Source organism: Leptopilina heterotoma, unplaced genomic scaffold, assembly GCF_015476425.1.
Source record: "Leptopilina heterotoma isolate Lh14 unplaced genomic scaffold, ASM1547642v1 Lhet_173, whole genome shotgun sequence".
Taxonomy (NCBI): Eukaryota; Metazoa; Arthropoda; class Insecta; order Hymenoptera; family Figitidae; genus Leptopilina; species Leptopilina heterotoma.
The window spans coordinates 838,047-910,135 of record NW_025110889.1 but is presented as its reverse complement, the minus strand read 5'-3'; the positions used below and the strand labels follow the sequence as shown (position 1 = coordinate 910,135).

Sequence of the window (72,089 nt, the reverse complement as noted above, 5' to 3'; positions counted from 1 at the left end):
AATCAATAAATTAAGGTGAGTTTTAACTCTTTAAATAAAACAAGTTCCACAATTCCAATCTTTTTACCGCTCGAAAGTTTGGAAATTAAGTTATTTTTATATAATTTAACTTATAACTTATTAGATATTCGGTCCGAAACATAAGAAATTTTTGTGACAAAAGAAATAGTTGTGAGATCTTGTTAGTTTTTAAAGAGTTGAAACTACACCTTATATATTTTAGACTGGTCCTAACTTGGTACTAACTAAGAGATACAATTATGTCTTATAAACATTTTTAGGAAAATAAAATGATTAAATGTAGGACTTGATAAATATTCTCAAATAATATTTATAAAATTAATTGATAATCATATTTGTTCAAACAATTAATTATTGTTGATCGTATTCGGTGACATAAAAATTAAACCATATTAAAAGTATTAGTGGATACATCCTTATTACAGTGTACCCTTCTCTCTAAATTTGAATTAGTAGAAAGTTACTAATGAAATGACGAAAAGTCTTTCACTAAATAATTTAGCAATAATTTTACTAACAAATAGTTGCATTTTTAAATTATGAACCGTTTTATTAATAGTCGATAAAACAGTTTCACTAATTCATTTAGTGAAATAAGTAACTTTCAATTAGTGGAATTCTAATTAAACATTAGTAAAATTTTACTAAAACTTAGTAATATTCTACTAATTAAAAAGGGAAAAAGTCGTATATGAAAACTAATAAAAATTAGTAAAATTTTAATATTTCTTAATAAAATTCTACTGATTTATATTTAAAGACTTCATTTAGAAAATCTATTTAGAAAATTTAATTAAAAATTAATATAATTAATACTAGTAACATGCGGCGAATGTACTCAACCCAGGCAGAAAAGTTGAAGGTTTGCCAGCACTAACGACCGGCATGGTACCGAACCGGTTGTAAAGTCGGACTTATGCCGGTACCGGCAAAAAGGTACCGGGCCGGATATGAAATAAATACCGGCCCGGTGGTAAATGTGGATTTGTACCGGTACTGGTAGTGTGTACCGGGCCGGTTGATTAAAAATATCTGGCCCAGCACCGGCCCGGTACTATAATTTACTTCTGTTTATATACCGCCGAAGAAGATTTGCCGGTGATAATTTTTTTACCGGCCCGGTATTGTTATTTGGCTCTGTTTTATACCGCCGAAGGAGATTTGCCGGTGATAATATTTTTACCGGCATAGCACCGGCGTAGCACCGGCCCGGTACTGTCATTTCGCTCTGTCTTATACCGCCGAAGGAGATTTGCCGGTGATAATATTTGTACCGGCCCAGCTAATGTTAAACTAGCAGAAAAAGAATTAAAGAAGAGAAAAAAATTTGAAAATTAATTTATTAATTTAATTATTAATAATAAATTAATTAGTTAGTTATGCCGGAAATTATATTAATACCGGGTAGGTTGTTTATTAGTGCCTGCCCGGTATCTAGCCGGTGAATAGGGCGGTTATTATTATTTATAATTACTATTTTTATTTATTTATAATAATTTAAATTGAATTGAAATAAATTAAAAAATACAAATACTGGCCCGGTACCGTACCGGTTGAATATTAGTGCCGGCCCGGTACTGCTGCCAGCTGTAATGTCGGTTGGACTTTGTAAGCTCACTTTGCATTTATTTTCCATATGCAGGTTTAGGTTAGCGAATATGGTGTCGACTTTGCAGCCTCAGGGTCCTGAGTCCAACTCCTCGAGTCTTCAGATATTTTTATAATTGTTTATGTTTCTCTGTTTCAGCATTTAATATATCTACTGTTTCCAATTTAAAATTAATAATAACATTGATAATAATAATAATTAAACAATTAATCAGACTGACATGTAATTTTTTTAACCGGCCCGGTACCACACCGGTTGTTTTTTAGTGCCGGCCCGGTACTGTGTCAGATATTCATAAGTGCCGGCCTGGTACGGTTGCCGGATACCTACCGAAGTTATCATCCGGCAATTTACCGGTACTGCGCCGGTGGAATGAACACACTTATGCCGGTACTGAACCAGTACCTAGCCGGTTGTGCAGCCGGTAATAAACCGGCACTAAATGCCATCCAACAATAACCGGGCCAGTACCGCCCCGGTGGATTATTCGGTACCGGCCCGGTACGTATGCCGGATACCTGCCGCAGTTATCATCCGGCAATTTGCCGGTACCGAGACGGTAGATAAAACAGATATAAAAGTTCTCAGTGAAATAAGTCAGTATTATTAACATATTCAAATGTAAAAAAATAATAATAATTAACTAGACGTATCTCTTTAAATGTTTAAGAAACATCAGAATCGTAATCCGTGATCTCAGATAAACCTTGTGGAGCTTATTTCAGAAAAATAAATCAAATTTCATTTTTTTTTCGCAAAAAAAAATTTTAAAAAAAAAAATTTTGTACAAAAAAAATTCTTTAGAAAATTTTTTATTCATTCAAAATTTTTTTTTTTTTTTATAAAGAGAAAAAGTAAATGTTTTTTTTCTATTTTTTTGTGTCTAAATTAAACTCTCTCGCACTTGACTTATTTTTTTTTTTTTTTTATTTTTTTTTATTTTTTTTTTATTTTTTTTTTGACTTATTTTTTTTTATATTTTTATATTACTATGCAGCATCACATAAAATATTTCTAATGCTGTAAACTCTAATTGCACATGCACACAGAAAAATTTTTTTTTCGTGACCCAGAGGACAGATCCCACACGAGAGTGAGGGGGTTGGCATTTCAGTTTTCAAAAAAATTCGAGTATGGTGTTTATTTTTATGTATTTTGGGTCGCTGGAACCGAAAAAGACCACTAAATCAAATTCGTCCATCCCTTTACCCCTTAAGTATCACTAGAGAAGATGTTGAACTTTTTGGTTTCATGAAAAGTTGTCTATACTTTTCATGAAACCAAAAATTTTAATCCCCTTTAGGGGGTAGTAAGAGAGGGATAGGATGTGAAGGAGAGGACTAAATTATGTTTGGTGGTCTTTTTTGGTTTCAGGGACCTAAACAACATAGGAATATGCACCGCATTCGATTTTTTGTGAAAAATAAAATTTTAACTCTCTCTAAGGGTGTATTTAGGGTGTTCTGGGGGGAAAAGGGATGTACGAATTTGTTTTAATGGTCTTTTTCGGTTTCAGCGACCCAACATACATAAGAATAGACACCCCACTCGAATTTTTTTAAAAACTGAAATGTCAACCCCCTCACTCTCGTGTGGGATCTGTCCTCTGGGTCACGAAAAAAAATTTTTTTGTGCCTGTGTTGTTAATAATAATCATATAAAAATGGTTGAAGGAAATAATTGATTCAGAATAATATATAATATTTTTCAGCCTATATACAACACAAGAATAAATCTGTAAAATTTACGGACCCAAAATGATAAAATTAATAAATAACACGTGTGGAACTATACGAAATCCCAAATCAAAAAAAAAAAAGAAATATAAAAGAGTAAAAAAGCAAAAAGGTGATAAAAATAAGAACAGACAAATTAAAAAGAGCAAAGCACAAATAAGGGATGATGATAAAAGTGATTAGGAAACGAGTAGAGAACAAAAAGATAAGGACAGAAACCAGCAAAAACTAGGAAAAGAAGATGATACGAATGAATCAAGAAAAGAGAAAAATGACAGTAAAGAGTCAGAGAAAGATGACGGTGATAGCGATGAGACAGGAAAAAAAGGAAAATGACAGCGAAGAATCAGAGAAGGAAAGCGATGATAGCGATAAGCCAGGAAAAGAGGAGCCTGCATTATAGTTCTTTTTATTTTTTTAAATTAAAGAAAATGTAATTTTTTAAAATTTTTAACAAAATTTTTTTAGACTTTTATTTCTAATTTAATGCCTACATTTTATTTATTTTCATTTCTTTCCATTTTTTTATTTTTCAATGTTGAAAAATTTCTTCTGATTTTTAAATATTTCAAAATATTGATTTCGTTACATTTTCAAAACAGGTATTTTATTTTTTATTTTTGTTGGCTTTCTTACTTTATCTGTTCTCGACTTTGTCTCTGTACTTTTTTTAGTGTTCTTATTTTTCTAATCTTTTGACTGGGGCGGTATTAATCCTACACAAATAAACTCTACACAAGAAAATTCTACACCGCTAACTGTACACGAGAAAACTCTCAACAGAATTAAAAAAAAATAATGCTGCACAAGTAAACACAACATCCTAAAACCCTACACAGGAAACTGAAAACTAAAAAACTCTCACAGTAAACTGCACACGAGAAAACTCTACACATTCATGAAAAAATGAAAATAACATTTTCAAATAATTCCACACAAATAAATCCTACATTAGTAAATTCTACACAGCTCTAAAAATAAATTAATGAATTCTTTTTATAATACTACACAATTAAATTCTACACATGAAAATTGGGCGGTATTAATCCTACACAAATAAACTCAACAAAAGAAAATTCTACACCGCTAACTCTACACGAGAAAACTCTCAACAGAATTAAAAAAAAATAATGCTGCACAAGTAAACACAACATCCTAAAACCCTACACAGGAAACTGAAAACTAAAAAACTCTCACAGTAAACTGCACACGAGAAAACTCTACACATTCATGAAAAAATGAAAATAACATTTTCAAATAATTCCACACAAATAAATCCTACATTAGTAAATTCTACACAGCTCTAAAAATTAATTAATGAATTCTTTTTATAATACTACACAATTAAATTCTACACATGAAAATTGGGCGGTATTAATCCTACACAAATAAACTCAACAAAAGAAAATTCTACACCGCTAACTCTACACGAGAAAACTCTCAACAGAATTAAAAAAAAATAATGCTGCACAAGTAAACACAACATCCTAAAACCCTACACAGGAAACTGAAAACTAAAAAACTCTCACAGTAAACTGCACACGAGAAAACTCTACACATTCATGAAAAAATGAAAATAACATTTTCAAATAATTCCACACAAATAAATCCTACATTAGTAAATTCTACACAGCTCTAAAAATTAATTAATGAATTCTTTTTATAATACTACACAATTAAATTCTACACATGAAAATTGTCATTATTCATTTTGGTTTATATCTAAATTTCTACACAATTAAACTCAACATTTGTAAATTCTACACATGAAATGAAACTAAATAAACCCTACACAAGTCAATTCTACACATTATGTGAAAATTAAACTCCACACGAGGTAACTGTACATATGTATCATTTGTTGTTTTGAAAACGTTTCTCTTTTGTCTCCTTAGTAACGACATTTAATTGTTAAAAAAGTTAGTTGTTAAGGGGGGATATAAACAGCCATGATTTTCAAAAAATCGATTTTTTTGCATTTTCTTAATGTATATAGGGGAGAGTGGGGCAAGACGGGGTACTTAAGGTTTAAAGCGCAAAAAAACGAAAATTATCGAATATATACTTTATTATTATTTTTAATTATCATCTTTGGGAATCAGTCTTTCGTAAAAAAGGCGTACAAAGGCCATCTGTTTCTTAAAAAAGCTTATAATTAATAATATTGAAAAAATTGCAAATCTCCCCATCTTGCCCCACCGGCGGGTAAGATGGGGTACTCAAGAAAGCAACCTATTTCTGTCGACAAATTTCACAAGTAAAGGTTGCATCTTCATCTTCATGCATAACTGCAGTGAGCCCATAGGCCGCAGACAAAAAAAGCAGACCAGCCTTCATTTGAGTCTAAATAATAACCATTACAATAGAGACAAGGTGTATTTTCCACTTTACCATCGCTAATTCATGATTTAACCTGACAAGCTTTTTTCTTTTTGGTCACTCTTATTTTATTCAGTCTTGATTTTAGTAGTTTTCTTAACTTCTCTTATTTCTCTTTTTTTTGCTTAATTTGTGAACCCCGTCTTGCCCCACTCTCCCCTACCTCATCTTGCCCGCACCTACGAAATTGAATAAAACGATTAATTACTACAATTTACGATTTAACAAAGAAAAAAAAACATATGCTTCCCTTCTTCTGTAACCCTTGCCAGTTAGAAAAAAATTTATACAGTTCATTAACTGTTATTATTAAGTAATAAACACCTCCTAAAAAAAGTGAAAAAATGACAAGAAAATCGTCAAAAACAGTTTTTTTAGTAAAACAGATAAAAGATTTGTTCTCATGGCTTTTAGGTTTTGTAAACAAGAAACTATCGTCTCGGTGCAGTATTATGTAAAATATAATCGCGATTGGTTAATTCGTTTGTTAAATAGGGCCGGTACCCCGTCTTACCCGCTACCCCGTCTTGCCCCACTCTCCCCTATTTGCCTGTTGTGAAAAAAATTTTTATTAAGATTCGAGAAATATTTTCAAAGTTGCAGACAAAACTAGAAAGGCGCCCTGTGGGGTGTAGAGCAGGTGCAGCGTCTTTAAACACTCTTTTCTCAAAACTATGTTTTTCTAGTCGGTGAGCACGATTTCTTGAAAACCGCTGAACCGATTTAGCTCCAATTTTCACACAAGCTCAACAACTACTTTTTGCTGTCCTTGATCGTAGATTTTTTAAATAAAATTATAATTTTAATCAACATTTAAAGACGATTTTTTTTCATAAAAATGAACTTTTTCTTTTTTGGCTGCCATTTTATCAAAAAGTGATATTTTTTTAATTGCATCGATCAAAGATATGATTCTATCAATTGTTATCTTGTTCACCGCGGGACACTTTTTTCGAGGATTTATTTTTATTGAAAAAAGGAAAAATCTTTATTTCAATATTCGAACTAACTTATTGTGCAGTGAAAATCGTATTATAACATTAAATAAAGAAAGTAATTATAAATTTTTAAGAAAAGTGCACCTGTGCCAAGTTACCCTACCCAAGCGGATAAATCGGCGAACTTAAAACCTGAAGTATAAAGTATAAAAAGAAAGGGAAATTAATTACATTGTTAAAAAATTTAATTGTGATGCAAAAATGCATTTTAATTCATATTTATACATTAAATAATTTATATATTTACCAGCCTCTCCCCTGGTTCTTCCCATAGTTTGCAAGACTTTGCCCATACTTTTAAAAATAAAAAAATTTGAAAATGAAATATACTCTCTAAATATGAATTAGTAGTTTTCTACAAATGAAATAGTGCGGATTGAATTAGTAACTGTTTTTACTAATTTTTAGTAGTTTTCTACTAATTCTACTTTCTAAAATATTCATTCTAGCTTCTTCCCAATAATTTGCAAGATATTTCCCATACTCTCGGTTAAAATTTCTACTTTTTTGCTGAATAAAATATAAATATCAATTCCAATCTTTTTCGCTGTATTTTTTCTGTAATCTGCACGTGAAAATACATAAGTGTACTAATTTTCAGCTCTTTAGATAAAAAACTGTGGGCGCTAGGTTGAAATACACGCTTTTGTGAGGAAATTTTCAAAAACTTTAGTTTTTCGTTGAAAAAAATATGAAGATCAAATCCAATCATTTTCGCTATATTTTTCCAGAAATCGACTCATGAAAATACATAAAATAAGAAAAATTTGTGAAGACCAAAGGGGGGGGGGTACACCATTTTTTCAAATAAAAAAATATCTAGTTTTTCGCAAAAAAATATGAAGATGAACTCCAATAATTTTTTCTGTATGTTGGTTGAAATCTACACATAAAAATAAATAAACATGTATAATGCCAATCTACTAGATTTAAAATTGTGAGAACCAACAAGGGTTAAAGTATTTTCGAGTTTGCAAAAAGAGATTTTAGTTTTTTTTAACACCATGAAGATCAATTTGAATCACGTTCGCCATTTTTTTACAGTAATCTACGCTTGAAAATACAGAAGTGTGCCAATTAGGGGGGGTACATTGTCATTTTTATAACCGTTCCAAAAATAAAAAAAATATAAGAACTTAAATTGAAAAAATAGATTCTATCTTATTTAGATTTATTTCTTTAGATAGATTATAGATAAATAATAGCCATGTTTTTTTGTAGTTCAATTGAAGTAAAATATAAAAGATTTTATATACTTAATATTTTTTTAATAATGTTGGAAAGTTTGTGGTACCTCGTAAATGGAAATTTTTTAAGAATGTTTGAAATGTCATTCATAATTTAATTAATGAAATTAATTTGATAGAAGTAATAGATATTTTGCGGCACTGATACTCAATAATGACTAAAATAATTATATTATTTTCGTATTTAATTTGTATTTATAACAAAATTAATTTCATGAAAATTAATAATAGTACAATAATATTTTTATTATTATTAATAAATAATAATGATTTTAATTGTAAAATGACAATGTTTTAAAATTTAAATTTTTTTTATTTATTAAATATATTAAAATATTTTTAAATTAACAAAACATGTTTAAATAGAGTAATATTTTTTGATCAAAATAAAACAATTAAAGTTAAATTACCCTGAAATCAATAAAAAAAAACTCTTAATATGTCTATTGACTCATTTCGACATATAAGACAAGTCAATGAATTGTAATCATTCATACATTTTGAATTCAATAAAAAACTCTTAATGTGTCTATTGACTCATTTAGACGTACAGGACAAGTCACTGAATTGTAATCATTCAAACATTTTGAAATCAATAAAAGACTCTTATTGTGTCTATTGACTCATTTCGACATACAGGACAAGTCAATGAATTGTAATCATTCAAACATTCCTCGCATACACATAAATGTGAACATGTCAAAAACAAAAATTCAGCGCGTTCCGTTAGGCAAATACAACATCTTGTAGTATTATTTCGCTGTTCTACAACTGGTGGTGCGATTCCCACTTGCCCAAAGGGAATATCCAATTGTCCCGGTAGTGGAAATTGTAAAGCATGAACTGGTAAAACCACGACAGGTCCTTGCGGTATTGGCTCAATTTCAAATGGATTCAGTCCTGGAATTTCGGCCAAGACAGGAGGTACCACTTCAACAGGAGCCGGTAAAGGTATTTCGCCAGGAATCGCTGGTACAATTTCAAGAAGATTCTCTTGTGGAATATCGTGAAACTCAGGAGGTGCAACATCAACAGGAGCTGGTGGTTGGATTTCAGCTAGTATAAATTGTATTTACTTTAGGTTGGGAGGTTTTTTAATATTAATTAATAGAGGTGCGCAAAAATTAGCCGAGCCGTAATTTTTTCGAGCCGAGCCAAGCTCAATTTATCGAGTACTCGAAGGTTTCGAGTACCCAAAAAATTCAGTTACTCGCAATTATTCGAGCTTTTTATAAAGCTCAGCTCGAGCTCGAACTGATTAGGCTCGGCTCGGCTTGAAAAAATCTCGAAAATACTCGATCAAGCTTCGTGCTTTTTGCACACCTCTAATTATTAACCAATTGCTATATAAGTAATAAACGCGTGAAACAATCGATTTTATTATCGACATCAACTTTTTTCCGTGCAGAAATTTTCAGACCTGGACACAGCCTAGTTAAAACGGCCCCTCGATTTGATTTGGGCTTTTTTCTGTGACACTGATCGATTTCTCTTGAGGGATCCACACTTCGCTCGAACGGGCATGTAGGGGCGGTTTTTCGTGTCGATGCTGCTTGTTTGAGCGATGTGTGGATTCCCCATCTGTTTCAAGAGATTTTTATTATCCCCGACCGGGTCCCGGTCAAAATTTCTTCATGGGTTCAAAAAGTACCTCCTCTGCGTCTGAGACCTCTCCCTCGTGGCCTGCCACGTGCTCTTCCTCGACCTCCTCTAATTGCAGGCCCGTTAACAATTCTTACAAGCGGTTCAATTTGAGGTACCATTTGTGAGTCTGTTCAAGTTTAAGTCATAAAAATTTTAGTATTTAATTTTATAAATAATTACTAAAAATTAATTAATAAATCCTTGAATTCACAGAGGTTCTCATACAAGAGTCATAAGGACCATTTTTAAGGATTTTCTAAAGGCTACTTTATATTAAAAATTGAGTTTTGTGATTATTGGATTATCTATTCTAAATACCTGCAACATGTCTTAAAGGGTTTCTTCTATTATATCTACCCCGACCCCTGCGAACACGATTTTGAACACCTCTTCCTCTTAATCTTCTCCCGCGACCCCGATCATTATGCAGATTTTGATTTTCGTTTTCGGCTTCAACGACCTCTACACCTATGAGTGTAATTTATTATACAGTGAATAATGATATTTTTATTTCTATTTTTAACATAACATATGACAATTTGAGTAACAAGTTAACTAATTTTTAAGTAATGCTAATATAGTTACAATCAAGTTGAGTTTATTAAATTTGAACACTATTTATACCCTCTGCTAACTGACGATTTTCTCTGGCGATGTGAATTCGAAGTTGCATACGCTGTGCGATCTCTTGGAAGTCTTTGTTTCAAATAAATCTCGTTAATATTTTTGAATTACAAGTAAATTAATATGATTCCACTATAAAAAATACACCTGCAACGTTATTATTTGGCTCAATGAGGTTAGGATCTACCAACTCAATATCGTCTTCTTCCTCAGTCTTCACCATTATCTACATGAAAATTAATTTTCACTCTACGATTTAAATTCAGCGTGTAGAACTTATTTATGAAAATATAATATAATGAGTCACTTAGTATTAATAAGAGAAATTAAGTTAGAAATTAACGAACATTTTCACATTAGTGTCATATTCGTCAATTTAAAATAGTATTTACCCACTGCTAGTTGAGCTTCGTACTCTTGTCTTCGATTAAAGCTTATTGCGATTCTTAAGAAATCTTCTAAAGAGAGCCTGAGCGTATTAGATAAAAATATAAAATACATATTATTATATAATTTTTTAAATAGATTATAAGGTACTACTACAGTTTGTCACTGAACAAACTGGTTGTTTCTATTTTAAGCTTTTTGTGTTATTATTGCCTTTAAACAAAATTTTAATTTAAAGAAAAGTTTTTTAAAACCCTTTTTACTGCTTTTTGTAATTCGAATTGAAACACACTTTTTCAAATAGATATATTATATCTTTACCTTGTAATTAAATAGTTATTAAATATTCTACCTAAATATTCATTTAGTGAATCATATGACTATTAATCAGTTAAATCCTATTAAAAAATCAACTAATATTCACTGACAATCAGTCATATTTTACTGACAAAAATATGACAGAAAGACGTCCATTAATATCAGAGAATTTTCACCGACAATAAGTGAAATTTACTAATTAATATTTGGAGTATACTCCTGAAAAATTATGCATTTTGAATTCAAAAGGTTATAAATTTTGAAGAAATTTTAGTATCTCATTGAACGAGAATATTTACAATATTACTCCACACTTTCAATTAGTTTAACGAAAGAATTTTCTACCTTCCTATGTCAAAATTGTCTTGGCATTCCAAAATGTGAATGTCATCCAAAACAAAGCGAGGTTTCCTGCGACGTCTGACTGGAAGACCTTCTTCAATGCGTTCATGGTCAAGATCTTGTCCCGTAATATATATTTGCAATCGCTCTGATATTAAAACAAATATTTTAAATATACTTTTCTAGAGAGATAAAATTTATTTATATATAGTATATTGTAATGGAATTTTTAAATAATAATAACTACAATAAAATGAAAAATAAAAAAAAAGGATTTAATATTTTAATAATTAAATTAATTAATTTAAATGAATTAAAAAATAATTAATTTGATAAGTACAGCTTATTCACATTCGTTTATACCGAATATTCTATATCTGAATAAGCAAAATTTCGCATTACCGAGAAATTTATAAAAATTTGGTTTTCTTCCTAATCTTCCTTCAAGTTGGCGGTTTGTTGCTTCTGCCTCATTGTTTGTGCGCACAGTACAGCGATAAACACTTAAAATTCCAGCTCTCGGCATCCACTGCCTGCGCATATAGGTCATGAATTGTAGGATTCTTACATCTTCAGTCATATCCGCACTTCTTTGAATAATTTGTAGACCGGCTTCAAATTGTGCACTTGGTAGGAGTGCCAGGCTCATACACATCCACAAAATTTCATAAGAGACATTATAAAGTCCTTTTTTATTCCATTTTCTCAATAACGTCTAACCAACAATAACTATTCTTAGTACAAGCATGTAAGAAATATTTGACGTACTAAGTCGAATTATTATTTTAAATTAAAAAAAACCGAATAAGTGCGAGTAGAACTCGTATTAAAACCGAGAATTCCGTACCCTCCGTGAAAACTTCTAATTTTTTTCTTAAAAAAATATATAGATCAGTTCCAATTGAACTTGAAGTTACTGTGTTTGAAAGTATAAAACAGAATCAGATTTAATAATTAATTAATAAAAAAATAAAATTTTTAAAGATTTTTTTCGCTGAAAACTCAATGAAGATCCATTCTAATTATTTCTGCTATATTTTTCAAGTAATTTACACGTAAAAATAAATAAGTGTACACACTTTCAGCTCTCTAGGTAAAAAACTATGAGCGCTAGGGTGAAATACAAGCTTTTTTGACGAAACTTTCAAAAAATTTGAGTTTTTTGCTAAAAAAAATTTGAAAATCAAATCCAATTATGTTCGCTATATTTTTCCTAACATCTACACATAAAAAAATAAAATAAAAAATACTGCAGTCCAATAGGCCAAAAATTGTGAAAACCAAGGGAAGTACACACTTTTTTCTAAATCAAAAAAAATTTCTAGTTTTTCGCAAAACAAGTATGAAGATAAACTCCAATTATTTTTTCTGAATTTTGGTTGAAATCTGCACGGAAAAGTGAATAAAAATATATAACGCCAGCTTACTAGATTAAAAGTTGTGAGAACCAGCAAGGATTTAAGTATTTTCGAGCTTGCAAAAAGAGATTTTAGTTTTTCGATGAAAACACCATGAAGATCAATTCGAATCACTTCCGCTACATTTTTCCTTTAATCTACGCGTAAAAATACCTAATTGTACCAATTTTTAGCTCTCTAGGTGTAAAACTGTGAGCGCTGGGGGGGGGGGTAGATGGTCAGTTTTTTAACCGTTCCAATAGTGTGGAATATGATGGCTCCAATATAAATAGAGCAAAATTTAAAAATAAATTTTGATTTACTTGAGAATTATTACTTAAGGGTGTTTAATGTTGCCGGTTATAAAGATGATGGTAGAATTTTAAATTTAATTTTTTATCCGCAAATTTTAATGTTATAAATTTGATTTCAAATTCGTATTTAGGGACTTAAAAAGCTTTGAGTCACCAATTTCAAGACAATCAGTGAAAGTTTGCTTTTTTGTTCTGCTATATTGATTACGTCATTTTCATTTTAAAAAATTTTGCAATATATATTTTGAATTAACTATATAATGAATTCATTTCTTTACTTGTACGTAATGGAACCAGCAACATCGAATAATCAAATTAGGAAACACATCGCGAAGAGCATTTATCGCAGCTGCTTCAAAATCGGTTATAGCCATTTGTAAATTATTTCTCAAATTTGGTGCCAACTCAATCAACTTGTGAAAAATTGCTGTATACAGTTATCTTGTTTTACGTTCGGCGACAACCCATACAGCTGGAAGTGACTATATACACAAAATGGTTTTAAATTATTTTAAATTAAAATAATTATTTTAATTTAATATTTGTAATATTTCAATTACTTGTTAACAAGTAATTGAAATTACGGATATTTATAAACAAGATTCAAAACAACTCATAGTACACAGTAAAAAATCTTGAAACATTGACAGGCTTATATTTCATGTATGTATAACAGACATAAGCGTCTGTTTTTTCTATTGTGGCTGATTCCGTTACGTTATGAATTCAGCCTAAAAAATGAGGTAAAATCAAGATAACTGTGTTTTTAGTGTGTAAAATGGTTGTACATTATTTGAATTGAAACATAAGTGGTCTTATTAACATACTACATTTCTGTCGTTAATGTGAATCATATATAGTTGCTGCGCATGTGGTCTTGGCGGTACACACTAGAATGGAAAATAAGACATTAAATTGTATATATGTAACCCTGTAGAACTACTGCATGTTTTTTGATAGCTTGAGTCAAGCTTGCGTGTTATGTGGCAAAGCTTTTCATCTGAAACTCTTTACTAAGAAAAATATTTGGCCCAAAATAACAAAATTTTGTTAGACCATGAAAATAATGTGCTTGGTATTTTTTTTTTTTTATTGTTTATACTCCTGCCCTATTGGCCTTACACACTTCGACAAGAGTCCCCGAGAAATACTTTTTTGGATTAAGCATAACCATACTACTTAGAAATTTTCTATATATTAACCTAATTTGCGTCTACAGCCGACTTTATTAGGAGAACTCGCATTACGCCTGGACCACCCGTCAATGGGTTTTCTCGCCAGAGAAGAGGGAAACTGTAGGAAACCTCTCTGAGTACAACCGGTTTATCGACAGTCGAGTTCTAATGGTGTGTACCGGACAATAATCGACGGTGCACATCATTATACCTCGACGTCAAACCTCCCGCTCAGATTGTCTCACGTGCCGGAAAAATACCAAGCCAAGTGGGCGCGAACCAAGGATACATAAGTATCCTTGGTCCTTAAACGACCGCCAATGCGTGGCATCTATCCGACTGAGCCAATCTGTCGGTTATGTGCTTGGTATTTATATTTGTTAATATATTATATTTATGTTATAATATTTATATATTAAATTTGATTATAGGGGAGACTGAGGCTAAATGTTAAACTCTCAAAACAGTTAAAATTAATTATCTATCGAACGGAAATAGATAGTGCATTGCAGTTTTGACTATGATCAATGGTCTGGGACCACGTAGCCTGCTTTGGGGGGGGGGGTCGGTAATGTGCTACGTTAGACCACATGGGGGGAGGGAGGGTTTTGAGTCTGAGCAACGTAGCTTTGTATTTTTATTTGACATACATTTTTTTGAAATTACTAAACCTTCGTCTCTGAATCAATTAATTTAAATAATTTTCCAAAAGTTCTTCTAAAATTCTGTTATATTTTAAAATTATTTTTGAATTTGATTGATAAATTTTAATTACAAATTTTGAACATGATTGTTTCCTCTAAAATGTTAAAAGTAATTTTAAAATGTTATTTTTTTGTATATATTTGAATTTTTGAAAATATGTAATTGAAAATATTGAATTTTAAAAAATTAGAAGCTAATTTTTTTAATTAATTTTCATTTTTAAATTTACCGTTAAAGATTTTTTATTCTTCAAAAATTGTAACAAAAGACTGGAAATAAATTAATTATTTTCAATTAAATTTTACAAAATTTCAACTATTCAAAAAGATTTGTTTATAGTTATTTATCAAATTTTGGATAGAAATACAAATCTCCAGCCAAAAAATTTTGTTAGACCAACCAAATGTTTGTTTGTTGTAACTAAACAATCATTTTTTAGCTAACGAAAATTTATTTAAGAAAACCAAAATTAACAAATAAAACGATTTCGTTTCTAGCATCAACTCTTTTTTCTCAGTGTTCAGATAATATTATAATCTGTTATAATCTTTGGGTTGTTAAATTTCCCTGATTTCCAGACAAAATTCTTACTTTTTCCCTGGCCCTAAAAAATATTCTGATTCACTCTAAAAATTATTAGAAACTCAAAAAAATGTTCTATTACATTTATTTACAAATTTCATTAATTGTAAAATTGTTCAAAAACATCAATAATTTCTTTTGTAAATAAATATCTAATCATTATTATTTTTCCGTAGGAATTAAAATTCTTTAATACATTTAAATTCAAACCTTTTTGAAATTCAACAATTTATCAGGCGATCTTCATGTTTTGTTATAATTTAAATTACCATGAAATTTTTCAAAAACAAATTTATTATTTACAAAAATCCTAATAAAATCCTTCGCAAGAATTCAATTATTTTTAAAAAGTAGTAAATTTTCTAAAAAAAATTCAATTATTTGAAAAAATTGTAATAAAACTCGTTGCAATAATTCAATTACTTTCATAAATAATAAATCGATTATTCGGTAATTAATTTTTTTATCAATTTTTATTAGAATATTCTAAAAGAAATCAATTATTTAAATTAAAAAATAAATAATTTATTGAATAATTGAATGTTTATTAAAATAAATTGAATTTCGGTGAAGAATTTTACTATATCTAAAAATAATTGAATTCTTGAAAATAACTTTGTTAAATTTTTATTAAATAATTGAATTTCTCCGACGAATTTTATAAAATTCTTTTTAAATAATTGATATTTTTTGAAATTTTTTATATTAAATAATTAAATTCCTGTGAAAATTTTATTATTTATGAAAATAATTGATTTATTTCGAAGAAATCTATTAAAAATCTTGTAAATTATTGAATTCCTGTGAAATTTCACCAAGAATTTCATTAAAGTTTTTAAAAATAATTGAATTTCGAAGAATTGTATTTTTTATAAAGATAATTGAAATTTTGACGAGAATTTTTAAAAAAATTTTGAACATAATTGAATTTTGGAGAAGAATTTTATTATTTTTAAAGATATAATTGAAATGACCAGAATTTTTTAAAAATTTTTTAATATAATTGAATTTCTGCGAAAAATTTTATTACTTTTGAAAATAATTGAATTTCTGGAATTATTTGTAACTTTTACAAAATACAATTTTTTATAGTATTTTTAACTAAAATTTTTTTATCAATCTAGTATTTATGAAAATTGTAAAAATGATTCATTAAATAATTTATAAGTCATAATTTTATGATAGTTCTTGTAAAATTAAGTTATTTAAAAAGAAATTATTGTCTGAAATAGAAGAAATTCAAGGTTTTGTATTAAAATTTGTGGTAATTTCATAGTTTACGAGGCAAACAAAAAAACATCAAAATTCAGAGTTTTTTTATGAATTTTTAAAATTCAATTTTTTCCAGTACTTTTACTAAAAATCCCTGACTTTTCCCTGACCAATTTTACTTTCCCTGACTTTTCCCTGAATTCCCTGATTTCCCTGACCTGTGACAAGCCTGTAAAAAAATAAAAACTCCAAAATTTCAAACAGATAATAAATTTAAATTCTGCAAAAATAAAAGAAATAGAAAAAGCACCCGTGCAGAAATTGCCCACCCGGGCCCAGACCCCGCATGAAACAGGGAACCCGACCGGGCTCCGGCCTGGGAGCTCGGCAAATCGGGGGCAAATCGAGCTTTTGCCATGGCCCCGGTCGGTTTTATTGTTTCACCCCGGTTTAGGGAAGCCCGGTCTGGGCCCGGCCAGGCTCCTGCCAAAATTTCTGCACGGGCAGTGTACTTATATAAAACTTTATGATATTCTTCTTCACAATGAGTGATTAAATTGTATTAAATAAATATGAATAATATGAATGAAAGAATCTCAATATATATATATATAGATTAATCGTTGAAACGAAAAAATTTGTAATTGAAAGTCATACTAACATTGAATGTTCCATCCATTCTCAAAACTTGTGCTGTTCCTAATAAACGGATCATTGTATCTGAAGCAAATACAAGCGCAGTAGAACCATCGATTCCATGAATTACACCTCGATAAATCCCCTCAGTCATTTCTAGATTAAGTTCAAGAAGGCGATTTCCGAACTCTTCAAGACTTTCATCAATGGGCTGCGTATGAATAGCCATATATCTTGATAAGTTCGATCTTTCGGTTTCGAAAGAAATGAGCCGTGACACTTCAATAGGATATCTATATATATATATATATATATATATATTTATTATTTATTTATTTATTTATTTTTTTTATGCCGTAAAAGACATTGTAATTGAAAAATTTGCGATTTCAAGTAATGTCCCGACACTACCGACGCTTTTTAATGTCGGTAGTCGCGGGACATTATTCTACTTCGGTTATAGCTATTTATTTTTGAAGACATATGTTATCTATATTATGTAAATTTGCAAAAGATAATTTGACTTTTCTGCCTTCATAGATGCGGACTAAATATTCATGAAAATATGGGTGATATACTAAAAAAATAAAGCTGTTGGATCCAGGAGTTCTTAGCCACCTTCCTGAACGTGAAAATTTAAAGAAAGCTATGAGACGACAAAGGCAAAAAAATTTACCGCCGAATCCTCGATCGTTATCGGATTTGTTGGATATTCCAGTACGATTTAAAAATTCTTTGGTTGGAGAAACTTTCCTTATTTACGATTCACTCGTTGATCTTACCATTGAAGGAAGAATTCTTGTCTTCAGTACTCGAAGAAATTTAGAGCTCTTGTCCAGAAGTTTAATATGGTTTTTGGATGGAACATTCAAAGTGGCACCAAATATTTTTACCCAAATTTTCACTATTCTGGGAATAGTGAAGCAGAATGTGATTGGTGCTGATGAAAACACTCAGTTCAACAAAATTGCTTTACCATTTGTTTACGCCCTAATGTCTACGAAGGAATCGGTTCAATACACTGCAGTACTGAATGCTGTTCGGTCCATGGCTGATCATTACCGCATAGAGAATTGTCGACCACATAAATTCATGTCTGACTTTGAAATAGCTATACTTAATTCTTGTACAGAAGTTTATCCCGAAGCCAAAATTTTGTGTTGTTTGTTTCACCTAGACCAAGCAATTTATCGTCGAATACAAGCGTTAGGTTTACAGGAATCATACAATAACCCAGACAATCGAGAACTTAAAATACAGTCACATATGATGTTTTCTTTGGCATTTATACCTCCGGATGACGTGAAGGATGCTTTTCAGTTGCTTGTAAATAATTCGGTAGACGAGCTTCGGCCCATATTAAAATATTTTGAAGAAAATTACGTCATTGGACGGCCAGCTCGAGGACAAAGAAGAGCTGTGTCGCCTCGATATCTTATTCCCATGTGGAATCATTATGTATCTGCTCTTGAAGGAACCAGCAGAACGAATAACGTCAGTGAAGGATGGCACAATCGGTTCGCCATTGTTGTCGCTAAGCATCATCCAGATCTGTATTCTCTTCTGACTGAAATCCAGAAAGAGCAAGCTGACACTGAAGTAGCCATTGCGGAGTTAAGTCTAGGCAGAAAAGTAAAAGCTGCCCCAAAAAAGAAATGGCTAGCAGTACAAAAAAGAATTCAGGGAATCTGTGGAGAATATGAACAATTTAAAGAGAATAACAAAGTTCTAGATTATTTGCGCAATTTGTCATACAATGTTTCTTTATAAAAAATATTTACATATATACTTACAACTTTTATACTCCTGTTACGATTCACACAAATTTTTATATACATATTCACAACTTTTATATATTTTATATATTTACATTTAGGAATAAAAATTTGAAATTTTATTTTCGGGAACATAGTCATTCGGGAAAATGGATTCGGGAAAAAGGAATTCGGGATAAAAGGTATTCGGGAAAAAGGTCATTCGGGAAAAAATACATTCGGGAAATTGGTTTCGGGAAAATGACCGGGAACGGTACTGTATATATACCAATCGATCCGTCGATATTAAGCACAAATATCGTTAACTATAACACAGGTCAACAAAAAAATACTGACTTTTTTATGAGATAGCGCAATGGTTTCCGATGTATTTCCGGTCGCTGAACACGATCCCGACATCCAAAATTGCCCATCACGTCAGGATTTTAAGAAAAGTGAGAGTGAAGACCCCAAAAACGCTTTTTTAAGGATTTTCAAAATTTTTTTTTCTTTAACCTGACTTCCACATGGACTTAAATTAGAGCTTGTAATGTGAACTACAAGACCCATATCCATAAAATAAAAAAAATTCAAATTTTTTTCATAAAATAGGGTTGAAGACACCAAAAATGTGTTTTTTGGATTGCTTTAATAGACTTCTTTCAATTTCTTGGATTCGATTAAAAATGGTTACTCGGATTACGAATCCGATATTAGTTTCCAAAAATTTAAAATGGCGGAACCAAGCATGCAAATGGAAAAATTAAGAATTGCTTGGTTTCGCTTGAAAATTGTTACACCACGGTTTTTGGGATCGTTGATTACGAATCCGACATTTTGAATTTTTGAAAACTAATATCGGATTCGTAATCAGCGACCCCAATAACCCCGAATATTTAAGCGTATCCAAGCAATTGCAAGGAGTCTATTGAAGCAATCCAAAAACACACATTTTTGGTGTCTTCAACCCCATTTTATGAAAAAAATTTAAATTTTTTTTATTTTATGGATATGGGTCTTGTAGTTCACATTACAAGGTCTAATTTTAGAACTTGTGGAAGTCTCTAACACGTCAGGTTAAAGAGAATTTTTTTTTTTGAAAATCCTCAAAAAAGCGTTTTTTGGGTCTTTACCCCCACTTTTCTCAAAATTAAATTTTAATTTTGTCCGCCATATTAGATCCGCCATTTCTGATTAAAAAAAAACTTTAGATTTATATTCGGGGACCCTAAAAACTGTTAAAGAATGAGTTACAGAATAATTTTCTTGATTTTGCCTTTTAATTCATAAAAGTATTTTGAGGTTTTTGAACCTTTTGACTTTTGACAGCTCTATTGGCATCGGAAATGGAATTTTGCAAAAAACGCCCATCGGCATCTTAAAGTACATGAATGTAGAAATCTTTTTAGCTCTAGAACGTTTAAATCCATCAAAGCAATTTTTTAAGAGCTTTGTCCGTGTTGATGTGGAATGTCCCATATAATTTTTCGTTTTCACGTAAATTGAAAAAAACGTGATTTTTTAAGTTAAGAAATTTTAATGAATTTTTGACTTCAACTTGTGACTACTTCGTTAAACATTAATATTTTCCCACGAAATTTACACACAATATTCTTCAAACTATTCAAAAAGTAAAACAATAGTTGGAAATTAAAAAAAATTGTATGTCAAAGTAAATAATTATTTAAATAATTTTCTTGGAAAAATGATTCTACTATTTTTAATTGAAAAAGTTGAGTGACGAATTTTTGTTTTCGGAAAACTTCCAACGACAAAAATGTTTATTAATATGTTAGACAGTTTTTTGGAAAATATCTCGCCATTTGATAATAAATTAAAGATAACAGAGCAATTTTAACAGCGTCGCGCTCTGCTGCAAAATCGCGGCGTGGCGGCGCACGTGTAGCATGGCCGCCATTATAAGACAAATGTATATTGTTTAGGTTAATGCAGAGCGCGACTTTGACATACAATTTTTTTTTTAAATTTCCAACTATTCTTTCACTTTTGGAATAGTTTGAAGAATATTGTGTGTAAATTTCGTGGAAAAATATTAATATTTAACGAAGTAGTCACGAGTTGAAGTAAAAAATTCATTAAAATTTCTTAACTTAAAAAATTAGGTTTTCTCAATAATTTACGTGAAAACGAAAAATTATATAAAAAATTTTTATTAGAAAAAAAGTTTCGCCTTGAAATTCTGTAGAAGAAACAATAATTTTAAATAAATTTTAAACAACTTCAAAATTTTATCTCCAAGGGCTAACTTATTTGCCGTGAATTGAATTCCAGCAGAATTCAATTTTAAAGATATGATAAAATTATTAAGTAACACTTATGGTACATTACGACATCCTGAAAAACAATAAAAAAACTGAAAATAAAAAAAGGGAAAAAAACAAAACGAAGACTCAAAGTAAATTGGAAAGGGACAATGAAGATAATATAGAAAAGTCTTAAACAAACAGTAAAGAAGAATTATTTTTATTATTATTAATAATATATAGCCCATTCCTTTGACAGACTTTTTAGATATTTCGGGAAACGTATAAAATTCAATGGTAAAGAGATATATTTTGTCCAAATTGACTTTAGCTTCTTCCCATATTTTGACAGACTCTTACCATGTTTCGGAAAATTAATAAAATTTATTAGAGAAGAAAAATATTTTGTCAAAATTGAATTCAGCTGCTTATACTTTGCCATTCTCTTTCCATATTTTGAAAAATTAATAAAATTTAGTTAAAAAGAAAAATATTTTGTCAAACTTGATTTTAGCTGCTGTCAATACTTTGCCAAACTCTTCTCATATTTCGGAAAATTACTAAACTTCAATAGTAAAGAGAAAGATTTTGTCAAAATTGATTTAAGCTTCTTCCCATACTTTAACCCCTTGACTGCCGATGGCAAAGATCTTTGCCATTTCGGACTTTGCTCTTACTGCCGGAAAACTGACAATCTTTGTCATGATAAAAATTGATGTAAAAAAGTCAAAAATGGCTAAAAATTAAAAATAAAATGATTTCTAAAAAATCAACGCTATGCAGAATGCGACGCACGTTTCTGTATTTAAATTCAATAAATTATAAACATGTTATAAATTTTTAAAAACAACACTTTTAGCAAATTTTTCAAAATCTTTGCCATGGACAATACATTGCATTTTTATTTAAAAAATGTCTAAAATCGCCTGAAATCTATTACTCTGAGGTTTTCGGGGTCGCTGATTACGAATATGATGTCGGTTTTTCAAAATTCAAAATGGCGGATCCAATATGGCGGACGGTTTTTTAAAAAATTGATCTAAATTACCTGAAATTTGTTACTCGGGGGTTTTCGAATTGGCTGATTACGAATATGATGTCGGTTTTTTAAAATTCAAAATGGCGGATCCAATATGGCTGATGACTTTTTTTAAAAATTGATCCAATTTACCTGAAATTTGATACTCGGGGTCGCTGATTATGAATATGATGTCGGTTTTTCAAAATTCAAAATGGCGGATCCAATATGGCGGACGGTTTTTTAAAAATGATCCAAATTACCTGAAATTTGTTACTCGGGGGTTGTCGGGGTCGCTAATGACGAATCCGATGTCAGTTTTTAAAAATTAAAAATGGTGGATTCAATATGGCGGACATTTAAATAAAATTGGATTCGCTTGAAACTTGTCACTCGAGGGTTTTGGGGTCGCTGATAACGTATCCGATGTCAGTGTTTCAAAATTTAAAATGGCGGATCCAATATGGCATAGCGTGGAGAACCACTTTACCCATAAACTTATTAAAAAAGATAAAATGCGTTAGGACATTTCAATTGAATTTCAATTTTTGCTCTCTCTTTATAGCTGTTCTATGAAACCGGCATTTGTAAAATTTGTTCTGCTTTTATAATAAAAACAAAATTTAAAAAAAATGTCCGCCATATTGGATCTGACATTTTAAATTTTGAAAAACAGACATCGGATTCGTCATCAGCAGAGATTTTAACCCTCCGTCACACACATGGGAAAAAATTACGACTTTACACACGTTTAAAGGGAATCCCTCACCACATTGTAAAATAAGCAACATTACAACATAAACAAAGGAATCAACAAAAATTTAGTTTTAACACATACTTACAAATATGTAGTAAATTATTCTAAATTATAAAATCAATAAAATTAATTTTCGGTCTCAAAAATAAAAATTAATTACACGAATGCACATCTTCGAAGGAATTACACTTGACATGGAAAAATAATGTAACATTAACAAATAAGTAAAAAATTCATTAAACAATTCATTTTAATTATATTTATAATATAATTTTGTCATTAAACAACAGTGGAACAAAAAATGTTTTGAAAACTTGATTTTTTCATTTGACATAATCTAACTTTTTCGAGTTTTTTCTGGCTTTGAAGCTTTATAATTAAATATTAATTATGTTTAAACTAAATGTTTTTTTAGAAATGTGTTGATGAGTAAATTGTCGAAAGGTATAGAAACTGATTTTATTTTGCAATGAGGAAAACAAAAGTTATTTAAAAAATACTGAAACCGTAGAGGGAATCCCTCCCTAGGTGTGTGACGGAGGGTTAACTATTTCAAATAAATCTATTTCAAATGCAAAATAGAAAATGCAAAATGCCTATTTTTATTTTACATTTTAAATGCATTTGCCGAAAACCATTTTGCATTTTTATTTGAAATGGTTTTTTTCATTATTTTGTATTTGAAAGTGCAAAATACAAGAAAATTTTTTTTATATTGTAGCAATTTTTTCTTTTATGGAGATTCTTCGGCTAATGCATTTTCTTTTCAATTTTACTGAACTTTATGGGAAAATATTTCAGGTAAAATATTTCAGGTAATTTGGATTAATTTTTAAAAAAGTCATCCGCCATATTGGATTCACCATTTTAAATTTTGAAAAACTAACATGAGATTCGTAATCAGCGACCCCAAAAACCCCCGAGTAACAAGTTTCAGACAAATTGGACAATTTTTTATTTTTTGCATTCTGGTCACATTTAGTGTTTTTCAGCCGGCAGTTAAGGGGTTAACAGACTCTTCCCATATTTCAGATAATAATTTTTGAATAGTAAAGAGAAAAATTTTGTCAAAATTAATTTGATATAAAATTTATAAAAATGGTTTTTTATATAAAAAGTTTTTAAATCACTATAAAAATTTTAACAAGAGGGAAAAATATTTCTAACTTTTTAACATTCTACCTGACTTTTTGCCTTTTCTTTTATCTTCTATAATTTTGCAGATTTTTTCCTGGATTCCTAATTTTATTTTATTTTTCCTTTAACTATCACAGCAGAAACAGTAATATTATTATAAAAGTGTGTTGCAATAAGACAATTTTTTATTAAAATGTTTATTTTTTAATTACCTCAGTTATGACGTGATAATTGAATTGTCAATTGTTTACCCTGTGCCTTTTTCAATTTTTTAAAAATTTAGATTTCCTAAAAATAAATGAAAAATAGTCATATTTTCTGTTTATTAAACACATTTATATTTTACAGCTTCAAGAAGACCCAAGCGCTGACGGGAGCTAGTGAACCACAAAGGAGGTTGGTTTTCTGTCGTTGGCTTCTAAGAAGCCATGAAGCTGATGCTAATTTTATTAGGAACATCATCTTCACCGATGATTGCACCTTCGAAAGAGAAAGTACTTGGAATTTTAGGGATGAGCACTACTATAGTGACAAAAATGGATTTCTCATTATACCAAGGAAATTCCAAACGTGATTTTATGTTCATTTTTGGATAAGAATTGTTAACGGCCAATTAGTAATTATAAAAATTCAATGTAAAAATAATTAAATGTGTTACAAATCTTTAGTCTCTCATTTTATGTTTTATATTGCTGTTTAATATCTAAAAAATTTAATTTTTTTACAGATTGTACCATTTCAAATACATGTCTACTTAAATGGACCGAGGTACTACAATTTTCTCCGCAATCACATGCCTCGCCTTCTTCAGGCAAATGGTAAAACATGGATGATTGCAAATGGATGCAAGATGGTCATCCATCTCACCACACTCTACAAAACATGAGTTTGCTAAGTAGACTCTTCCTTAACCTTGTGATTTCATTTGGCGCCAGAGTAAAATGGCCTCCTAGGTCACCAGGTTTAAATCCTCTGGGGCCATCTGAAAGCACATATTTATCGTTACCAACTTCAAACCATCGAACAGTTGAATCAACGAATTGGGGAAGTCCTACAAACAGTAACGCCTGAAATGACAGATCGGTGTTATGCCAACCTGATTACGAGGGCAAGGCTGTGCATTAAGAAAAACGGAGGACTTTTTGAGCAGCTTTTGCCGTAAGTAGTCCATTAAGTGGTAAGGGTCTTTAAAGATAATATAAAATGAAATACAGTTTAAAGGTGGAAAGAAGTTAACAATCATTTATTTGCAAAGATGTACAGAGATTCTCGCTTGGAAGATATCCTTTTTTAAAAAAAAATCCGAGGTAACTTCTCTTCTAAAGGGTCAGTTATAAATAAAGGTAATATGAATCCTATAAAAATTTTGGTCAGCTTTCAAGTCTCATCAGCAGCCAACGTCAGATACAATAACAAGCTTCGGCTTGCAATATTTCCATCTAAATTTAATAAATTTTTAATATGACTTTTAGATTTGAATTTCATTCTTATTCTACTGTTATATATTTTTTAGATATGAAGTTTTTTATCATTCTTATTTAATGTTTTTTGGAATTATTTGAATCCGAATCCCATGATTCTGTAACTTTAATATTCTGATACATTATAACAAGTAACACTACCCAAGTGTCCTACGCCGATTAGGTACATGGTACATTACTACCCAAAAATTGATATTTAACCTAATTGACGAAGTAAATATTTTTCAGCTATCTACTTTATAATTATTTATGAACATTCTCTGGTTGACTAAAAATTAAAAACGATGATCAATAACCCCTTGAAAACAACCCTTAAAGTAAAATAACCACCCCTTAATGATAAAAGTTTTTGTGTATGAATGATAAAAATTATATGGATCCGTTCGTCACATTTAAAAAATAATTTTTTTAACCTTTAAACTGCTATGCCGGTCTGACAAACCGCTACAAAAATTTTTTTTGCTTATAACTTTTTTTCAAAGTATTTTTACATATGATACAATACAAAACTTAACAAATTTGAAAAAAAAATTTTGAAAAAGTTGTCAACTTGTTAGTTTATAATTAATTAATTATAATATAATAATAAATATAAATAATATAATATAAATAAATATTATAATTAATTATAAAGGGGCATTCCATTTCAAAACGAACCACCTTATAAACAATTGACATTGTAAGGCAATTTTTAAATAATTATTTATCCTATTTATTGAAGCGAAACTTTATTTACTATTAGTGATTTTAAAAGAAAATTTTCTCAACTTTATGATGGTAAAAATTTAAAAAAAAAAATAATAGAATTTCTGAAAAAAATTTAGTTTGAAAGTTAACCTTTTGAATATCTCAAAACATGTCGCGTCCGATTTTCTTGTAATTTATGTAAAAATGAAGCTTAAAAATTCTAGTTTAATTTACTGTTAACATTATAATGGGCAATTCGGTTAAAATTAAGAAATTAATTAAATTTTACAACGATGTCAGAGGTTAAACTGTGTAAAAATTTGAAAAAAAACAAATTCTGCTCGATATATACATTATAACCTTAGAAATTCTTGTAAAATTAAATTTATTTCTTAATCTCAACCGAATTGTCCATTATAATGTTTACAGAAAATAAAACTACAATTTTTTAGCTTCATTTTGATATAAGTTTCAAGAAAATCGAACGCAACATGTTTTGAGATTTTCAAAAGGTTAACTTTCAAACTTAATTTTTTTTATAAATTCTATTACTTTTTAAAAAAAAAATTACCATCATAAAGTTGAGAAAATTTTCTTTTAAAATCACTAATAGTAAATAAAGTTTCGCTTCAATAAATAGGAGAAATATTTATTTAAAAATTGCCTTACAACGTCAATTGTTTAAAAGGTGGTTCGTTTTGAAATGGAATGCCCCATATAATTAATTATAATATAATTCAATTGTTAGTTGACAACTTTTTTAAATTTGTTAAGTTTTGTATTGTTACATATATAAAAATAAAAAAAATTGAATCAAAATAATATAAAAATGACTTTTTTATGTTAAAAAGTAAAAAATATTTACAATAGTTGTCTTTAGAAAATTATATACTAAAAAACCGTAAAAAGGGAATATCGGTCTGACATACCGGGGGTAGCACTGAGCGTGATTTTTCAGGACGTAGCAGTTTAAAGGATAATTAAAAATTTTTGAAAAATAATTTTTTTTACACTACCGTCCACGAATATCAGGACGATTACACGCGACACTATGCAAAAACATGTTATCACTTTTTCAATCATGTATCGGAAATAAAAGGAGATAGTCCAGTCAAATTAGTCGAAAAAGAAGGCATATCACGTTTTATCTCAGGACCGCAATTTTTTTTTGCTTAATCCCTTCATTTTGGGGTAAAAATAAAGTGCCTAAATTTGGTACTTCGAACTCATTTAAAGGTAAAAATAGTTATTATAAGAAAGAAAGTATAAAATTCTGAGCAATTCAAAAAAATGAACCTTGCAGCTTAAAAATTGACCGAGATATGCCATCCGCAAAAAACCAGTTTTTTGTGATTTTAGCCAAAATTCGCTATTTTTCAGGTTTTTCAGAACTACTTCTAAAATAATGATTTTTTTAAAAATTACCAACAGAGGACTTAAACCTAACTAAATTCTTGACAATTTGAGACAAAAAAACAAAATAGCTTTAATAGTTTTAGAGTTACAGTCTCTCAAAGTTGATCCTCTTTGAGGTTAAATTGCAAAAAATTCTGTTATTAAGCATGATTAAATTATGCGTGAATGAACTGTAAAATAAACAAACCGCTTTAAAACACATGACCGTTTAATAGTAAAATTTAGTTCTTTTTTAAATTTATCGTAATCAAGTCTATTTACATTGTTTTTCATTAACTTAATAGCCGTTTAATAACGTTTGTATGTTTAAATTTAAAACATAAAAAAACTTTCATTTATTTGCGAAAAACATAATTTTTTGCAATTTAACCTCAAAAAGGATCAACTTTGAGACTAAAACCTAAAACTAAAAACCTCTAAAACCTATTTTTCTATTTCTTTTTATTTTATTTTATTTTTTTTCTATTTTTTTATTTTTATTTTTTTTTACTTATTCTATTTTTTTTTTATTTTTTTCTATTCTATTTTGTTTTTCTTTGTCGTTTTTTGCGGAGGGCATATCTCGGTCAATTTTTGAGCTACAAGGTTTACTTTTTATTAAATTGCTCAGATTTTTATACACTTTGTTTTTTATAATAACTTTTTTGACCCTTAAGGTACTCTCTCACCTCTACTGCCTGCCTGCCAGCGCAATGAGATTAAGGGAGAAAAAAAATTTAATTTGAATTTTCTGACTCTCTTACTCTTATGTGTTACTATGCCGACCTGCAGGCAGGCAGGCAGTAGAGCAGTGCGAGCGCCTTTAAATGTACGTAATGGAAAGCGCTAATTTTTAAAAAACTTATTTTTTGCACCTCTTTTGCAAAAATTTTTTACTTTCCCGACGGCACTTTATTTTGACCCCAAAATGAAGGGTTTAAGCAAAAAAAATTGCGGTCCTGAAATAAAAAGTCTAAAAATGCTAATTTGACTGCGCGCGGCTGCGAATGGGAGAGAAAGCAGGGACGAATTCATGCGGGGCGGGGGAACGATGAACTTTCGAGTTTCTTTATATTCTTCGTGAAACATCATTATTATTCCGCAGCATAAATTCGTCCCTACTTTCTCTCCCATTCGCTGCCGCGCGAAGCCACAATCAAGTCGTCACAGTCGAATTTCAATGTACAGATCGAGAAAATATGATAATTTTTTTCATTTCATTCACTTTACAACTAAACAATAGTTAACTAAATGACTTCAAAAACGGATTACACAGGCACACAACAAAATAAAAAAGTCAAAACCCAAAGGTTACACCCCCCTATCCCTATGTTTTTGGGGTCGCTAAAACCGAATATGACCATGAAAAATTTTTTTCATCGGCCATTTTCCCGCTACCACCCCCTTACACCTGCTCCCAGGGGTTGGAATTTCAGTTTTAAAAAAAGTGGAGTAGGGTGTCTATTCCTGTTTTTTGGGTCGCTAAAACAAAAAAAGACTACCAAAAACAAATTCTTCCCTCCCTTAACCCCCTACAACCCCCTTAACAACCCTGGGGTGAGAGGTCGAAATTCGAATTTTCACGAAAAGTCGATTACAGTGTCTAAACCTACGTTTGGTAGTCTGTAAATTCGCCAAAGTTTTGTTTCACCAAAGCGTGAATTGACCAGCGTTTGCTGTATTCAGAGTGCTCAGTATGTGGCAATGTAAACAAGATATGTAGAATGTCATCCGTGCTCGTGAAATTGAAAATGTCGGTAAATAAAGTGAAATTTTAGTGTACTTGACAAACAGAGATGGCGCTGTAAGTAAAATTCTGCAAATACTATTAATTAAAATAAAATAAAAATTATTAATAAAAAATGCATTTTAATTAATTTACAAAAATTGGGGATTATTTTTCTTTTACGAAAATAATTATTTTATTTAATTAATTAAATTAATTATTATGTTAAATAAAAAATACTAACAATAAAAATAGTATAAATAAAATTATAATTCGTTCATTAATAAATCTAATTAATAATAATAATAAAATTATATTATGAACAATAAAATATTAATTGTTTTAATTAATTTATTTATTTGATAACGAAATAAAATAATAATAATAAAAATTATTTATTAATAAAAGTAGTGAAAGAAAATAAAAATAGTAAAACAAGAAAATAATTTTCAAAATTATTTAAATTGACTTTTTGTGTTCAAAGACTCTTCGATGGCCATCGAAGAGTTTTAAACTCTCTACGTTTTATTCCTAAATTGTTGACATTAATTCTTGCTGCTTAACCATTTTGCTTTGTATTTTAGTGCTCAAAAAAAGAAAATAAAAATAGTAAAAGACATTAATTCCTGCTGCTTGACCATTTTGCCTTGTATTTTGTTGCTCAAAAAAAGAAAACAATAATAGTAATACAAGAAAATAATTCTTAAAATTATTCAAATTGACTTTTTGTGTTCGAAGACTCTACGATGGCCTTCAAAGAGTTTTAACTCTCCTCTATGTTTTTTTCCTGAATTGTTGACATTAATTTTTGCTGCTTAACCATTTTGCTTTGTATTTTGGTGCTCAAAAGAAGAAAATAAAAATAGTTAAAAGAAGAAAATAATTTTAAAAATTTTTACGTTTTATTCAGTGTTAGCAGATTTTTCAAAATACTTTTCTTCGTTTTGAAAATCAATTTATCTGGGTTAATAAAACTTCTTATTACATTTTTCTTATAACATTCTCAAAAAAAACTGCTTCTATAAACTACTAGCCATTAGGAGAAGCCTTCTCAAAAGTTGCGATGCTGGAGAAAAGTTATTCAACCATTTGTTATAAAAAATTGACATAACGTTCAACTAAGAAAATTAAAAATAAGAAAAAATTATAACTTTTTTAAAACAGGAAATTTTTTTCAAACAAAAACTGTCTTTCTAGCCTGCTAGCGAGTAAAAAAATAATTTTCAAAACTTGCTATGACGGAGAAAAATGATACAACGATTTTTTGGAAAAATTCTAAATTTCGTCCAATAAGAAAATCCCAAATTTTTAAAGACAGGAAATTGTTTTGACGATCAACTAAAGCTTTTCCAGCTTCGACTCATATACAAAAAGATTTTTAAAAAGGTTAGAAGAGGGAGCGAAGAAATCCAAAGATTTTCTGAAAAAATTTTTACATTCAATGAACATAGCCAAAAAAGTATGAAAATTCCAAATTTTTAAAGACATGAAATTTTTTTCTGAGTCAACTACAGTTTTTCTAGTTTCCTTTCAAGGAGAAAAACATTTTTATAAAGGTTTGACGAGGGAGCAAAGGAATCCGAAGATTGTCTAAAAAAATTTTCACATTCGATTAAATGAGCCAAAAAAAAAGAAAATTCAAAAATTTTATAAACAGGAAATTTTTTTTCTCTACCATAAAAGGTTTTTCCTGTTTCGTATCCACTATAAAAAGATTTTTTTAAAGCTTTGAGAAAGGAGCAAAGAAATCCAAAGATTTTCTGAAAAAATTTTTGCATTCTATGATCTGAGCAAAAAAAAAGAAAATTCCAAAATTTTATAAACAGGACATTTTTTTCTACATCAACTAAAGTTTTTCCAGTTTCGAATCCAAAATAAAAACATTTTTTAAAGGTTTAAGATTTGAGCAAAGATATCCGAAGATTTTCTAAAAAAATTTTCACATTCAATAAACTTAGCCAAAAAAATAGGACAATTCCAAAATTTTAAAAACAGGACATTTTTTCTCCATCATTAAAGGTTTTTCCAGTTTCGTATTCACTATTAAAAGATTTTATTAAAGGTTTGAGAAGGGAGCAAAGAAATCCGAAGATTTTCTGAAAAAGTTTTCGCATTCTATCAACTGAGCCAAAAAAAGAAAATTCCAAAATTTTATAAACAGGAAATTTTTTTCTCCATCATTAAAGGTTTTTCCAGTTTCGTATTCACTATTAAAAGATTTTATTAAAGGTTTGAGAAGGGAGCAAAGAAATCCGAAGATTTTCAAAAAAAAATTTCACATTCGATGAACTGAGCCAAAAAAAAGAAAATTCCAAAAATTTTAAAACCAGGACATTTTTTTCTTGATTAACTAAAGGTTTTCCAGTTTCGTATCCACTATAAAAAGATTTTTTTAAAGGTTTAAGAAGGAAGCAAAGAAATCCAAAGATTCTATGAAAAAATTTTCACATTCGATGATCTTAGCCAAAAAAAAGGAGATTCCAAAAATTTTAAAAGCAGGACATTTTTTTCTTGATTAACTAAAGTTTTTCTACTTTCGAATCAATTATAAAAAGATTTTTCAAAAAGTTTGAGAATGAAGCAAAGAAGTCTTTTATTTAAAAGAGTTAACATTAATTGACTACTAAATAAAATACCATTAATTTTTAAAAAATAATAAAATACGAAATTTTAGGACAAAAAATTTATTCTTTCGTTGAAGAAACATTTACACATTGTATGAGCGGGGATGATGGAGGCGTAAAATATAAGTCTGACTGAGATGACATGGCGGTGAAGTAGAGTTCTGATGTGGGTGATGTTGGTGGAGATGACGGATTTTCAGGTGACGCGAGTGGTGTTGATGGTAGTGACGGCGATGCCGGTGGAGATGATGGTGTAGTCGGTGGTGATTGCGGAGGTGATGTTTGAGCCGGTGAAGATGATGCTGATGAAGGAGAGGGTGTCTCGAACCTTTGAGGTGGCGAAGTTGAATCTGGTGCTGTTAAATAATTATTTTATTGAATTTATAATACATGTTATATAATACATTTCTTATATATTTAATGAAAAATAAGATATTAACCATAAATTATTAAAAAGTACTTACATAGATTTCTTTCCATTCTGTTAGCCATTTTAATTTGTTAAAACTATGAAAAGACAATCATATGTTGTAAAACGGGGGTTCTTAAGGAAACATTAAACATTTTTCACAATTTACAAAGAAATGGTGGGTTAATTTAAAGGTATGTTCATACCTCTGCATGCATGCAGGGTGGAGTTCCATATGAGCAGAAGGTGTAAAACCCCGAAATATCCTTTTTAATCTTATTAATCTTACTGTAAGTTTTCAAAAATTTTCACACGAATTCAATTAATGTTGAATACTATTTTTTAAAAAATCAACAATTTAACAAAATATTTATGTAATTTTTCACAATAATTCAATTACTTTTACAAATAAAAACATTTTTCATGAAAATTCAATTATCTAAAAAAATGTTTATCAAAATTCTAAGCAAGAATTCAATTATTCTTGTAAATAATAAAACTCATTTAAAATTTCAATCATTTAAAATAAAATTTTCATATTATTTATTATATTTTGAAAAAATTATTTATTTAAAACAATGTTTATAAAATTTCTTTAAAGAATCCAATTATTTTCAAATAGAAAAAAATTCTTCTCTGGAATTCAAATATTTTTGAAAATTTAAAAAAAATTCTTTGCAACAATTTTTTAATTATTTTCATAAATAATGAAATTCTAATTCATCTCAGCATTTAGATTATTTTTTATACAATTTTACAGTAATTGCTCAAGAAATGTAATTATTCTTAAAAATTTAATTTCAATTCCTCAAAAAAATAAAATATTTAAGAAAATGTTTTTTTTAATTCTTTGAAAGTATTCAATTACAGTCGAACCTGGATAAGCGAGAGTTCAAGGGACCGGCAATTTTCTCTCGCTTATAGAGGTTTATCGCTTATCCAGTTTCTTAACTACAGAAGTCTAAGTCACGGGATCAACAAATAACTCTCGCTTATAGAGGTTTCTCGCTTATCCAGTTCTCTCTTATCCAGGTTCGACTGTATTTACAAAAATATTATAAACTTTCACAGGAATTCTATTATTTTCAAATATTTAATAAAATTGTTGGAAATAAATAATAGTACATAATGCAACAAGGGAGGAGGTAAGTCCAACTTTATGTGCCGAGCACAATATTATCCTAGGGCAATAATGAACACTATATTGACCAGCATCACCCACATCAGAACTCTACTTCACCGCCATATCATCTCAGTCAGACTTATATTTTACGCCTCCATCATCCCCGCTCATACAATGTGTAAATGTTTCTTCAACGAAAGAATAAATTTTATGTCCTAAAATTTCGTATTTTATTATTTTTTAAAAATTAATGGTATTTTATTTAGTAGTCAATTAATGTTAACTCTTTTAAATAAAAGACTTCTTTGCTTCATTCTCAAACTTTTTGAAAAATCTTTTTATAATTGATTCAAAAGTAGAAAAACTTTAGTTAATCAAGAAAAAAATTTCCTGTTTATAAAATTTTGGAATTTTCTTTTTTTTGGCTCAGTTCATCGAATGTGAAAATTTTTTTGAAAATCTTCGGACTTCTTTGCTACCTTCTAAAACCTTTAAAAAAATCTTTTTATAGTGGATACGAAAGTGGAAAAACCTTTTATGAAAAAGAAAAAAAGTTTCTGTTTTTAAAATTTTTGTATTTTCTTTTTTTTGATCAGTTCATAGAATGCGAAAATTTTTTTAGAAAATCTTTGGATTTCTTTGCTCCCTTTTAAAAGCTTTAAAAAAATCTTTTTATTTTGGATTCGAAACTAAAAAAACTTTAGTTGATGTAGAAAAAAATTTCCTGTTTATAAAATTTTGGAATTTTCTATTTTTTGGCTCAGTTAATAGAATGCGAAAATTTTTTCAGAAAATCTTTAGATTTATTTGCTCCCTTCTCAAAGATTTAAAAAAATCTTTTTATAGTGGATACGAAACAGGAAAAACCTCTAATGATGGAGAAAAAAATTTCCTGTTTATAAAATTTTGGAATTTTCTTTTTTTGGCTCAGTTCATAGAATGCGAAAACTTTTTCAGAAAATCTTTGGATTTCTTTGCTCCCTTTTCAAAGCTTTAAAAAATCTTTTTATTTTGGATTCGAAACTGGAAAAACCTTTTATGAAAAAGAAAAAATTTTCTGTTTTTAAAATTTTTGTATTTTCCTTTTTGTTGGCTTAGTTCATCGAATGTGAAAATTTTTTCAGACAATCCTCGGATTTCTGTGCTCCCTTTTCAAACCTTAAAAAAAGTCTTATTATTTTGGATTCGAAACTGGAAAAACTTTAGTTAATGTAGAAAAAAATTTCCTGTTTATAAAATTTTGGAATTTTCTTTTTTTTGGCTCAGTTCATCGAATGTGAAAATTTTTTTGAAAATCTTCGGACTTCTTTGCTACCTTCTCAAACCTTTAAAAAAATCTTTTTATAGAGGATACGAAAGTGGAAAAACCTTTTATGAAAAAGAAAAAAATTTCCTGTTTATAAAATTTTGAAATTTTCTTTTTTTGGTTCAATTCATAGAATGCGAAAATTTTTTCAGAAAATCTTTGGATTTTTTTGCTCCCTTTTGAAAGCTTTAAAAAATCTTTTTATTTTGGATTCGAAACTGGAAAAACTTTAGTTGATGTAGAAAAAAATGTCCTGTTTATAAAATTTTGGAATTTTCTTATTTTTGGGTCAGTTCATAAAATGCGAAAATTTTTTCAGAAAATCATTGAATTTCTTAGGTTCCTTCTCAAATTTTAGAAAAATCTTTTTATAGTGGATACGAAAGTAGAAAAACTTTAGTTAATCAAGAAATAAATATCCTGGTTTTAAAATTTTTTGAATTTTCTTTTTTTTGGCTCAGTTCATAGAATGCGAAAATTTTTTCAGAAAATCATTCGATTTCTTAGGTTCCTTCTCAAATTTTAGAAAAATCTTTTTATAGTGGATACGAAAGTAGAAAAACTTTAGTTAATCAAGAAATAAATATCCTGGTTTTAAAATTTTTGGAATTTTCTTTTTTTTTGCTCAGTTCATAGAATGCGAAAATTTTTTCAGAAAATCATTGGATTTCTTTGGTTCCTTCTCAAATTTTAGAAAAATCTTTTTATAGTGGATACGAAAGTAGAAAAACTTTAGTTAATCAAGAAATAAATATCCTGGTTTTAAAATTTTGAAATTTTCTTTTTTTGGCTCAGTTCATAGAATGCGAAAACTTTTTCAGAAAATCTTTGGATTTCTTTGCTCCCTTTTCAAAGCTTTAAAAAAATCTTTTTATTTTGGATTCGAAACTGGAAAAACTTTAGTTGATGTAGAATAAAATGTCATGTTTATAAAATTTTGGAATTTTCTTTTTTTTGGCTCAGTTCATAGAATGCGAAAATTTTTTCAGTAAATCATTGGATTTCTTTGCTCCCTTCTCAAAGTTTTAAAAAAGTCTTTTTATAGTGGATACGAAAGTAGAAAAACTTTAGTTAATCAAGAAAAAAATGTCCTGGTTTTAAAATTTTTGGAATTTTCTTTTTTTTTGCTCAGTTCATCGAATGTGAAAATTTTTTTTGAAAATCTTCGGATTTCTTTGCTCCCTTCTCAAACCTTTAATAAAATCTTTTAATAGTGAATACGAAACTGGAAAAACCTTTAATGATGGAGAAAAAAATGTCCTGTTTTTAAAATTTTGGAATTTTCTTTTTTTTGGCTCAGTTCATCGAATGTGAAAATTTTTTTAGAAAATCTTCGGATATCTTTGCTCAAATCTTAAACCTTTAAAAAATGTTTTTATTTTGGATTCGAAACTGGAAAACCTTTAATGATGGAGAAAAAAATGTCCTGTTTTTAAAATTTTGGAATTTTCTTTTTTTTGGCTCAGTTCATCGAATGTGAAAATTTTTTTAGACAATCTTCGGATTTCTGTGCTACCTTCTGAAACCTTTAAAAAAATCTTTTTATAGTGGATACAAAAGTAAAAAAAACTTTTATGAAGAAGATAAAAATTTTCTGTTTTTAAAATTTTTGTATTTTCCTTTTTGTTGGCTCAGTTCATCGAATGTGAAATTTTTTTCAGACAATCTTCGGATTTCTGTGCTCCCTTCTCAAACCTTAAAAAAATCTTATTAATTTGGATTCGAAACTGGAAAAACTTTAGTTGATGTAGAAAAAAATGTCCTGTTTATAAAATTTTGGAATTTTCTTTTTTTTGGCACAGATCATAGAATTCGAAAATTTTTTCAGAGAAGCTTTGGATTTCATTGCTCTTTCCTCAAAGCTTTAAAAAAATTTTTTTATAGTGGATACGAAACAGGAAAAACCTTTTCCCAGTGGGCACACTTGTTCAAAAGACGTCCTAAAGATGTCTTTTTGCGGACGACTTTTGGACTTGTACAAAAAGACGTCTTAAAGACGTCCTATACATGTTCTATGTCTTGTCCATTAGATGTCTTTAAGATGTCTAAAAGACGTCTTTTTCATTCAACATTTGAAAATAGAAAAATTTTCATAAATAGAAAATATTATTTTCTAAGTTCAACTTGGTCTTAGAAATTCATGAATGTGAAATTCATTGTAATTTTTCTAAGTTAAATTCATTTCATTGACAAGTGAGATCGTTAACTTTGTAGAGATTCATATCTGTCTTGAACGGCTGAGGTGCTTAAGGAGCAGTGCTTCAAGCCCAAGGTATCCGAGTTCGATCGCAGCTTCGTTGGAATTTTTTCATTACTTCTCCACATTTTAGAAAAAATAAAATTAAACTTAAAATAAATTTAATACAATATTACTGATCTTCAACTTAGAAAGTGTTAAAAAAGAAATGTTTATTTAAGATCTGAAGGAATGTAAAAATGACGTCTAAAAGACGTCCCTTTTATGTCTTTTAGTCGTCCAAACGACATCTTTAAGACGTACTTTAGACGTCCTTTCTTATGTCTTTTGGGCGTCTTTTGGACCAGACATATAACGTCTGTTAGACGTCTTTTAGTTGTCTTTTTGATGACTCAGGAAAAACCTTTTCTGGTAGAGAAAAAAAATTTCCTGTTTATAAAATTTTGGAATTTTCTTTTTTTTGGCTCAGTTCATAGAATGCGAAAATTTTTTTAGACAATCTCCGGATTCATTTGCTTCCTTCTCAAACCTTTTAAAAAATGTTTTTCTCCTTGAAAGGAAACTAGAAAAACTTTAGTTGACTCAGAAAATAATTTCATGTCTTTAAATATTTTGAATTTTCCTATTATTTTGGATTATTTCATCGAATGTCAAAATTTTTTCTGAAAATCTTTGGAATAGTCTGCTTCCTCCTCAAACCTTTTTAAAAATGTTTTTCTCCTTGAAAGGAAACTAGAAAAACTTTAGTTGACTAAGAAAAAAATTTTTGGTCTTTAAAAATTTTGAATTTTCCTTTTTTTTTAGCTAATTTCATCGAACGTCAAAATTTTTTCCAAAAATCTTTGGATTTCTTTGCTCCCTCCTCAAACCTTTTAAAAAATGTTTTTCTTCTTGAAAGGAAACTAGAAAAACTTTAGTTGACTAAGAAAAAAATTTCCTGTCTTAAAAAATGTAGAATTTTGAACTTTTTTTCTGGCAAAGTTCATCAAATGTGAAAATTTTTTCCGAAAATTTCCGGATTTCTTTGCTCCCTCCTCAAACGTTTTGAGAAGTCTTTTTGTATTTGAGACGAAAGTGGAAAAACTTTAGTTTATCGTAATAAAAATTTCCTGTCTTTAAAAATTTGGAATTTTCATATTTTTTTTGGCTATGTTCATTTATTGTAAAAATTTTTTCAGAAAATCTTCGGATTTCTTCGCTCCCTCTTGTAACCTTTTGAAAAATCTTTTTGTATATGAGACGAAGCTGGAAAAGCTTTAGTTGATTGTCAAAAAATTTCCTGTCTTTAAAAATTTGGTATTTTCTTATTGGACGATATTTAGAATTTTTCCAAAAAATCGTTGTATCATTTTTCTCCGTCATAGCAAGTTTTGAAAAATCTTTTTTTACTCGCTAGCAGACTAGAAAGACAGTTTTTGTTTGAAAAAAATTTCCTGTTTTAAAAAAGTTATAATTTTTTCTTATTTTTAATTTTCTTAGTTAAACGTTATGTCAATTTTTTATAACAAATGGTTGAATAACTTTTCTCCAGCATGGCAACTTTTGAGAAGGCTTCTCTTAATGGCTAGTAGTTTATAGAAGCAGTTTTTTTTGAGAATGTTATAAGAAAAATGTAATAAGAAGTTTTATTAACACAGATAAATTGATTTTCAAAACGAAGAAAAGTATTTTGAGAAATCTGCTAACACTGAATAAACCGTAAAAATTTTGAAAATTATTTTCTTATTTTACTATTTATATTTTCTTCTTTCGAGCAACAAAATACAAAGCATAATTGCCAAGCAGCAAGAATTAATGTTTATAATTGAGGAAAAAACTTGGACAAGAGTTTGAAACACTTTGATGGCCATCGAAGAGTCTTCGAACACAAAAAGTCAATTCAAATAATTTTGAAAATTATTTTCTTGTTTTACTTTTTTTGTTTTCTTCTCTTGAGCAACAAAATACATGGCAAAATTGTCCAGCAGCAATTATTAATGTCTATAATTATGGAAAAAACATGAACAAGAGTTTGAAACACTTTGATGGCCATCGAAGAGTCTTCGAACACAAAAAGTCAATTCGCATAATTCTGAAAATTATTTTCTTGTTTTACTTTTTTTGTTTTCTTCTCTTGAGCAACAAAATACATGGCAAAATTGTCCAGCAGCAATTATTAATGTTTATAATTAAGAAAAACTTGAACAAGAGTTTGAAACACTTCGATGGCCATCGAAGAGACTTCGAACGCAAAAAGTCAATTCGAATAGTTTTGAAAATTATTTTCTTCTTTTACTATTTTTATTTTCTTCTTTTGAGCAACAAAATATAAAGCAAAATGGTCAAGCAGCATGAATTAATGTCTACAATTCAGGAAAAAACATATGGGAGAGTTTGAAGCACTTCGATGGCCATCGAAGAGTCTTCAAACAACAAAAGTCAATTTGAATAATTTTGGAAATTATTTTCTTGTTTTACTATTTTTATTTTCTTCTTTTGAACAACAACAATTTAATAAAATTATAAATTAATTAATAAATGCATTTTATTTATCAATTTAATTGTTAAATAAACAATTATTAATATATATTTAATTATTTATTAATAAACGGGACAAAGTCCTTTCGTATATTTGTACTCTTGCAAATTAAAATTGAATATACAAAATATTAAATATTAATTGTTTGTATTAATATTATTTTCTCTAATTAACAAATATTATTATTTATTTTTATTAATTATTACTCACTTTATTATTACTATAATTATTCTGTATTATTTACTTTTAAAATTAATAAATTTATTTAGTTTATCAATTAAAATAAATATAAGATAAAAAAATAACAATATTTAAAAATTATTATTTAATAAAATTGAAAATTAATTAATGAATGCATTTTATTTATCAATTTAATTATTAAATAAACAATTATTATAAATTTACAATATTTTAACAATTAGTGTTAATTATTATTAAAATAATAATTAAATTAATTAATTAATTAATTAAATCAAATAATTATTTTCATAAAAGAAAAATAATCCCCAATTTTTGTAAATTAATTAAAATACATTTTTTATTAATAATTTTTATTTTATTTTAATTAATAGTATTTGCAGAATTTTACTTACAGCGCCATCTCTGTTTGTCAAGCACACTAAAATTTCACTTTATTTACCGACATTTTCAATTTCACGAGCACGGATGACATTCTACATATCTTGTTTACATTGCCACACACTGAGCACTCTGAATACAGCAAACGCTGGTCAATTCACGCTTTGGTGAAACAAAACTTTGGCGAATTTACAGACTACCCTACGTTTTTTGGGTCGCTGAAACCAAAAAGACTACCAAAATCAAATCCATTCCACTCCCGACCCCCTATTCCCCTGCAATAGTTTTTTTTTCAAATAAAACGAACTAATTTTTGGGAAATTGAAAATTAAATATTAATTATCAAAAATTATTGCAGGGGGTTGTAGGGGGTCGAGGGTGGAAAGGATTTGATTTTGGCAGTCTTTTTTGGTTTCAGCGACCCAAAAAACGTAGGTTTAGACACCGTAATCGACTTTTCGTGAAAATTTGAACTTCGACCCCTCACCCCGGGCTTGTTAAGGGGGTTGTAGGGGGTTAAGGGAGTGAAGAATTCGTTTTTGGTAGTCTTTTTTGGTTTTAGCGAATAGAAACCCTACTCCACTTTTTTCTAAACTGAAATTCGAACCCCCGGGAGCAGGTGTAAGGGGGTGGCAGCAGGAAAATGGCCGATGAAAAAATTTTTAATGGTCATATTCGGTTTTAGCGACCCCAAAAACATGGGGATAGGGGGGTGTGACCTCTGGGTTTTGACTTTTTTATTTTTTTGTGTGCCTGTGTTATTTTACGCAAAATTTAATCAGCTTTTTAACCGTATTTAAGTTTTTTTTGCATCTCCTTTTATTTACGAGATATGAGTGAATAGGCGATGGTTTTTTTTATACAGTCGCGTGTAATCGTCCTGATACTTTTGGACGGTATGGTAGTGTACATTACTTAAAAGTTGAAAAATATTAAAATTTTCTTTCTTTGACTACTTTTTTTAAACTTTAACTTTTAAACTCAATACTTTCAAAGTTGTATGCTACTGAAAATATGTCTACTTTTAGGTCTACTTTAATTTTCTTTCTTTGACAACTTTTTTTAAACTTCAACTTTAACTTTTAAACTCAATACTTTCAAAGTTATATGCTACTGAAAATAGGTCTACTTTTAAAAATCTTAAATTTCGAAAATTCATAACTCGAAAATTTGGTCAATTTATACAAATAAAAAAATACCTATTTCATATTTTTTTATAAAGAACCAGAAAAAATATGTTTAACCTCTGTTAAAATGTCAAAATTTCATTTAAAATTGCTCATATATTATATTCGACTCTCGGATCTTTTGCATTCAGATCTTTTACACTCGATCCTTTTACAATTTTTCTCCCTCACCTTTTATCTTTTACATTAAATAAATAAATGACTATCAAAGGGTCAAAATATTTATTTAACGATAACTTAGGTCATCTAAAGTGAATTATAGCAGCTCCTCCATTATGAGATTAAAATTACATTAAAATTTGAATTACTATAAATGTAAATATTAGAACTAAAACATAAATACTGTCATTAATTTATATATTTGGTTATACAAATTGCATTGTTTTGCGTTACCATGGCATTTGTTTTGGTAAAAAATATGAGAGGATTTGGTCCCATAAGTGCAAAAGATCCGAGAGTCGAGTGTATTATTATATGTATATTATTTTGTAATGATGAAATTAAAGATAAATGGCAGAATACAAGTTTGAAGTTTCGTAACAGCTGACAAAACAAATGAACATCTACTACAGATTGAATACAAATGAACATCTACTACAGATTAAAAACAAATGAACATCTACTACAGATTAAAAACAAATGACTATCTAATACATACTGAAAAAAATGAGCATCTACTTCATACTTAAATACTTGAATATCTTGAAAAAAATTGAAACTCGAGGAATTAGTTGTTCTATCAAGTAGAAATATGACCCAAAAAATATTTTTGATTTTTTCGAAAAATTGGAGGGGGTAGAGGGGGGTCAATTTGACCAATTTTGCCAACACCGGCTACTTTGTGAATTTTTTCTGAACATATTTGTAATGGGAAAAATTTTTTAGAATATGTTTCTGAAAGGTTTTTTCGTCCTCTTTCCAATGGTGTATTTTATTTTTTAATATTTTAAAAATTTACCCTAATTTTTGATAATTAATATTTAATTTTCAATTTCTTAAAAATCGGTCGGTTTTTTTTGAAAATAAATTATTGCAAACGAAAGCTGAGGTTTTTTACTATCGGCATGTAAATTTTCAGAATGCCCTTTTTTTGTTTTTGAGTTATTAAATTTCAAAGAATAAATTGCGTCCCGGGCGCCTTGTCTCACGCCGGTTACCACGCGGCTCAGTGCAACCGCGACGCAGCGCGCCGCAAATTATTCTACGAAATTTAATAACTCAAAAACAAAAAAAGGGCAATCTAAAAATTTACATGCCGATAGTAAAAAACCTCAAAAATTTAAAATAATTTAAATAAATAATAATAATAATAATAATAAATAATAATAATAATAATTTAAAGAAAACGGACCGATTTTTGGGAAATTAAAAATTAAATATTAATTAACAAAATATAGGGCAAATTTTTAAAATATTAAAAAATAAAATACACCATTGGAAAGAGGACGAAAAAACCTTTCAGAAACATATTCTAAAAAATTTTTCCCATTACAAGTATGTTCAGAAAAAATTCACAAAGTATCCGGTGTTGGCAAAATTGGTCAAATTGACCCCCTCTACCCCCACCAATTTTTCGAAAAAATATTTTTTGGGTCACATTTCTACTTGATTGAACAACAAATTCCTCGAGTTTCAATTTTTTTTCAAAAAGTTGAAATTTCAACTTAGGACATTTGACGTAAAATGCCTCATATACTGAAAACAAATGAGATATATATTAAAAAACAAATGAGCATCTACTACATATTGAAAACAAATGAACATCTAATATATACTGAAAACAAATGAGTTATATATATTAAAAAACAAATGAGCATCTACTACATATTGAAAACAAATGAACATCTACTACAGATTAAAAACAAATGAATAACGACAACTTTTTGCCCGTTTCATGAAAGAATAATGCCAAGTTGCTCATTTAATCTTATATATAAACATGTCACACCTTTCCTCAACAATTTTAAGTCTCATCAAACTGGTGCCCTAAAATAAAATACATGAAATGTAGTAAATTGCAATTTTTTCAAAAATTTTAGCTGTTCCTTTTTTCGAGATATCAATAAAAATGTAATTTTCGATCAAAAACTCAGAATTTACGCAAAGCTATGCATTTGTTTATGTACTTAACGAAACAGGCTGACACTGAATTTGGTGCGGCAAATGTTAAAGCTGTTTATGATAGGTTTTTTCACGCTAATAAAAAATCCCTCAATAAAAATTAGCCATCAGATGTGGGTTTCGAGAAAAACGAAGTTAAAAAGGCAAAAAATCGCGATTTTGGCAAAGTTTGAGCACCTCCAGCAATGAAACGAAAGGTCGTAGTAACTTCTGCAAAAACGCGATTTTTTGACTTTTAAACTCCGTTTTTCTCGAAAACCAGAGCTGATGGCTACTTTTAAATAAACATTTTTTTATTGGTCCATCAGTAGCTGCCATCTCGCGGCGCTTTTTATCATTACAAATTTATTTTTTCTTTAATAATTATTAATTTAATGACAAAACTGAAAAACAAGTTGTTCATTTCATGATCATTAAGCTTCCTCAATATAATATATACCAATTGTTTAATTTTTTATTTTAGAATAATTATTTTAAAGTGTTAAGATAAAATGTCAAAAAATACAAAATTTCAATTTTTTGTGAAAATTTAAAATATTTATTAATTCTATAAATTTTGATAAAATATATACTTTATATACATGAATCGATTCGTTTTTATGTCAGGAATGCAATTTTGACAAGAATTAATAAAAATTTTAATATAGAAAAAAGTTACTTTAAAAAATCCAAAAATTATTTTTTAAAAAATTACAAAATTGTTGAAAAATGTTTTTTTTTAAATATTTTTGAAAATCCTTTTGTCTGATTTTTGGTATTCGTGACCGTAATACACCTACAAAATTTTATCAAAATCCGTCAAGACGTGTAAGAGAAAATTTGTTCACAAGAATCGGTGACATACACACACACATACATACACACACACATACATCCGGACATTTGTTCCTCTCGACGAATTATATATACTACACTTGAAAATTTGTAAAAATAATTGGTTCTAAAAAATTCGGAAATCGACATCACTATAAGGCTTCTTTTATGAGGAAGCAAAATGGACAGATTTTTTGTTATTTAAGGTTACAGTTTAAACAAATACATTGTAAGATATTGAAAAGTTGAAGCATTCTAGAATGATTAAAACATTAAATAACGGAATAAACTTGCTTTAACTTGACACTTGGTGTTTTTTGGGTCAGTTATTGTACTTTTGATGTTATTTTTGAAAAATAAAAAATGGCTTATCCAGTATGGCGGACGACTATTTTGAAAAAAATACTTTAATTCACTTGAAAGTCGTTCCTTGGGGTTTTTTAGTGCCGCTGATTATGAAGATTAAGTTATTTTTGAGCAATTCAAAAAGCCTATTCTGATATGGCAGACGACTATTTGAAAAAATACTTTATTTCACTTAAAAGTCGCCTCTTGGGTATTTTTAGTGTCGCTGATTACGAATTTCAAGTTATTTTTGAGAAATTCAAAAAGTAGGGATTGCTGATCATGAATTTTATGTCATTATTTAAAGAAGTCAAATAAAACAACAACCAATCTACAAACAAGTGGTGTCTTTAAAATTTGTAGCAACAATAGTGAATAATACATAGTGAACAATAGTGAACAATAGATATATGAATAACGAAAGAAAAAATATATCATATAACAAGTAAGTAGACAAAAAAATATTATTTTTCAGATGTAACAAAAACGGCGGCGTACGACGAAAGGTAAGAAACAAACAACAAGTTAGTCAATAATTAAGTAATATATCTTATTTTTCAGATGCAGCAACAACGGCGGCGTACATCCAAATGGAAGGAAAGTGAACCAACAGGTAAGTAAATCAACGATTTAAAAAAGTAATTAGGTTTTTTTTCAGGTGCAGCAACAACGGCGGCGTACATCGCAACGGTAGAAACATCAAACAACAAGTCAATGATTAAATAAAATACCTTATTTTTCAGATGCAGCAACAACGGCGGCGTACATCCAAATGGAAGGAAAGTGAACCAACAGGTAAGTAAATCAACGATTTAAAAAAGTAATTAGGTTTTTTTTCAGGTGCAGCAACAACGGCGGCGTACATCGAAAGGGAAGAAACATCAAACAACAAGTATGTTAATGATTAAATAAAGTAATTAGGTTATTTTTCAGATGCAGGAACAACGGTGGCGTACATCACAACGGTAGAAACATCAAACAACAAGTCAATGATTAAATAATATACCTTATTTATCAGATGCAGCAACAACGGCTGCGTACATTGAAAGGGAAGGAAAGCGAACCAACAGGTATGAAAATCAACGATTTAAAAAATTAATTAGGTTATTTTTCAGGTGCAACAACAACGACGACGGACATTAAAAGGAAAAGAATATATCAGGTGAGTTATTTATCAATTTCAAATATCGCAAAGGTGATAGTGTTGTTTAATTTAATCGGAATCTTCCATTCGTTCAATGAAATTGATTGGATTTACTGGTGGAGGCCTATTTCCTGCGTCCATTATTGTCTCAAATATTCTAGATGATGGATAATGAACGTTTTGTTCATTTCGGGCATATCCTAAGAACCAAAGAACACTTGCTACGTGTGCACATGTACCAAGTGTACGAGCATCACTTTTACATGTGCAATAGTAACCAATAATAGGACCTTCTTCATTTACTTCTGCATCATCTCTATGCTGTTCTTCCACAGGTTTGTATGCTATCCATAACTGATGTAATGTTATGTTTCTAAATCTAGAGCCTTTTTTCATTCTTAATAGACCAGGAATAGCTCTTTCATTTTGTGGATTTTGTACTTCTACAAATATTTCTTCCTCATTTTGACGCTGGATTTTGTCTTGAACGTATGATGGTGCCAATCTTACTTGATAGACGCCAAAAGTCAAGTCCTTTAAGTACTGAATGGTTAATTCTGGAAAGTCAGGCAGTAATGCTGCATTTAGTGCAATCCAGCGACGTGCATTCCTTGTATGAAGCATTTCAACTTCTACAAGTTGCTGCACAACGTTCACTTCTTGAGCTCTTCTTAGCATTCGCGCTGCCAATTCTGCGTTTGCTCCTTCTATATGGATTGTCGGATGGAATCGATTAATAATTGCACCTGCTATTTGGTAGAATTCATTAAGATTGTGAATATGCGGATGTAATATTATGTTTCCTAAAAACTTGAACATAGTTTTAAGATGTCCATTTCGCATTTCTACAATCCATCGGCTCTTTGTTATCAGTCGTGATTGGTTTGCTTCATCAGTTGTTAACTGACGCTGTGGTGGCCGAAGGAGTGCAGGCATTTTCCAGATAATTCCACGGTTCGTAAGCATCTCTGTCGCATCGCGGTAGCCTCTGTCCACAATCATAATAGAACCTTCCTGAAACCATTCACTCATTCGGTCATTGTCTCTGTCAAACTCGTTACGCAGTATGGAGGCGTCATTGTTTCTGCTGTCAGAGAAGTATGGACCTTGAATTGCCAAAATGTAACCATCTGGTGCTACAATTAAAACTGGCTTCAGTAAATGGGAACTTTTGTGAAGGCAAAATGATTGTCGTAAAGCTCGAAAGTTACTACAGTCAGGTCCCCATACTGTTAGATTCCAAACTGATATGTCCTCAGTAGTGTTATGTTTTTGCATAACCTCCAAATTCAGAAGTGTTAGGTGACGTCACCAATTTTCAGGGCCGTATTATTAAGCCCAAAGAAAAGGGGCATATACTTCTAGGCCAAACTTGAGGTTTATATATTTACGTTCCTGAAAGGTGCGCAGTAGGCATACTTTGAGCACATAACAGAGCTGAGTCTGGAGGAGTGGGAAATTTCTGGAAATGTAACAGTATGGGGACCCGACTGTACTTTTATGAATGTAGCTGTAGGTACCATCCATGCATTCGATTACTCTTGGAATTTCTGGGTTTGGATTATATAGTGCGTTTGCAAATTCTGTAACGTGCTCTGCCACATACTGGTGTGGCGTAATTGCATCAAACCCTATGTTTTGTGGAACAAAAATCTGCATCAACGATTTTCTAACAGTATCCACAGTCAAACTTGCAGCTTGTCTGCTTGAGTATGCGAAAATAACTTTTAGAAAATCGTCTGCTAGACCCTCCTTCATCTTACACAAAAACATTAAAAGATCTCGTTTGGAGACATGTCTAAAACCTCGATCATTACGAGGTACTGGTCTACAAAACTCATATAATTCATTGAATTGTACTTTACTTATAGGTGATAAAGATGTAAACTCTTCATCGCTAATAGAATCAACGTCAACAAATTGTTTTTTATCTACAACTAAACCACGCAACAATTGCAGAACAATTTGTAATTCCTGACCATCTATAATGTATGGTCTGTTAATGAATTGCAGCCCATCTTGCAAAGCTCGGAATACAAATCCATTTTCATCTATATGTAGATTACAAATTCTTACGTCACCCGGAACGTAAATATTCACATTTACAAAAATATTAACACGGCTTTCAATAGACTTTCTATGAAGATTAACATCAGTATTGCAAAGCAGACAAGTTCGATAGTGGTTTCGAGTTAAAACGTTAAGTCTGTTACATCTAGGATCAATTTCAATTGCTTCTATTTCTAGTCGAATAGACTGATTACAATTAATGCACAGTCTTGTTCGATCAGTTATAGCAGCTGGTAGTAAGTTACGTTCATCACGTCTACGTATTGCAATGTCTCTTTTAAGAATATTTTCGTCACTATCTATTCGAGCCATTTGATTTGGTCTATATAGTATATCACATACATAACAATTCAGTCGAATTCTAAATGCCATTTTTTAAATTATTCTATAAAAGATTGACGTACATTAAATAAAGAGGAATATTTCCTACACGGTAAGTTATTCAACGATGACAAAAACAAATGAACTCTGATTTTTTTGAGCGACAACGGCGGCCTATATTACATGAAGAGGAATATTTCCTACACGGTAAGTTATTCAACGATGACAAAAACAAATGAACACTGTTTTATTTTCAGCGACAACGGCGGCCTATATTAAATGAAGAGGAATATTTCCTGCAAGGTAAGATATTCAACGATGACAAAAACAAATGAACTCTGATTTATTTTCAGCGACAACGGCGGCGTATATTAAATAAAAGAAAGATACCGAAAAGATAAACATTTTTATTGAAAAAATGAATATTATTATATTTCAAAGACATGAATTATTCTTCAATATTCACCTCTGAAAATAAAATAATTTTTTATTTCATTTAGTGGGGTGTCAAAGTCGATGTGACTTTCAGATTGAAGTTCAATATAAAAATCTAATCTAAATGATAAAGTAATCGATCATTACTATATATAGTATAATATATTACGTTTTTGTTCTAGCGCGTGTTAGCGTGTTCTAGAGAATGTTCCACAGACGATCTTAAGAATTCTAGGAGGAACTTGTATAAGAGCTCGTGAAGGATACTTTGCCTTTGACTGCGCAATAGTCTTTATTTTATAAAAACAGTTTTTATTTTTCATCGCAATATCCTATATATTATATCTATATGTAAGCATAATGTATATGAATAACTTATGGAAGTTCCTATATAAACGAAACAGCACCACATAAACGTTTGTGGGAAGATTCATTGGATCCTATCCCAGTTATATATGGGTTCCTACATAGATTCTTAAAAAAGGAACTTACAAATAGAATCCCTTAAAAAAATCTTAAACAAAAAGTATAAGATCCTTTTTAAACTTATTATGTAATCCCATTTATAATAGCATATATTTTACATAATATATTACAAGGGATCCTTTTTGTTTCCTTATATGAGAATCGATGTAAGAACTCAGATAACATCTCTTATAGGATCACACGAGAGATTTTAAGTATTTGTTAATTCACATATGTATGAAACCAATTGGATATCACATTTTTTATATATGATCTTATAAGGGATTCTATTTACAAGTTGATTATATGAGAATCTATATACCGTCGTCTATCTGCATTAAAATGAGCGTATTGCGCTTTGTAGTGCTGCTAAAGATATATTATCGCAACCTTACGTATACAAATAAGCATGTAGTTTAAGAAAACACATAAAAGAAGATACATTTTGTATATTTAAGTCAGTGAGATTAAGCACTGACTTGAAATTCGTAATCAGCGACACTAAAAATACCCAAGAGGCGACTTTTAAGTGAAATAAAGTATTTTTTCAAATAGTCGTCTGCCATATCAGAATTAGCTTTTTGAATTGCTCAAAAATAACTTAATCTTCATAAGCAGCGGCACTAATAAACCCCAAGGAACGACTTTCAAATGAATTAAAGTATTTTTTTTTCAAAATAGTCGTCCGCCATACTGGATACGCCATTTTTAATTTTTCAAAAATAACATCAAAAGTACAATAACTGACCCAAAAAACACCAAGTGTCAAGTTCAAGCAAGTTTATTCCGTTATTTAATGTTTTAATCATTCCAGAATGATTCAACTTTTCAATATCTTACAATGTATTTGTTTAAACTGTAACCTTAAATAACAAAAAATCTGTCCATTTTTTTCAGTTTTGTCATTAACATTTTTTGTTCAGGAGGTCAAAAACTACTAAACTACAAAGTTACAAGAAATTTCACCGGATCCCAAATTCCCATGTATGCGGTGCGGGGTTCTTTAAATTAACCATCAATTTTTAAATAATTATTTTGCCGAGTGAATATAAAATTTAAAATAAATAAAATTATTAATAATATAAATTGAGTTAGTAGTAAATAAAGTACAATACAATAATTAGAATTCAGTTCCCCACTTTTAAAGTATATTTCACTTTATTAATAATTTAATATAGAAAGCATATTTGGTGAAAAATAATGTTCAATCACGAAAACTGCCAGAGCCAGGTCCACAGGTAACTCATAGAGTTCGAATAAATCCAGTAGATTTATATAAATCTGCAGCCCGTTGTTACGATGCTAAGTATCGTTACCATCGTGGCAAAAAAGGATTTGATAAAGAAGCAGGACTTGAATTTTGGTGAGTTTAATCAATTGAATTTATATTGAAAAGTTTTTGTTGATCTGATGAGGGTGTCAAACCAAGCCTGCGAAACATTTCATACCTTTCAAAGTAAAGAATTATTCTTTATTAATTATTATCTTTTAAAATAGGTATTAGAGATGTGCGAATAGTTCGAATTCGAATCGAATCAGCAAGATTCGATTCAAATTCGAACTAAAAAGGTTCGAATTCGAACTATTCGAAGAATTCAACTATAGTTCGTATTCGAATCAACATTTTTTTATAAAAATTAATTATTAATTATAAAAGTTTTTTATTATTTAATTGTACACCGTAGCTGAATTTACTGTCCCTAAAGGTATTTCTTTTTTCGACAATTCGCGCCTTGTATTCGCTGCACCTTTCATCAAAACTTTTTCCCCAATTAATTGTCGCTTTCTATTGCGTAATTGTCGTTTTATTTGTTCATGGTCTCGACATCCAGCCATGTCTTTAGTGTGGACTTGTAATACCAAACCAGAGCCAGGAGGTGGTTCTTCTTCTGCGGTAGCAAAAAATGAATTGTTACAAGTTTTACTTTTGCAATTGCCAATGATTTTTATGAAATAATTACATGGATTTCTAGATACTGTTGCTTTTTTAAATGTGTAGGCACAAGGTAATTTATAAAATTCAAAAAATTTGTCGTTAACAATGTTCGACCACACTCCTGGCTCCAAAACAAGTACCTCACGACCTTTGTAATTTTTTTTGTTGGCTGCATATTTATATAATCTGTTGACTCGATTAAAAGTTGGAAGGTATCTTCATTTTTTGAAAACCAATTATCTCTAATGCGAAAATCGTCGTCATCTTTATCGGAAAAATCTAATGACTCGTCGATTTCCTCGAATTCCTGGTTGTCATCTGAGTATTGATCATGAAGTTCCTTTTTTTCAGCAGTAAAAGAAATGACCAATTTTTCGAAAATTTTAGTCCTCAAATTTTTTCGGTCTTCTCTTAAATTTCTATATATATCTTGTGCAGTCCATTTTTCCTCTAAAGTTTTACTGACGTCTTTATAAAATTGAGAAGAACGAGCTGGTAACTGGTTGGTTGTTTGAATTATTACACGTAATTCATCGCCATGTTTAAGTAAAGCATCCACTGCTTCATTATGATTTACCTTTGCTTCCCTTGGCATCTACATATAAAAAGAAAATTTATAAAATAATATAATTATAATACACAATATATCTTAAATACATACATACACTGAAAAAAAAGTTCTGGTTAGGGTATATTTAACACGATATTCTAGTTAAAACAACCAGAATTCTGGTTAACCTAACCAGAAAAAATCTAGTTAGGGCATATTTAACACGAAATTCTAGTTAAAAACAGGTTTTCTGGTAATTCCAACCAGAACTTTTTTTTCAGTGTATATATTGTACATAAATTAATAAATTATAATACATAAAAACTTGATTAAACAATTTTTAGGACTCGAAGTAGGACCGTAAATCCTGAAAAAGTCCGTAACTTTGCTTGAAGTCCATAAAAGTCTGTTTCTTTAAAAAAAAGGTCCGTAAAGTCTGTAATTTTATTTAAAAAGGATGAAAAGTTCGTAAATTGTATAATATAATTTTGAGAATTTTAAAGAAATTACAAATGATTGCAGAAAGTTAATAATTTTTAAAAGTAATAAAATTTTCCGCAAAAATTCAATTATGTTCAAAAATTTTTTTAAATTCTTGTCAAAATTTCAATTATCTTTAGAAATATTAAAATTTGTCTCAAAAATTCAATTATTTTCGAAAAATCTAAAAAAAATGGTCAACATGTCAATTATCTTTACAAATAAATAGCAAAATTCTTCGACAAAATTCAATTAATTTCAAAAATTTTAATAAAATCCATTGTAAAAATTCAATTATTTTAAAAAGTAATAATATTTTTTACAGTAATTTAATTATATTGAATAGAATTTTAATCGAATTCCTCGAAAAAATTCTTAAAAATGTTATTAAAATTCGTCCAAAGAATTGAGTTATTTAAAAATTTGTTAATAAAATTTTTAATAGGAATTGAATTCAAAGAAACATTCAATTATTCAATAAATTATTTTTATATTTAAATAATTGAATTCTGGTAGAACTTTCTCATAAATATATTGATTTAAAAATAGATTTCAGTTGAAATATTAGACTATAATAATTGAATTCTTTCGAAGAATTTCATTAAAATTTTAAAATAATTGAATTTTATAGAGACATTTTTTTAAAATTGTCTTAAAAATAATTGAATTTCAACAAAAAAAGTTTTATCAAAACATTTTAAAATGCTTTAATTTCTGCTAAAATTCTGATATTTTTGAAAATAATTGAATTCTTACAAAGAATTTTATTAAGACTTTTGAAAATAATTGGATTTCTGCAAAGATTTTTATTACTTTACGAAAATATTTAAATTCTTGCGAAAAATTTTATTAAAATTTCTGAAAGTAATTGAAGATCTGCTAAGAATTTTTTTATTTTTAATTTATGCCAAAAATTTTATTATAAAATTTTTTAAAATAATTGAATTCCTGTTAATTTTTTACAAGAATTTAAATATTTTTGAAAATTTAAAAAAAATTCTTCGCAAGAATTCAATTATTTTCATAAATAGTCAAATTTTTTACAGACATTCAATTTATTTTTAGTACAATTTTAATCAAATTTTTCGAAAAATGTAATTATTCTTAATTTATTAAAATTCGTTGATGAATTCAATTATTTGAAAATTTGTTGATAACGATCTTTTATGGGAATTAAATTTTAAGAAACTTTCAAAAATTCAATAAATTATTTATTTGTATTTAAATAATTAAATTCTAGTAGAGTTTTCAAATAAAAATTGATTTAAAATGAATTTTAGTTAAAATGATAGATAATAAGAATTGAATATTAGAAGCAATATAGCGTGAATTTTAAAAAATAATTGAAGTTTGTATTTAATTTTTTTGAAAAAGTTTAATTGAGTTTTTTTAATATTACTTTTATTTTTTATTTTCTAGTATTTATTTAATTAAAGAATTTACGAATAATTGAAATTTCGTAAAATTTAATTATTGTAAAAAAATGAATTTGAAAATTGTCAAGAACTTTTTCGAAAATTATTAAAAATAATCGATATAAAGAAGAATTTTAGATAAAAATTCTTAAAAATAATAATTGAATTGATAATGATTTTAATTATTATAAATTATTTTTATTAATAATTATTATTAATTATTATAAAACATGAAGAAATCGATGACTTATGGGAGTTATCGATTTCTTCATGTTTTATAGTTATGAAAAATTGAATTTCTAGTTTTAAGTAAATGTTCTCTTATTTGATTCGGACTGATTCTATTTTTGTCAGTTGGTCCGTAAAGTCCGTATTTTTAAGGGGATGTCAAAGTCGATACGATTTTCCCATTGAAGCTCAATGCAAAAATCCAATCCACTTTGACACCATGGTGTCAAAGTGGATTGGATTTTTGCATTGAGCTTCAATGGGAAAATCGTACCGCCATTTTGAATTTTGAAAATCCGACATCGGTTTTCTAATCAACGATCCAAAAATATTAAGAATCAGATGCTTAAGTTAAAGTCCTTTCCAATTATTCTTTTCTTCGTTTTTTCAGTTTTTAGGTCGTGTAACCTAAACTTTAAATTGTTGTACCTTAGTGAAAAAAAGTCGGATCGGATCGGGTGCAGAATATTTTGAAAGGTGAATAATTGTACTTTTCTTTAAAATTTGTTCGAATAATAAAAAAAATTTTTTGTAAATTTTATTGAGAGTCGAATGTTGCCAAAAATGGCTTTTTTTACTCTTTTAGGTTAGAATATCTCAGAATCCTGACGTGATAGAGCAATTTCGCTGCCAGTTTTGGATTCACGGTGACAAATTACATCGGAAATGACTTATCCCGGTTCTGGGTCTGACAAAATTCAAAATTTTGTAGGCCTGTGTAATTGATATTTGTCGAAAAATTTTATGAAATTTTTTATATTAAATAATTGAACTCATGTGAAAATGTTATTATTAATTAAAATAATTGAATTATTTCAAAGAAATTTATTAAAAATTTTATAAACTATTGAATGTCTGTGAAATTTTATTAAAAAGAATTTAATTCAAGCTTTTAAAAATAATTGAATTTTAAAGAAGAATTTTATTATTCATAACAATAATTGAAATTTTGCCAAGAATTAAAAAAAAATTTTTGAAACAATTGAATATTAAAGAATTTTATTATTTATAAAGATAATTGAAATATTGACAAGAATTTTTTAAAAATTTTGGAACATAATTGAATTTCTGCGAAGAATTTTATTACTTTTAAAAATTATTAATATTCTTCCAACGAATTTTATTCCAGTTTATAAAAATAATTGAATTTTGGTGAAGAATTTTACTATATCTAAAAATAATTGAATTCTTGAAAAAAACTTTGTTAAATTTTTATTAACCCTCGGAGAACACATGGGGTCATTTTGACCCCACGATTTTTTGCGAAAAGCTTTTTATCTATTGTTTAATATTATTTATAAGGATTTTAAAGTACACAGACTTATTTTACAGAGTTTAAACTATATTTTCAAAAAATCCTCAGGTTAAGCAGATGAACAGTTCAAAATTGGTTGAGCATTGAAAAATGACCTAAGAAAGAGGTGTGTTCTCCGAAGGTTAAATAATTGAATTTCTCGGACGAATTTTATAAAAATCCTTTTTAAATAATTGATATTTTTCAAAAATTTTTTTGAAATTTTTTATATTAAATAATTGAATTCCTGTGAAAATTTTATTATTTATGAAAATAATTGATTTATTTCGAAGAAATTTATTAAAAATCTTGTAAATTATTGAATTCCTGTGAAATTGTATTAACAAGAATTTTATTACAGGTTTTAAAAATAATTGAATTTCGAAGAAGAATTGTATTATTTATAAAGATAATTGAAATTATCTAATAATTATATTACTTTTGAAAATAATTGAATTTCTGGAATTATTTGTAACTTTTCCAAAATTCAATTTTTTTAGTATTTTTAACTAAAATTCTTTTATTAGTCTAGTATTTATGAAAATTGTAAAAATGATTTATTAAATAATTTATAATTCATAATTTTATGATAGTAAAATTAAGTTATTTAAACAGAAATTATTGTCTGAAATAGAAAAAATTCAAGGAATTCAAGGTTTTGTATTAAAATTCGTGGTAATTTCATAGTTTACGAGGCAAACAAAAAAAACATCAAAATTCAGAGTTTTTTCATTAAATTTTAAAATTCAATTTTTCCCAGTACTTTTACTAAAAATCCCTGACTTTTCCCTGAATTCCCTGACCTGTGGCGACCCTGATAAATCATTTGATGGTGAATCAGGAATCGAAGTAATTACTATGAAAATATATTATTTTTAATTAATAAAGCAAAATCGAAAATTTTTTTCACAACAAAATTTTCGGATTTTCAGAAGACTATAACTTTTTTCTCAATGCTCCTAAAATTTCAATCTTCTCCGTGTAGTTGAATAACGTCATAATTTACTTAATCTTAAAATTTGACGTATGTGTTTTGCCTCGTTTTTGAAAAATTAATTTTTTAATTTATTTTCTTAAAAAGGTTAGTTGGAATTTTAACGTGAAATAGAGTGATGTGAAATTGGTCGGTTAACTTCAAGTCCTAAAATTAACCTTTTTAAGTGAATAATTTAAAAAAATTAATATTTTGAAAACAAAGCAAAACACATACGTCAAATTTTAATATTGAGTAGATTATATTACTTTTAAGCTACACGGAGAAGATTGAAATTTTAGGAGCATTGAGAAAAAAGTTATAGTCTTCAGAAAATCCGAAAATTTTTTTGTGAAAAAAATTTTTGATTTCGCTTAATTAATTAAAAATAATATATTTTCATAGTAATTGCTTCGATTCCTGATTCACCATCAAATGATTTATGCTTTTGGTAAGTTCTGTTATATGACATAAAATAATTATTGAATAAAAACATTTTTAAAAAAGTGCAAAATTTAAGGTTACAAAATAATACTCTGAGAGGCCAACTTTTGATTAATAATAAAACTTAAAAAAATTAAATTTTTGGAATAATATTGTGGTTAATGAAATCAGAAAGTCTTCTAGTTTTACATATTTTATAATATAATATTTTACTAATTTTATGCAAATTCTGTTTGGAAATTTTATAAAAATAGTAGATATTCAAAATCTTTCAATTGCAAAAAGTTTTAAAGTTTTAAAAAATATGTAATAAAATTGAATAGTTTTAAAGAATTTAATTATAGTTTTTGAGAATAGTTTTTTAATTTCTAGAATTGGCAAATTTAAAGTTGTGGAAATTCTCACAAAATAAAAAAAACAGAAATAGTAGCTTTTAGTGTCTGAAATGTAGAAAAATAAGTACTCAAATAGTAACATAACATAAAACAAGTAGAAAAATAGTAGATTTTAGTAGATGAGTGCGAAGCCTGCTATATTAAAACGACTGAAATATTTCTTGACATTTAAAAATAAATAAACATATAAAAGTACTAAAAATTTGCAAGCTTTAATTAATATTCTATATATCTATCTTTAATAAAATTCACTCTTCTATATACAAATTTTATAATTAATGTTTCCATTACTAACCTTTAAAGTAGTTAGAAGCACAAAAATTACAACAATTACAATGTTATCATCAAATTCTATTTATGATGGTAAATTTCAAGTTCCTGAAAGCCTTTGACTTCTGAAAATTGAATAATTAAAGATAATTAAAATCACTATTATATTAATAAAGCACACCCAAATAGCAATTTTTGTTTAAACCTTTAAATTGCTCATCTCAAATTGTTTTGTGCACAAGATCGATCATTTACATTATTCCTTTATAAAATATCAAATCAGACTCAAGTAAACTATTAAACAACACTCGAAACAACTACAATTAAAATTAGTTTTATCTTAATTTGTTTCTTCTCTAATACCAATAGTGTACAAGTAAGAAGTAAACATATACGTATCATGTTAAAACTTGTCAGATTTTAAATGTAACTGTCTAGTGGGAATTCCCAACACACAGAAACAGTTTATCCAATAGAAAGTTACGATTCAATGGAAAGTGAATTCCGTTGTTTGCTACTGCGCGATTGGCCCTTTAAGGTGCAGTCTCATGTTTGTAGAATAGTGTCGTAATGTAATAATAAATTTGACCAATCAGAAAAAGTGTTCAAAACTTCCAGTCATCTGATTGTTCAAAAATGTTCCAGAATTTACAATGATTTCCGTTGAATAGTAAGTTCATATTGGATGAACTGTTTCTGTGTGTTGGAATTTCCCAGTAAAAATTTATATTTAACTAACTATCTTTTTATATAAATATATATAATCTCATATTGTTATTTAAATATTTAGAAAAACGATTTTCCGGACAATACATTTACCGTAACATTGTATTTCTTTTAACTTTACAAAAACAAAGGTACCCAGCTGGCACGTAATCTTGCAACAAGCTTGCGACAAGCTTGTCTCAAGCTTCAAATTTTCCCAGCATATGAAGCTTCCCGGGTAAGCTTGCTGTCATATATATCATATATTAATGCTAATAATAATAATTAATCAACTATAACAATCGTCAGATTCTTTAATTAATTAATTAATTCATTTTTGTATACTCACTTAAAGTTAGTCTTTTTTATATTTTTTCTTTTTTGTTTTAATAGATGTAGATGTACCTCTTTTTCGAGTTTTTGAAATTTGGGATAGATTTTCTTAATCCACTTATTTCATCATATATAAATTAACTGTCAAACTTTTGATATAACAAATCGAACTATAAAACAAAAAATTGGAATAAAAAACTCTAACTTCAATTATTATTATTTTATTCATTCTATGGTTAATTTAAATTGTTTTTTAATTTTAGTAAAGTAAAGTTAAAAAGTTTTAAAATGGTGTTTCCAATCTTATCCAAACGATGACCAAACGATCGGCCTTAAAAATTTTAAAAAATATTAACTTTTGTTGTGCAAATGTGAAGTTAGCACTATAAATTTAAAAGTTGAATAACTTTTTTATTTATTGTATCCAAACGTTGAAAGTTAGTTTCCTAACATGACCAAACGATGACCAAACGATTCCATACTAGAAAAGTTAATTATTCTATGGTTGTTATGCCAACTTCACACACGTGTAAGTCCGAGGGAAATAGCCATAATTTTTTAAAGTAGTGTAAAAATTATAATAAAGCGTTTTTTGTCTAAAGTTTTATAGATAATTAAACGTTGAACAGAATTTATAAATAACAAAATGTAAAATAAAATATTTTCGTAGCGACAATCTTAAAATTTACATTTTCGAAAAAGTGCATTTCTTTTTCTTTAATGTTTCTTAAGTAGCTAACATTAACATAAAATTTTTTAAATAAATGTCATTAATGCCAATTTCATCCAATAATTCATAATAAAAGTAAACATCAAAATATTGATATAATTATAAATATTTGCATCTAAGCGTTGAATTCATGAAACTAAACGAAAGTTCGTTAACATAAGTTAAATGTTAAGTACTATTCATAGTACCAATATCCCCGTCTCAAGTTGAACTTAAGTTGAACCCTGTGAACGGGTTTCCCCTGCCTGCCCTATGTTTTTTGTTTAGTGCACCAATTTGAGAAAGGTAAAAATTGTGTTGTCATATTATTTATTTTCTTTTAATAAAGATTAGATTAAACAACATATCTTTTTTCTTAAATGAAAGCGTAAGGTATATATTCACGAAAAATTTTTTTATGGATTTTTTTCACGGAAAAACAAAAGCCGAAAAATAAATATGAACAACAATTTCAAGGTTAGTTAAAATATAACTAACTTATAATATATAAGTTAATAAATATATATATTTATTTTTTTTGGGAATAAAATACATAATAATTTTTATTAATTTTTAGTAATAATAAATAAATAATGAAGTTATTTATTTTATATAATACATGCATAAGAAGTCCCACTTCTCGTACAATGAAAATGTATGAAAAAGGGCGTTTTATAGCGAACGATCATATAAATACTTCCGTGCATGCGTATATTGTTCCTATGCTCTGTTCAAAGAGAGAATGCCCTCGGCAAAGGACGATTTTTCATCCAACGTCTAAATCGTTTTTTTGATATATGTTATTGCATTTTTATTCTATTAATTTATTGTAATTCTTTTTATTTTTTAAAGAATTGAAAAAATTTCGTAATGTAAAAGAATTATTATTAAATCAAATGTATTTATTCATAATTAATTTTTTTTTATTGTCTTTCTGAAAAAGTTAACATTTTGTAAAAAAAAAAAAAAAAATAACAAGTGTAAATCATACACAATTTTTTTACTTTTTTTCTATAAAAAATTTCTCTGTTTGACAATCGAAATTAGGCAGCTTTTTTTCTTGAAAAATAAAATTAGAAAAATTTGTTTTTTTAAATAAGCAATCTATTTTTCAATTTACAATTCTTATACAAAATTTCAAGTTTTGGTTAGGAATAAAGGAAAACAGATTTTAGAAATTCAATTTGTTATTAGTTAATTACAATTATTAATTAATTAAAAATATAACTGAGAATTTTAAAAATTTTTATAAAATGAAAAAAAAAATTTGATTTGTCATTCACACATTTTTTTACAAAATTTTATTTATTTTGTAAGAAAATTTGCATAGTTTACATTTTCAAATCACAATCATTAACGAAGTAGGGGAGATTGGGGCTAAATGTTAAAATCTTTAAACAGTTAAAAATCATTATCTTTCGAACGGAAATAGTAAGCGCATTGCAATTTTGAATATAAAAGGGTCTTATCACTCTAAATATATGTTTGTAGTTGTGTGTTTGTGTTCACTTTTGTGGTGTCCATAACACATTTGTGTTTTGATCGAACATTTGTAAATTTTTTACGTGAAAGACAATTTCAACTTTTAAGTATATTTTTTGAATTTATTCTTATCACAATCTACTTAGGTCCTTATGTGGGTCCTTTGAAGAAGTACCTGAAGGTATTTGCTAAATATTTGTAGTCCTATTTTGTATATTTGATGTTAAATAATGGATGGGATTAAATACGTTAAGTGCATTTTTCCCATGTTTTTTAAAATTTTTTTGTGTTTTTCGGGTTTTTATGTTTAAAAATGATTTATTTGATATTAGATAAGTACTGGGTAAAAATACGAGACCGCTCATGTGAAATAAACTACAAATTTTTTTTTTTATTTTGAAATTTTAATTTATTAACTCTATAACTGTTCTAGAACACAGATGTTTATAAATTAATGTTTACAAATTATAAATTACCTCTTTTAGACATACTTTACCTTACCTACTACTTAACACCTATCAGAAAGTAGTTTTAATAGGCTAGAAATAGAATTTAACATTTAGCCCCAATCGTTTAACACTTATTCTCAGCATGGGGCTAAATGTAAAAAAAACAAAATTTTCAAGAAAGGACAAAACATGTAATTTACGCGAAAATATTAGAAACTTTTTTATTAAAAGTTGTTAAGGACAAGTTACTCTACAATATTATTCTATGCGTCTATAAATGAAATTTTATTTTCGCTGATTGAAATATTTTTCTATTAGCTGCTAATGACCTGAACTATTTCTAAAATGTTGCTAAGCTACTCTTAATTGATAAAAAAAATTTAATTGACTTTTAAGTAGTAGCAGGTCCACTAGACAATCGAAATTAGGAAAAAATCTAGCTAAAATTGATTTTCGTTTATTCTAATATTTTTCTAATGGCTGAAAATGATTTTAAATATTGTTAGAGTGTTGCTGAAGAACATCCTGATTGACATAGAATTTTAAATTTACTTTTAAGTAGTAGTAGACCCACCAGAAAGCTATCAGACAATCAAAATTGGTGGAAAATAACGTTAAAATTATTTTTTCTCATTCTTATATTTTTCTATTGGCTAGCAATGACCTGAAATGTTGCTATGGTGCTCTCTAAATCTGAATTAGTTGTTTTCTACTAATGAAATAGTGCGGATTCGTTTACTAATTGAATTAGTAACTGTTTTAATTAATTTTTAGTAGTTTTTTAATAATTATTAGTAGAAAATTTACTAATTTGAAATAGTAAAAAATTCGTGCTACTAATTGAATTACACTGAGAGAACAGAGTAGTTATCGCAACCAATAAAATGCTTACGAAAACCATTTTGGTTAGTAAACTATACTGCTGCTAATTGGATAGTTGAAGATACCATTTTTAAATAGTAAAAGATTTACCATTTTCTATTAGTAAAGGCAACTATTTTAGTTGGTAGGGACCACTAATAAAAGTTCTAATAGGTACATTTGCTTAGTTCATTTTACAATAAATAAATATATAACAACAATTATTTATCTAATATTATTCGCACACTATAAAGACATGATAAACATATTTTTTAATGTGCGAATAATATTAGAAAAGTAATTATCATTATCCTTACAAAAATAACACTGCACTTTTTCCTCGAGTATACAAAATATTCACAAGTTGCACTTATTACACGTCCTTTACATTCTTCGACTCTCGATATCTCTTCTGACAGTTTCATCAGTTTCCACACACTCGATATTCTTCTTATCACAAAAATAACAAAAAGTTAGAAACAAATAACCACATAAAACTTTAACAAATGCACTAAGAGGACAACACTATGTTATGCGTCATATGTCAAGCCGACATTTTTTTTCTCGTTTACTAACGAAAATGGTAAAGCCAACTATTTTTGTGGATGCATTTACTATTTCACATTTACTAATTCTAAATAGTTACGTTTGATATGCAAAATATTAAAACTTACTGGTAAAATTACTAGATTTTACTAACTAAATAGACGGGAGAATAAATTTTGCCTTTACTAATAAAAAAGTAGTTGCTCTAACCATTCATTTCTCTCAGTGTAGTAATTTTCTACTAGCAAATAGTAAAAAATTACTAAAAATTAGTAAAAAAAAGTTACTAATTTAAATTGGTAAACGAATCCTCACTAATTCAGATTTCGAGAGTGTATATATATGTATGTATTTTATGTATTTTTTATAAATTTAAAATAATGTTTTTAATATGAATGCATCATAATAAATTACAATAAGTATATGACAAAGTACACATGGCTTTTGAAGTAATGAAACAATCGTTTTTGACCTCAAAATGAAGGGTTTAAGCAAAATAAATTACGGTCTTGTGATAAAAAGTCTAAAAATGCTAATTTTATTGGACTATTCAATCCAGAGGTATGTAGAGATCAGTGGACTATATCCTGCAACCTTGGTCAACTGGTCACCGTCTCCGCGCTAGACGCTTGACGGTTGGAATCAGTGAGGGATTTAGCCGAAGCATTATCTCGCAGGTAATTGATTGGAAAAAGGTTTTCCAATGAAAATAACATTGACGATAATTTATTTTTAAGTAGGGGAGACTGGGGCGAAAAGTTAAACTGCCAAAACCGTTAAAATTCATTATCTTGCGAACGAAAATACTTAGAGCATTGCAATTTTAATTATAGAAGGGTGTTATCACCCTAAATAAATGTCCGGAGTTGTGTGCAATTCTGTTTATTTTTGTGGTGTCGATATTGAAAATTTTTTTTCAACCTACTTTTGAAAATTTTTTCGAAAAAGAAAATATCAACTTTTAAGTATATTTTTTGAATTTATTCTCTTCGCGATTTTTTTAGATCCTTATTTGGGTCCCCTGAAGAGATACCTAAAGGTATTTGCTAAATATCTTTAGTCAGATTTTTTATATATGTTGTTGAAGCCAAAAACGCACCCTGGGGCGAAAAGTTAAATGTATTTTTACATGTTGTTAAAAATTTTTTTTTTATTTTTCATTTTTTTGGGTTTATTTGTCTAAACATTATTTATTTGACATTGGGCAAGTACTCTGTCAAAAAATAAGCGGTTAAAGTGAAATAAACCAAAAATTTTTTTTTTTTTTGAAATTTCAATTTTTTAACTTTACAAATATTCTAAAGCTTTTGTCAAATAAACAAAGATCTTTTAATTACTAAATTACTTGTTTACGTATACTTTAACTTATCTACTACTTATCACCTATCAGAAAATAGTTTTAGTAGGCTAAAAATAGAGTTTAACTTTTCGCTTTAGCATGGGGCGAAAAGTTAAAAAAACAAAATTTTCAAAAAAGGACAAAACATGTATTTTTTGCGAAAATATCAGGAACTTTTTTATTGAATGCCTACTCGGGGGTTTTCAGGGTCGCTGAATCCAAATCTATTATTGAAAATTTTTAATTCAAAATGGCGGCTTCAAAATGGCGACCAAAATTTTTTTAAGTTTACGAATTTGGCTGAAAATTCTCATTCGATGGTTTTTGAGGTCTCTAAATCCAAATAGTTAGTCAAAAATTTAAAATTCAAAATGGCGGCTCTAAAATGGCGACCAAAAAAATTTAAAAGTTTACGGATTTGACTAAAAATGTTTACTTGGGGGTTTTTGAGGTCGCTAAATTCAAATATTTGGTTAAAATTTTTAAATTCAAAATGGCTGCTTCAAAATGGCGACCAAAAATTTTTTTAAGTTTACGAATTTAGCTGAAAATGTTCATTTGGGGGTTTTTGAGGTCTCTAAATCCAAATATTTAATCAAAAATTCAAAATTCAAAATGGCGGCTCTGAAATGGCGACCAAAAAAATTTTAAGTTCTCAAATTAGTTCTTAAAACTTTAAGCAGAGAATTAATATGTCCGATGTTTTAAAACACTGTGAAATACTCAAAATCGATCTATATTAAAAATTTAATAATAGTAATTAAATTAAATAGTTCGTGACTCCGGATTCGCCTCAGAGCGGTGTTTTAAATAGTTTGTGTAAATATATATAAATATAAAAATATAATATATGTAAAATATATTATACATATATAAAAATATAAACCCTAAAGGACTCAAATAACTATTTTTAACCACATTCGTAAACTTTTAAATTTTTAGTTGACATCTTAAAGTCGCCATTTCGAATTATAAAATTTTAACCAAATATTCTAATTCAGTGTCTCCAAAAACCCCCAAATGCGCAATTTTAGCCAAATCCGAACACGGTGAGCCTGAACCAGACTCAACCTAAAAGTCTTTGCGCAGTAACTTTTCGTTTTTACTGTAAAAGTATAAGCAAAATAGAAGCCTTTCCTGTAAAAATTAAAATAATCGTCGGAGCCGTTTTTTAGAAATGTCCATTTGAATTTGGGCGATCGACATTTCCTTACACATTATAATATGTTGACGTCCACATGAAAAGGGCCCATTTTGGCACTATTGGAGTTATCTATATGGGCGTATTCCTGAAAAAATTTGGAGAATTTTGAGTGGTCTTAGAACTTTTTTGGTTAAAAATTCGCTGAGTTACGGAATTTCAAAGTTTAGAACTCCAAAAACCTCATTTCGAGAATAACGTAATTAAAGTTTGCGTTACCAACTAATTGTTGTATTTCTGGTTCTTCTTGGAAGTTATTCAGATAAGAATTGTTTACAGTCCAGGACACCCTGAAGATGAATAATCAAGAGGTTTTAAATTTTTCGACACCACCATTTTTAAAATACGGATTACTTTTGCAAATGACCGACAAAATGGGCCCTTTTCATTTTTCTAAAGAACCAATGAAATCAAACAATTAAATTATCGATAAATTAATGAAAACCGCATTATTCGACTTGTCAAAACATGTAGATTGATAATAAAAAATTTTAAAAAATTAAGATTTTGCTCAAAAATTACTAAATTGCGATTATCTCGAAAACTAGAACCGACAATATGGGCCCTTTTCATGTGGACGTCCACATATTTAAAGATTATTTTAATAAACATTGGTATATTTATTTATTATTTTGTTTCTTTCAACTCAAATTTGACTAATATAATTACTAAGGTACAGGGAAAAATAAAAAAGGTAAGGTTTTTCTGATTTCTAATACGTTTAAGTCTTATTTTCTTCCATTTAATATCATTTTTAATACAATTATAATAAAATTAATGCATTTAATACAATTTTTAAAACTTTCTTAAATATGTAAACTGTTATATGCACAAGTAGCTCGTAAAAGCTTGTCAAAATATGCAGGGTGCATTTTTACAACTTTGTGTTGCTCCCAAATTTTTTGAAAATCATGATGTACTGACTCTATAGCTTGCTCGCTAAAAAAACTCAGACCCATATTTTTAATCTCGCAAAACTGACTAACGTGGAAGAAAACTGCGTGTATTTTCGGAGTAACAGAAATACCTAAAAACAAGTAACTTGTTTTGAAAGCTTCTATACAAACTTTATAATCTGAATTTAATTTTTTTCCAAAGCAAGAAGTAACTACATTTTTGAAGTCGTCAAAAACTCTCACATATTTTAGGATTCCAATGTTACGTTGCGAACGCAAAATGTCAACATTGTCTAATAGTTTTTTGCACGAGTTGCCTTTAAAAGCTGGACTGCCATGAGTCATTTCGCGTTGAACATGACACGCGCTTGCCCACGCTAACGATTCCATCTCAAATTCTTTTAGCATATGTGAGTATAAGGTATTGATAACGCCAATCATTAAATGCAGCTCGGGTGGAGGAATGATCTCGAGAAACTTTGTACTTTTACTTGCGTTAAACAGGGGTGGATGAATACAATTTTTGAATTTTTTCGCATCAGTTTTTGAAGCGCCTGCTTTGATCCATGCTTCATAATTTTTTAGAGTATTTTCAATAGTTCTGTATTCACCAACATTTTTAGGATCATCTTTTTTGCGTAACAATAAGTACACGGATACGTACTACTATGCGACATTATTCCTGCTAGTATGTTTGCTAACTTAAAATCTGTAGCTATTGTACATTCAAAAGTATTGAGACCCAAAACCGACCACAATTGCAAAACATTTTCGTAGTTCTCTTGCGCGCATGGAGAAATAGCTAGCAAAAATAATTTCTTCACTCCACTGTCCTTAAATTTTTTTGCAGAAATACCTTCTTCATACTTACGTCGTTTAGTCTCATTGTGCTGCTCAAGCTCATTTTTTATTTGAATGGAAAGGCAAACCTTTAAAAAGCCTCCACCACCATCTATGCCTAATTTTAGATGAATCTGATTGTCTTTGCTTCCAATTAAACCTTGACCTGTTTGCCTTTGATTGTTAATAAATAAAATAAACCCTGAAACATCTTTGCAATACACGGCTGACTCACTAGCGTCTGAAGAAATATTAGCTTTCTTATTCACAAATGAAAATTCTTTGTAATTGAAAAAATCGTCGACAATGTGAGTCTTTTGCGCAAGTTTCGATTTTAACCCAGTTTCTACAATTTTTCTACTTTTTGTAGCAGTACGCAAAGCAGATGCAATCCCAAACACTGCTCGATTACTTAGATTCAAATCTGTCTTAATTTTCGAAAAATCCTTTACAGAAATTAAAGATTGTTCCAAACCTTTTTTTTGTCTGTACCTACTTTGATTTGTAATGGCTGCCCACCGTGATTTTGACTTAAACTTAATTTTGAAGATCCATTTTCAGATATTTTCTCTTTAAGAACCATTGAAACTAATTGACTTTGTTTGGTAGAAGGCAAATTTTTTACACATGTTGATAATGTTTGTAACAGTGAACGATCATTGCAAGCGTGGGGTTTTCCTTTCCCAATTATGGAAAAACATTTACTGCAGCGAATTTCAACATCGGGTTTACAATTTGACTGACCTATTAATCAAGAAATATTTAATAATACATAACCCGAAATTATTTTTTTCCAAAATTCTTAATACTTACTCGATACTGTGTTACTATTACATGTAGAAATGTTGGCAGGTGCACTTGCAGCTATTTCGCAAACTTTACAATTGCATTTCATCCCATCTTTAGATCTAGTTTGCGGTCGCATAAACACTGATAAATTTGGCAATTGTTGTTTTGTATTTTCATCAGGCTTTTTTCGATATATATCTCTTCTACATTTACTACATAATGCTCCAGGTATAAGGTTATCATCGCTATAGTTTTCATACAGGATTTCAATCTTACTTTTTAGATTCTCTGTTATGGGAAACATCTTTTTCTTTTTGCAAAAACATAACAAACATACTTTTAATCGATTTTCGTCATGTGTTAGTGCGCGTTCTTTAGACATTTTTTACACTTTTATCACAAATGAAATAATATATTAGTGTCTTGACAAAATTAATTTCTCATAGAACGAAGTTAGCAAAGCAATAAATTAATGTAGATTCGTTTGTTTTTCTCATCTTATACCTTCAGGGAGTACTGTCTTCATGACAGTAGACTGTCATATTTAAATTTATAGAATTTTTTCAATGATTAATAACTGTTATAGTAAAATATTAAGGGGTTCCGAACATTTTTTAAAATATCCGAGATTTTTCAGCAAATTTTCGGATTTTCCAAATTGCTAGACACCCTGCATCTACTATTCTGACAACTATTATTTTAAATAATACAAAAATAAACTTCTATGCGCTATATTTAAAGAAAAAAAATGGGTTTTCGATCGCGAAAATAATCAAATGGACATTTCTAAAAAACGGCTCCGACGATTATTTTAATTTTTACAGGAAAGGCTTCTATTTTGCTTATATTTTTACAGTAAAAACGAAAAGTTACTGCGCAAAGACTTTTAGGTTGAGTCTGGTTCAGGCTCACCGTGCGAAAACTTTAAAATTTTTTCGGTCGCCATTTTGAATTTTTAAATTTTAACCAGATATTCGAAATCAGCGACCCCAAAAACCCCCCAAGTGAGCATTTTTAGTCAAATCAGGAAACTTTTAAATTTTTAAAGCCGCCATTTTGAATTTTTAAATTTTAACCAAATATTCGAAATCAGCGACCCCAAAAACCCCCAAGTGAGTATTTTTAGTCAAATACGGAAACTTTTAAATTTTTAAGCCGCCATTTTTGAATTTTTAAATTTTGATCAAATATTCGGATTTAGCGACCTCGAAAACATAAAATATAATAATATCAAGTAATTAAAAAAAAAATTTTTTACACATTTGTGGCACGAAAAGCTTATTTTGCCTACACTGCTAAGGGGTTAATCAGTAAAACTCAAATCTCTTTTAGATAAGTGAAATGTTTTTTTAAATGAATTGTGGCTTAAACAACTGTCAGAACACAAACTCTTATATGAGTCATTATCTGAAAAAAGCCACTTAAAAAAAGTGATTAATTTTTTCGTTATTTATTTCAGTACATCTAAAAACTAAAAAAAAATCTTAATTTTAAGTCCGTGTAATGCGGTGTTGCCATACTATCAGGGGTCAAACTTTTTAACAGAAAATTTTTTAAACCGTTATAACTTAAAAACAAACGAATGGATTTCAAAACGCCAAGAGAGTTTTCTCTGCAGAAATACTTAAATTTCAAAACTATGTATTGCAAAAAAATTTTAAATTTATATTTCATAGAAATTTTTTTTTTAAATTCTAACCCTTTATGCCCCCTTTGATTTTCTTCAAAATTACCTCAAAATATTCCTTTTTTAAACACCTTTTTACCCACCAAAGGGAATTTTGGTACAGCAATATTTGTATGAGTTACAAAATAAAAACTGGCTGAGTTGTAGGTACAAATAGTCGCGATACTCATAATATGCTTTCTTACAAATTTTTCAAATCTATTTATTTGTCTTCCAACTTCATTTATTGAAAATCCTTATTTTTTGTAGAATTTTCTTGGCTCACCATTACTAACAACAGATCCTGGAACACCATTGATTTAATTCTAGGTGAAAAATGTCCCTGTGAATTATTATTAGAAAGTTATTATACATAAAATTTAATTACTTATTATATTTATTGATTACCATCAAATAGGAGTGCATTATTAGGAATTTCAGTTGTGACAACTGAAATTAAAAAAAATAAATACATTTCAAACTTTTTATTTATAGATCTATAAAGATTTTTCCAACGTTGTTTAATGTTTATAATTTGCTGAATTTTCGTAGAGCACTTTCCGTAAAATCGTTTTACATGGATTTAAATAATTATAAATAACTTATTAACCTTACCATACTATCTGACTGTCCTTTCATAGCACCTATGCAAGGTGCATGTTAATTAACATTTATTTGTAAATCATTTAAAGCATTTTTTAAACAGTTGAAATTATTTTCATAAAGATTTTCCTTTTGTTGATAGGAGGTTTCTGTTTTTCAACATATTACTAAAAGCCCCCTCAATGTCCATAAAGCCCCTACCGTAAAGCACTGATTTTGTAGTTGACCATCAATTAGGTCAATCACTTTAACCATCCTGCTATATATATATATGTTACGGTTAATGTGCGAAGTTGGTGAATGTGCACATTGACCGGTGAATGTGCACATTACCCGAATTGGGCGTTAGTTGGATGGTGAATGTGAGAATAGCATACGAATTTTGTGTTTCTACGCACTTTAACCGGTGAATGTACACATTCATCAAATCGTTTTGGCCAAAGTGAAAAATTAGTATACCCCGAACAAATGGCAGGGTAGTGCAGGTAATATCGGACAGTACCGGTGGTCGGACACTTTCATGTTTTTTGTCAAATAAATAATAATGCATTGCAATAATTACTTTAAAGTAATATACTAGACGAATATATGAAGTATGTATTTTACGAAAATAGTGTTATTTTACAAAATAATTAAACAAGAAATATTTTATTCATTTTTTTAAAAATCATGCTGTCCGAATGTAGCTGCAACCATTTTCGAGTAGCGCAATGAGTAGCACAAAGTTTTGTTATTTGTATTTGTAAAAGTTTTATTCTTAAACAATTGACATTTCAATTTCCATTTGTTACATTTGTATTTCTATATATTATTCGTTCCATTTATACCTTTATTTCTTTTTTAAAATTTATATTATTTAATAACTTATATTAAGAATTAATTTATTTATAATAATTCCTTACATTATCATATTTTATAATAATTATAATTACTGAACAAATTACTTACTTTCAATTTCTACATTTACCAACTAACGTTGGTCAATGTGTACAATCACCAATTTACTTAGGAAATGTACATAATTTCTTCTGAGAATGATAGATTATTCACATTTACCAAAAAGTCCGGTAAATGTGCACATTCACCGGACTTCGCACTTTAACCGTAACATATACATTCAAGAATCTTTGAACCAATTTTATAATAAAAGATACAAGACTAATAGAACAGAAATAATATATAATATATAAACTACGGATGACCTATTCTAAATATCAGATCATCACGAGACCCTATCTGGTAAAGTTTTCCATTGCTTAGAGCTCCCGAAAGTATAAATCCGGCCTTGAAAAAAACTTTACCAAAATATAGATTCAACTTTATACCGCCTCAATAGGAATCGTTCCAAAATGTCTGTCCTAGAACTCTTCCGCTTGAACGACGTTGATTTTAAACGGTTTGTCAATCCGGTATTCGACAGATTTTTTTGCCTGGGCCCCAGTAGCACGTAATATTACAGCGATATTGAGAACATTGCCTTAACATTCCCAATATTGCCTAAATGTCGTGGCATATTGCTGGAATATTCCCAATATTACGTGCTAATGCTCTCTAAATCTGAATCAGCGATAAGTATGCCACTATTTCAATTAGCGTATATGCGCTGTGAATTAGTGAAATTTCACTAAATAATCAGTGAAATTTCACTGATTAATTAGCGCATATACGCTGTTCGAAAATAGTGACATACTTATCGCTGAGAATCAGTGAAATTTAGCTGATTCAGATTTAGAGAGTGGGGGGATGTTTTGTAACTTCAAGGTCAATACCTCTTGCGTGTAAATTTTTATTTTTAAGGATTAACCGTAGTTGTAGCTCCCAAAAATTGACCATTTTTATGAATTAAATAAAAAAAGACCACTAATATTTTTATATAAAACAATTCATTATCTAAAAAAATGAACATAATTTGAACTAAAAATTCCGAAAATAAATTTTTTAAAAACATTTAAAAATGGAGGCATGGTGCGCGAACTTGTCGAGGTCTGCATGAAAAATATCGTTTGCAGTAAATAAAATTATAAGAAACTGGTTTATTTACAACACAAAATTCAAACGAATTTAGTTAAAGTAGAATATAATTTAGTCTTTAATCGAAAATTTAAAAAAAAATTATTTTTGACATAATGACAACTGCTCAAACTCACATGTTTGATTTTCACAAAAAAAAACGATGATTTTTTAGCTTTAAGAAAGAGAATTTTTCATAAAAAAATTCTTCAATTAAAGACTAGATTTTTATGTATTAAAGAAGCCCACAAAATTTTATCAAAATCGGTTCAGTAGTTTTTGAGAAAACTTTGTCGCCGATTTTCAAAACGCTGCTTCAAGAAAAACGAGTTTAAACTTTTAATTTACTTATATTCACCTAGACGAAATTTTTTTTTCAACCTACAGGGAGTTATCAATACCCGGTCCATATAGAAGACATATTTCTGAGAACTTGTACTTTAAAAAAATTAAAAAAAATCAATTTTTGAAAG

At 28.6% G+C, this 72,089-nt stretch overlaps 1 protein-coding gene across 1 annotated transcript; it reads right to left on the bottom strand.

The window, feature by feature from the left end:
* Positions 1–45,980: 45,980 nt before the first annotated feature.
* Positions 45,981–48,293, bottom strand: LOC122499719. Its single transcript, XM_043608194.1, has 2 exons — positions 47,408–48,293; positions 45,981–47,140 (listed from the first exon to the last, which is right to left on the bottom strand). The coding sequence occupies exons 1-2, from the start codon at positions 48,291–48,293 to the stop codon at positions 45,981–45,983; spliced, it is 2,046 nt and encodes a 681-aa protein (XP_043464129.1).
* Between the last annotated feature and the right edge of the window lie 23,796 nt (positions 48,294–72,089).

Coding starts and splice junctions, on each gene's coding strand:
- LOC122499719 (XM_043608194.1), bottom strand. CDS start 48,293: ATGGCTCGAATAGATAGTGACGAAAATATTCTTAAAAGAGACATTGCA. Junction 47,141..47,407: donor CTACAGCTACATTCATAAAA/GTACAGTCGGGT, acceptor GGAATCTAACAG/TATGGGGACCTGACTGTAGT.